The following is a 68593-nucleotide window of genomic DNA, read 5'->3' on the forward strand; positions in this document are numbered from 1 at the left end:
GTTGGTTGGTTTTGCTATTGCAAACAATGCTGCTATGAACAGTGTTTATCTAGGAGCGATACTGCTTGGTCATGTGGTATGGATAGCTTCATTTTATAAGATAATGCCAAATCATATTTTGCAGTGGCTGTATCGCTTTATACTCTACCAGCATTATGTGTTATCTTTGTTTCACATTAACTTCTAACACTTCTTAATTTTAGACTTTTTAATTTTGCCAATCTAGTGGCTAAGTGGTATTTATTGTGGTTTCGAGCCAGAAGACTGTTATCTTTGTTCTTCTATATGTAATGTGTTCTTTTTCTCTGGGTGCTTGTTTTTGATTTTTAAGCACTTTGATTATGGTGCTTGTAATTTTTTTCATATTTCTTCTGCTGGAGCTATTTACCTGTGGTTTTATAGTTTTCATCAAATTTGGAAAATTTTTGGTTATTATTTCTTCAATTATTTTTTGTCTCTCCTCTCCTTTCCTTCTGGGACTCCAATTGTATGTTGGACCACATTATATTACCTAGCAGTCTGGGTTTTTTTTTAAGTCTTTTTTTCTATTTGTCAAATTGTAGTTTCCATTGTCAGGTCATCAGGTTCATTGGTCTTCTCTCCTGGAGTATCTAATCTGTTAATCCTGTTACGTTTTTACTCTTTAGAAGTTTTGTTTTGGTCTTTTATGTCTTCCAAGTCTTTCCTTAACATGCGCATGCATTTTTCTTTTCTCTTTTTAACACCTGGAGTATATTTATAATTGCTGCTTAAAGGCTCTTGAGTGACCATTCTGTCGTCTGTGTCATTTCTGGTCTCCGTTGGTTGAATCCCTTTCCCCCACCACCATTATTGGGTTAGAATTTCCTTCTTTGCATGCCTGGTGATTTTTGAATTTTATTTTGTTGAATGCTGGATTTTTAAAAATATTTGTTTAAATAAGTTTCTTGGGAGCAGTTTGATCCTTTCTTAGCTTTCTTTTAAGCTCAATGAAGTAGGACTAGAACAGTTTATAGTTAGGGCTAATTTGGCCTACTGTTTAGGGTACCCTTCTGAATAAGCTTTCCTAAGCCTGGTCTCTTAAGAGATTTCCTCACTCTGGCTATGGGGAATGAAAACTGTTCTACCTGTTCAACTCCCAACCTGTACCACCTGTCCCTACCTGGTGGTTTTCTCCCACCCTTGGGTAGTATCCTCATGTACAAACACTGACGAGTATTCAGTTGAAGACTCAGGGGAACCCTCTGTAGATCTGGAACTCTTCGTCTGGAGCTCCCTTCTCTCTCCAATACTATGCCCTACAAACTTGATCTTGGCTCCTAAATTCTCTACCCCTGGGGACTCCCAGGCTCTTTGAATTCCTGTCCTTACTCCAGGGCCACAGCCAGGAAACTATGCACTAAGCTCAGGCGATGGTAGCACTTGTCTTTTCCCTTCCTTCAGGAGTCACTGTCTTGCACTAGCTATTGTCCAGTGTTTGAAAAACTTTGTTGCCTACATAGTGTACATGTTTTTAGTTGGGGAAGGGAATCCTGTCCCTGTTCATTCATTTTGGCTAGAGAGAAAATGTCATTGTTTGAATTTGCATGTCTCCACTGCTAACTTGGTTAAACATCTTTTCATGTATATTATCATTCCTGATTGCTCTCTGTGAAAAGGTTTTTTCATTACTTTTGCCCATTTTATGTTAGGTTGTTGTCATAGATTTAAGGACTTAGGTTTTCTTTTTTAAAAATATAGATTGTAGATATTTTTACTCTTAGGTGTTGCAAATGTCTTTTAGTTTGTGGCTTCTTTTTTCACCTATTGATGTCCTTGGAAGAGCACAGATTTTCTGCTCAACTTTTTAATATAAAAAATTTCATACATTTATACAAATATGAAAGATGAAGATCCATATGCCTTCCATAGAGATCTGTCAGTTAATAACATTTTGTTTTTGAACAGTTTGAAAGTAAATTGATAATACAGTGACATTTTCACCTCCCAGTATTTCACCATGCATTCGTTAAAGAGCAAGTGCCCTATAGAATCACAATACCATTCATCGGAATTAAGAAAATTACCAGTAATCCCATAGTATATAGTATATATTCAAACTCCCTAGTTGTGTCAAGAATGTCACTTTAGGCATAGGTTTGTTTTCAAATCCAAACTTAAGGTTTATGCACTGTATGTTCTTGTCAGTTTATTCTCTTAACCTAAAAATTTCTTACGTGTCCATCTATCTCTACCTCCATTATTTTAAAATGACATTGACTTTTTTAAGAGTTTGGGCCAGTTTTGTAAAATGTTCCACATTCTGAAGTTCTTGGATGGTATGGTGTCCTGTAACCTCTCTACTTCCTGTAAACTGGAAGTTAAGACAAGGTGTTTGATTAGAATTAGGTTTTGTGTTCTAGGTAAAAATTTCTAACTTTAATGTCAAATTTATTAGCCTTTCTCCGTGTGTTTTGTCTTTTGTATTTTGCTTAAGAAATCGTTAATAAAGATACTCTATATTCTAAAAGTTACAAATAAAGCTTTGTTTTTTACATTTAAATCTTTGCATTGAATTGCGTATGTGTGTGTGTGTATCGGGATCCAAATTCACTTTTTTCCCCCTAACATGGGGACATGATTAGCTGTCCCAAACCAAATAATGATTCATCTAGACGTCTTGACTACAGTTTCATGACTGTCGTGTAAGTATCTGTACGTGTGTGGGTTTTGTTCCATGGGCCCTCTATTCCATTGGTTGACTGTTGACCCCACTGCCAGTGCCCCGCCCACAGTTCTGCAACCTCACAGAAAGCATTTCAACAAGTGCCCCTTTGAGACATCTCACTGGGGACGCCTTTGCCCTTCTGTGCAATTTCGGAACCAGCGTGTCAGGTTTTCCAGAGAATTCTGTTGGGACTTTAATTGCCTTTGCATTCAAATGGTAGATCATTTTGTGGGAAAAGAATACCATAATACTGAATTTTCCCATTCATAAAGATAGCACAGCCCTCTGTTCTTTAGGTTCTTAGAAATTTCCTTAAGCTTTTGAACTACTTTTGTTGTATTTCCTCCTGGTTTCCTTATTCTAATGACCTGTTATAAGTTATATCTTTTTTTTAAAGATTTTATTTATCTTTAGAGGAGAAGGAGAGAAACATCAATGTACGGTTGCCTCTCACGAGTCCCCTGCTGGGAACTGGCCTGCAACCCAGGCGTGTGCCCTGACTGGGAATCAAACCACAATCATGTGATTCGCAGGCCTGTGCTCAATCCACTGAGCCACACCAGCCAGGGTTAAGTAGTATCTTTTAAAAATACAATTTTCTGTTTCTTGACCTAAGAAATTACATACATTTTTTCAACTTTTACTTCAAGGTAATTTTAGATTTACAGAAAGGTTGCAAACATAAAAATTTGCATAACATCCTGTGCAGAGGCTGTGCTAATCATCTTCGTATCATTCCAATTTTAGTATTTGTGCTGCTAAAGTGAGCACAGGAGTTTTTGATCACTGCTGTTACATCCAGCCATTTTACTAAAGTCTTGTACTCCAAATCTGTTAGGTTTGGGGGTCCTTTACATGGACAGTAATGTCTGCAAATAATTGTTTTTCTTTGTTCTTATTTTAAAATTTATTTTTAAAAATATGTACGCTTATTTGGAGTGGTTGTGGCCTTTTAGTGCAGCCAGGCTTAACGTTCTGGTACAGTGCTGAAGTGGGCCTATTCTTGTGTGTGTGTGCTTCTCTTGTCTAGTTCTGGTGTCCAGGTTATGGAATAAGTGAGTTCTCTTTATTCCCCCCATTCTGTGGAAAGAGAAGAGAAAGATTTAAATTATCCGTTATTTGAAAATTGGGTAGAGTTTGCCTATAATATCATCTGAACTTGGCCTTTCCTTTGTGAGAAAATGTAACTATGAATTACACTTCAGTGATTATAGAAATACTAGTCTTTCTGTTTAAGCGTTTAGCCATTTTTGTCACTGCGTTTCTTTGGGAATTTGTAATTTTCACTGATGTTTTGGATTTAGTGACATGAAGTTGCTCATAGGTTATCTGGTAGGCTTTTTACTATCCTTTTAATTTTATCTTAGTGCATAGGTTTTAGTGTGTTTCAGAACCAATATATAGCTGGACTATTTTTTAACCTGATCTTAAGTTTAATTGAGGAGTTGGTTCTAGTCTTTGTTTTGAGGGAATTGCCTTTGAGTTTTAGCATTTATACTTTAAGGGCAATTTTCACTTCCCTCTCTGAAGATCTTGGAAATATTTACGTTTAAACCATCCCTCTTTCAACCCTTTGGGTTATAATCCTCCAGTAGTTTAGCTTTAGCTTTAATTTTTAACCTTATTAATTAGACCTTATTGTTATTATTGTTTTAATATAGGTAATTGTTTAGATTTACCCATGTGTTAACTGGTTTGATCACTCACCATTCTTGCATCTCCGATCTTCCACCTAGCATAATCTTCCTTCTTCCGGAAGCATGTCTTTTGATAGCCCTGTAGTGACATGATGGCCTTTCAATGCAAACCTTTAGTTTTTGTTTATCAAAAATGTCTTTAGCCCTGGCTGGATGGCTCAGTTGGAACACTGTTCTGTACACCAAAAGGTTTCAGGTTCGATTCCCAGTCAGGGCACATACCTAGATCGAAGGTTCAATTTCCAGTAGGGCATGTACGTGAAGCCGGCAATGTCTCTCGATCTCTCTCACAAATCAATAAACATATCCTCATGTGAGGATTTTTTTTAATGTCTTTAACTGACTTATGTTCATCAAATTAAAGCTCACTGTGTGTATACATGAGTCTAAGCTGCCAGTTGATTTTTCTCAGCACTTTGAAGGTATTATCCTGCTACTTTGATGTCTTATTGCCATGCAGAAGTCTGTTGTGATTCCAAATGTCATTCCTTTGGAGGTAATGTGTCTTTTCTTTATGGTTGCTTTGTTCTTGTTGTTAATTAAACTTTTAATTTTGAAGATAATTGTAGAGCCACATGCAATTGTAAAAAATAAACAGATCTATTTCTCTCAGTGGTAACATCTTGTAAAGTAAGTACACTGTCACAACTGGGCATTTTGACATTGACACAGGGAAGAGGCAGAACATTCCCACGACCACGAGTGTCCTTCCTGTGGCCCTTTTACAGCCACACCCACTTCCTGCCTCCTGTCCCATCCTTAACCCTTGACAGCCGCTAATCTGTTCTCCATTTCCATAATTGTATCATTTCAAGAGTTTTATATAAATGCAATTACAGGGTGTGTATCCTTTTGGGATTGGCTTTTTTTTTTCACTGAGCCTAATTCTCTGAAGATTTCTTCCAAGTTGTTGAAAGTATCAATAATTCATTTGCTTTTATGGCTGAGTAGGGTTCAGTGGTATGGATGTACCACAGTGTAACCGTTCACCCATTTAAGGACATCTGGGTTGTTCACAGCATGGAACTGTAAGGACTGAAGGTGCTGCTGAGTTTTGTGTGAAAGTGTCTTCATTTCTCTTAGATAAATACCTGTGAATGCAATTGCTGGGTCTGATGGTAACGGCCTGTTTAGATTTTTTAAAAAACTGCTGAACTGCTTTTCAGCGTGGTCATACCATTTTGCCTTCCCACAAGCAATGTATGAGGGACCCGGGTTCTCCACATCCTTGCCAGCATTTGGTGTTTTCACTGTTTTATTTTAGCCATTCTGATAAATGTATAGTGGTATCTCAGTGTGGTTTTAATTTCCATTCCCCCAATTGCTGATGATGTTGAACATCTCATGTACTCATTTGCCATCTTCATATCCTGTTTGGTTGAAATGTCTCTTCATGTTTTTTGCCTGTTTGTCATTGAATTTTTTTTTACTCATGAGCTTTGAGAGTTCTTTATCTATTTTAGAAACCAGTTCTTTGTTGGATATGTTGTTTGCAAATATTTTCTCACTGTGTGTAGCTGGACTTTCATCCTCTTAACAGGGCCTTTGCAGAGCAAAAGATTTTAATTTTCTTAAAGTTTATTGTATCAGTTTCTCCTTTCATGGGCTACACTTTTGGTGTTAAGAGTAAGAACTCTCTCTCTAGCTCTGCATCCTGAGGTTTTTCTTAAATTTTTTTCCTAAAAGTTTTATAGTTTTACGTGTAAGTCTGTGATCCATGTTGAGTTATTTTTTGAGTAAGAAGTGATACTTGTTCTAGAAACTTCTCTGCCATTTTTCTCTTCCAATATTGCCTCTTCCTTATTCATTCTATTCTTCCTTTTGCACCCCCAATCAGTTTTGTGCTAGGCTTCCTCATTCTGTTCTTTGTATCTTAACTCATATTTCCCACATGGTATAGTCTGAATAATTTCCTCAGGTCAGTATTCCAGGCCACTTGGTATTCCCTTCTTCATCTAAAGTCCAATCTGCTATTTAACCTGGCCACAGAATTTTTAATTTCAGTGATTCATTTTCAGAAATTTTGTTTGATTGTTTTTCAAATTTGTGTGGTTATTTAAATTTTTTTGTTATTCCTTGCTCATTTATTTCTATATCATTTTATTTATTTACATGGTTCATTTGGTCATCTCAAGAATTTTATATAAATAGCCCTGGCTGGTGTAGCTCAGTGGATTGAGTGCGGGCCTGCGAAACACATGATCGCGGTTCGATTCCCAGTCAGGGCATATGCCTGGGTTGCAGGCCAGTTCCCAGCAGGGGACTCACAAGAGGCAACCATACATTGATATTTCTCTCCCTCTCTCCTTCCCTTCCCCTCTAAAGATAAATAAATAAAAATCTTTTAAAAAAATAATTTTATATAAATGAAATTATATAGTGTGTATTTTTATATTGTGTTTTTGGCAATTCTAATATCTTAATTTCTTGACAATTTAAATGTTCAGGGTGTTTTTCTCTGCTCTTATGCATAGAGGCTTCTTGTGTGCTTTAATTTTTTTTAAGTTGAAAATACATAATTTGGGACTCCTAAAGTGCCTAAATTGAAGATAATTTTCTCCCAACAGGATTAATATTAGCATTTTAGGCTCTAAGTAATAACCACTTTGATTTCTTGGCTTGTGGTTTTCATGCGCATGCACAGAGTAAAATTATCAGGGAAGACAGGTCAAATCTTAAGGTCTACCCTGACCTCCATCGTTGCAGAGCTGGGAAGATGCCTGCAGATGTTTCTTCTAGCCTAGCCTTTCTCCGAGGACGAGCCCCTCTGGTCCCCTGGCTTTCTGCGAAGACTCTAGATTCAGCTTCCCAACTCTCCTTCAGGCCCAAAGCCTAGTCGTCATCAGCATCCCTCTTCTCCGTTGGCCAGAGGCCTTGGGTCCCACACTCCACATTGTACTTAATGCTTAGCCGTCTAACAGAAAAAAATGTAATGACGTTACACAGAATGTAGAAAGATAAACGTTGCAGAGAAGAATCTCAAATGTGGCCTGAAAGAATGAGCAGGAGAGAAATAACGGTTTGGATGTGCTAGCAGTGGTGAGAAGAAACAACTTCTGACTGCTGAAATTTGAATTCAATAGGTTCAGTGGGAAAATAAAAGTAGTAAAAATGTCTGAACCTTGCATATGAGGAAAAATTGTTCTTAATTTCAAAAGCTGATATTTTAGGTATGAAAAACTGTAGTTTTAACATACATGCATGTATGGAAACAAAGTTCTAATAATCAGGAGGTGATTTTAATGGCGATGACCCCTGAGCACAGAGTCCATCAGGTACCTTTGACCAGATACAGGGCAGTCCAGGGCCTATGTTACTACTATTAACATCTAGTTAGAGTGACCATGTGAGTTTGAAATTGACATTGCTCACTCACTATAACTTTGCTGTAAAGTTTGGGGTGGATTTCTTTTACCGGTTAAATTTTTAAAGGTTTTAATCAGAACTATTAAAGACTCAAAGTAAAGAAACTTAAAATAGGTTTATACCTACATAAATTTCTTTTAACAAATTGGGTGCTTTTTGGTTACTGAAAGATATACTTCACGTGTGTTTTCTACTCATCATAAAGACTTTTAATCTCTAGTTTTACATTTCTTACTCACCTAGACTGAGTCACAAGAATGCATAATGGAGAGTAAAATCGAAATCACAGAGGCCTTACCTTTCCGTGGCTGTTGCTAAGAAACTGTTTTGATGGGAAATTTTAGAGAAGCTCACGCTTCCTGTTGTTAAGTGATAGAATACGGAGATCCCCTTCATTTAAAAAAAAATTCTTTTAAGCAAATAATCTGAATTCTTTCTCCTGGGACAGTCTTCATCCTTAAAAATATCTTACCCACATAGGACCGCTCATTAGGGTTCATTTTTTGTTTGCCTCTTCTCACATTCCTTGTGCACTGAATGGGCAGGTGGGCGGGGTTTTCAAGAGGTGTTTTCTGTGCAATTAAGTTGTTGTATTGCTATTACTTACTTTGCCCGGGGCACTGGGAAGCTTGAGACACGTAAAAGATTGCAGATGTGGCAAAAGGCTAGCCAGAAAGCTTGTGTGAAAAGAGAACTTAGGAAAGTGTGGCTTTGTTGTCATGAATCTGGAGAAAGACCACACTCACCCATGGTTCCTGGAAAAGAGAAAAGTTCCGTTTTGTTTTGTTTCCTCCAAGGGCAGCTTGGTCTGGCGGACAGAGCTTGGGGTTCTGAGTCAGAAAATTTGAGTCAGGAGCAAGAGCAAAATGTAGAGGGAAGAACAAGGTGATGAAGGGAGTACATGGAACACAAAGCCGAGAAGCGTGGGTTTGATTTGCCAGACAGCAGAAAAGTGGACCATGTTCCTAAAGAAAGATGCAGCTCCGAGGTAGCTGCGAGAGGCGACTCCGGGAGGCTGTGCAGGATCTCGACCAAGGGTCGGCCCCCAGTTCCTCAGAAGGCATTGCCTACGATTCATTCAGTATCTATTACACACATAGCCCCTAACCCAGGTTGACATCAAAGTGGGCTTCCCGGAGGAGACAATGTATAAGCTGAAACCATGTGCATTTGTAGCCAGGTTGCTGTAGACCAAGGATGTGGAATGGGCACCACCACCACAAAGAAAAAATGTTTAAAGTCATACTATCTTCACTGCATAACCACTCGGTTGGCACTATAGAAAGTAATGTAAATGTCTTTGGAATGGTCATGGGTGGACATGCTTTTCATAAAACTCTGACATGGTGTAGGGTCAGGATGGAGACCAGCTCAAGGATGGGTGCTCCTAGCCCTGCATTGGTGAGGTGGCGGCAGGGGGCTGGCCTGGAATCGTCCTGAGAGCAGGCCCCTCCTCTGACTCACCTTTGCTCCTCTGGGACGCAGGGAGCCCCTCACTAATGGGACACTGGTCTCGCAAATTCTGCAATCTCAGCAGACGGCAGTAATGCATTTTAAACATTTTAAGCTGTGTTTCATTATTACACTGATAATTGTCAGGTACTCATTCTCTGAAAACAAACCAAAGATACACACCCATGGTCTTTTCCCCTGGTGTATGCTTATGGGAAATCGTGTGACAGGCCTTACTGCCCCATCTGCTCTGTATGCAGGTCTCCCGTAAATGTCCCTCCCGCACATCCCCAGCTGGTGTGGGCAGGGCCCGAGACTGCCAGCCAGCCAGCCCTGTGAGCACAAGGACTCACTCGAGAGCTTCCCTTCCTGCCTTCCCTTTACGCAGTTACAGTGTGCTCAGCCGAGGAAGTGGCCACCACAACTAAGAGCTCTGAGGAAAGGTGTTTTGGGAGGCGAGGCGTATCTTAGTTTCCTTTGGCTGCCATTACACATCACCAGACTGGGTGGGTTAGAGCAACAGAAACTTATTCTCATGGTTTTGGAGGCTGGAAGTCCAAAGACAATGTGTGGACAGGGCCCTGCACCCTCTGAAGGCTCCAGGGAAGAATCCTGCCCCTTCCCCACTCCCGGTGATGTCCCCAGGCTGACAGCTGCATCACTCCTGTCTCTACCTCTCTTTACCTGGCCTTCTTCCCTGCGACTCTTCTGGGTCTCTGAATCCACATCCCCTTCTCCTTTCTCTTATAAAGACACTAGTCACCGGATTGACGGCCCACCCTAGTCCAGTATGGCAGCATTTAACTTGATTACATCCGCAAAGGCCCTCTTTCCAAATAAAGTCATCCTCACAGATACTGGACGTTGGGACTGGAACACATCTTTTGGTGGGGGCACAATCAACCCACTTCAAAGGGCGAAGTGTCTGCAAAGTTCAAGAAAAGCCACCGCAGCACTTTGGCCAGAGGCCAGCAAAGAACACTGAGTGGAGCCTCAGGGCACACGTTTCTAGACATGGAATGTTTCGAGTGTTCAAACGTGACCACTTACAACCCACTGCCCTTAGTCCAGGAGCTGGGGCTCTCTTTTGACACCTGTATCATCCACCACTCAGCCTATGCCCTCGGCCTCCACCTGTTGCTCCCAAGGCGCATGCCTTCTGATTTGTCGTCTGTCTTCCTAGCAGTGGATAGAGCATTAGACCACCTCTTCCCTGCCTTTGGGCTTTCTGTGAGAAAATTAGACTTCAGAAAATACCAGTTCTCCAGAGCTGACATTAATCCTAGGAGCTGTGGGCTGCCACAGTTTTAGGGAGATTTTTCAAAATGCCAACTTGTTTAGGTTATATAGACACAATCTCACTGTCTCAGTAGCTATGTCTCCAGGACCAAACACCATGGCATTGGGGCCTGAAGTTAGCAAGTCAGATACTAGCAAAGGGGTGATGAATTCAGTAGCTGAGGTTGAGAAAGAATAGAATAGGTTTGAGGGTGCTCTGAAAAATCATTACTTTTCTTACCATTGGTTGATACAAAGGCCCAAGATCCTTCAAAGGGCAGACAGGCTTTGGGAAGCCGGGCCCCTCCCTTGGGTAGGGTCCGTTTGTCCACCAACCTGGTAGCCAGCACTCTGGGACAGTCCATGTCCCCCGCCTAGTAGCCTTGCGATGGCCCAGAGACAGAAATTATTTTGTCTAAAGAACTTCACAGCCTGCGTTGAAAGAACACATTCATTAATGAGTCAATCATTTTTAAAATGAAAATAATTTTCTTAAAAAGGCTTTTAAAGTTATTCTTGAGCTGAGTGATTTCACCTTAAGCCTCGTTGAGCCCCAGACATAAGGACCATGTCAATGCCTGCTTGTGCCTCAGCCTGTGCCTGACTCTCTCCCTTCCCCCGGAATGTCCCCGAACCCCAGACATCTCCTGGAACCTGTCCTTGAAAGCCAGCAGAGCCACCATGTCCTCCCCAAGGCCTTCTCTGCCTCTGGACACAGATTGGCGCTTCCTCTCTGATGGGACCTCTAGTGTGGCCACTCTCAGTCAGGCGATTTTGACCCCAGACTCAACAATGTCTGGGAACATGTTTAGTTGCTACAATGACACAGGGTCATGCTACTGGTAGTGGACAGAGACCAGCGATGCTGCTGAACATCCTACAATGCCGGGACAGTCCCCACAGCAAAGGGATATCCAGCCCGAACATCCACAGGAGGAACCCTGGTACTATGCTTTAGTCAAACAGGTACTATGTGACTGTGGCTCTTGGTTTACAGTCGTGTCTCCACTTGCTTGGGGCAGAAAGTTCTTCAGCTGGTGCTGAGTTCTCAGCCTGGTGCAGGCTGTGACATGACATTGAAATGTACTCAACAGAGGTCTCATTACTGGGACCCCCGCAGTTGTTTAAGATAATATCCCAGGTGGAACTCAGAGGAAGTGACACATAGATTTTATTTAATAAGGTAAAAGTGTTTTAAATTAGATTGTTGGGCGAAGCCAATAATAATGGCAATTGGGTTATTGGCTAAGCCACTGTAGCAGTGACAACTGCTTCTCTATTTGCTTTTCTCTGTGGATTGTGGGTGCACACATTCCTAGCAATGACTGAGAGGGTTGTTTTATTTGTCCCTGTGGCCCTCTGACATTTCTTTTTTTTAGTGTTTCCTGGGTGTGAAACATTGTCGCAGTAAGTTCTCATAAAATTGTGTTAATAATAATAATAATAATGACCACCTGTTGAGCACTTAATATATTCCGGGCACTGTTCTAAGTACTTTATATGCATTAATTAATATAATTCTTAAAATATCCTTATGAGAGAGATATGATTATTATTCCTATTTCACATATCAGGACACTGAGGCACAGAGAGGCTAAGTGATTTGCTCAAGGTTACACAGCCAGTAAGTGACAGGGCAAACTGATTTTGCGTTTATGACACCAAACTGCCTGTCGTAATAACCTTAGATCCTCTTGGGGTTCCAGTCAGGCCACCCCAAAATATGCCACTGTGGCATCAACACATTGACCACCCTGTCCCCCAGACTTCCTCCTGAAAGCAGGAAATAAATCTTCCATGTGAAAATATCCCCCCGTACCAGGAGGACAGAAGGCATTCTTGTCACCAGAGTTGGGAACTCGAGACTGAGAAAGCTGTGTGAACAAGCTTTGCTACTTCCTCATTAGTTTGCTACCCCCAAATAAACAAACCCCTTTGTTTTGTCCCATCTTCACAAATAATGGTGTCTTTGTCTAAAAATGGTGTATAAACAGCCTGCTTTAGCCACTTTGGGGGTTCTGTTTTCATGAGACCTCTGTGTGTGTGAATTTGATTTGTTGTTTTTCTCTGATTACTGTCTTGTGTCAATTTAATCATCACACCAGCCAACAAGAAATAAGAACTAAGAATTTCCCCCTCACCTGACAATCCTTTCTCATATGATTCAGCAAAATAAATTTCAGATTATGATTAAAAACCTGGTTGTAAAAAATAAAAACTTCAACTTTATAGAAAATATGGGAAGCTGTCTTTAAAACCTCAGGATAGGGAAGAATTTCTTACATAAAATTCAAACAGCATTAAGTGATGAAGAAAAATAAACAGTCTTTTTTCTATTTTGTTTGTTTATTTTGTTCTTTAGATTCCACATGCATGTGAAATCATGTTTATTTGTCTCTAATTTCACTTAGCATGATACCCTCTAGGTCCATCCATGTTGTCATGAATGGTAAGGCTAAGATTTCATTCTTTTTATGGCCAACCAGTATTCCGCTGTATATATGCACCACAACTTTTTTATCTACTTGTCTATCAATCCAATAGTTTTGACTATGCAGAAGTGCACACACCTGCAGGCCTGGACCATCACAAACAAACTAGGAGATAAGTATTAGACGTGGAGTGGATAGTCCTGGCATGTCCAAAGAGTAAAGGATCAGAATGAAAGAGGTATAAAAATTAATATTGATCAATAAGAAAAACACTATACAATAGGAAGGTGAGTAGAGGAGGAAAAAAAGAGGACAATTGGATGGCCATTCAACATATGAAACAATCCTCAAGTTCACTGGCAACCAGGGAAATGAAAGTGAAAATACCCATGGGAAATGACGCACCGTTTCTTACACATCACATAGGCAAAAAGCAGAGTGTCTCCTGCTCCCTAAGGTTGGTGGGGAGACAGAAACAAGAAGTCCCCCCTGCTGCCGGTGGAAGAGTCTCTGGGGAGCAGCCCGGGGGTATCCGAGAGGGCTGGACCTTCGCGGGTCTGTGCCACCAATGCAAATGCCTTCGTTCCGTTTAGCCCCCTGAGAAAATGAATTGTACCAGGAAAGGTCATTCCTGGTACTCATTATGGAGGGAAGGTGGCCAAGCCAGGGGTCCTGGCCTGGGACCATGCATGGGCTTCCAGGGCTCCATGAACATGCCACCTATCTGTGAGTCTGTGTACTCCTCGCTGGGGGGCCGGGTCTGACCACTGGCATTTAGGATGCGCTGTCTCAGCACCTTCAGGCTGCTTTCTGAGAGCACAGACCTCTGCCTCACCCACAAAAGCCTGAGGGGCAGAAAGAGCCCTGGGGTAGACTCCAGGCCACTTCATACACTGAATAGGAGTGTGGCATCCCATGCCACTTGCCTCCCTCTAACCGCTTCTACAGCTGCGTAGGCAGACCCTCCCCCTGCAAGGGCGAAGTTGCTGCCATCTCCTGACCCTCTCAGTGGCAGACTCTAGTTTTGGGTCAGCGATATTTTAAGGAAAACCATTACCTCTGGCAGACCTTATTTCTTGTTTATTTGGAAATAAATAGCCTAAATCATAATCTATTGTGTTTGGCTTCCCAGAGTCATGGCAGCTAAGTTGTTTCAGCTGTAGTGGAATCACAATGGGGTTTCTGTAAATCACATACTGTAAAGGCACCATATATTGATTCCTATGCAGAGGGCCGATCAACGACTGGTCAATATAGTGTCTCCGAGATTTCAGACACAGGATTCCAGGGCCTCTGCCAAATACTTGCTTGTTGAGCAGGTTCAAATGTGTCTTTGCAAAGCAGTTTGGTGCTGGCCACCATAGTGTCTGTCTTGTACAGAGGTGCTAGTCACCTGGGGTTGAATGTAAATCAGGATTTCTTGAGCTTCATTGCCTGGGTCTGTCTTTTATTGAGTGCACAGCATGGTGGCTCTTGGCCCTGTCCTCAGAATTCCTTCCTTACTAGCCTAGGACTGAAAAATACGGGACTCGGTCATGTGGCATTTGGAAGAAACCGTCCAAGGTACCCACTGGCAATGTCTCTAAGTTCTGTTGCTTAATTGGCTAGATGATCAGAGAGCAAGGCTCCTGGACTACGTTATAGCACATTTCCCCATAGAAACACCTTCCCCAAGTTGAGATGTAATGACTCAGCTTTCACTGAGGCTTCTGGTGCAGAATGGGCATTTGAAGACTGCCCCCCAACACCTATAGGATTGGAACTGAACATATCATCTGATATGCTATTCAATTGTAGATTTCTACTAAAATTTAATACCAGGATTTCTCCTAAAAGCCCAGCATGCTCTATGAGGGGTTTTGGAAGCTGCCTTGTGCTGGTATAAAGAGTTTATTTTGGAGCCCACTGGGTGGTCCTGGGTTTCTATCCTGCCTTGGAATGAACTTGGGCAGTTTAGTTTCTTTTTCTCACCTCCAAAGACCTACCTCAAAAATGAAAATAATTTCTATGCTGCCATGGGGATTAGGACACTTTGATGGAAAGTACTAAATATACTGCAAGTGCTGATGAATGGTAGCTGCTTTTAGAAAATCCATCAAAGTTCAAGTTAGTGCTCCAAGTGACAATTTTAACATAGGATTCTAGTTAAATATTCTTCTTTTTTTCTCTTTGTTTTTTCTTTCTTTCTTTCTTTATTTTGGGCAGGTCCTGACTCAGGTTTATTTGCACAAACAGCACAGGAGGTCACTGGCTCCATGCAGACAGAGCTGAGGGGTCAACCAGTCCTTCTGTTCTCGTCAGCAGACAGAGGCCTCTACTGTGGAGCCTTGGTGGGGTCCTGGGCACTTTGGGAGCCTGAGCTGGAGGCTGAGCTGCAGCCACATCTATAGCCTGGGCCTTGGATTGAGCCTTGGCCTTGGCCTTTTGACCAGCAGAGCTGGAGATCCTTGACAGTGCAGGCACAAGCATGTTTCCCAAGCTTGGGGCTGACTGAACTTGTGGCTGCTGCCCTTTGGGATCTCGGGCCTGAGTTCCTTGCACTTTACTAGAGCCTTGACAGCCTCAGCATATGAGCTCATGGCCTTGACATTGTTGGCCTGCATCTTCTTCAGGCCCTTCTTATTGTGCTTCTTGGAAAAGTGAATGCTCCTCAGGAACTTGGGATCTGCCCTCTTAAGATATTTGTATCTTCATGACCAGGGTTTTTTGATGCCATTTCTGTGCCATTTTGGGGACTGGGTTGTGCCTGGCATGGTTCTCAGACTTGGCCTTGTCCTCACCAAAGCCTGCAGCTCCTGAAGCACCTGGGACTGGAAGCTCTTCTTTTTTCTAATGATTTCAGATTGCACTTTTAATTTTTATGTCAACTCTCCCATTCTATATTGCAGCTGGCCTCAACTCTTCTGTGGGAGACAAATGAGGGAGGGAGACAAATGTGGGGAATAAAGAAAGAAGAGGAGCACATTCCAGTTCACGTGTGCCCTTCTTATTTCCTCAGCTCCAGCTCCAGTCTCTAAACCCAGCCCAGTCAACCAGCTGATGCGTGTCCTTGGACTAGTCACTGTGGAGGAGAGACAGTCCCATGATGTGACTACCAGTGGACCCTCAGCTAGATCCAAGCCAAAACAAAGACTGCTTCCTGTAAATCCCCTCAGAAACTGCCTGATCACCCCCTGGCCTGTGCCGCAGGTGTGCTGGCTCCCGGATTCCTGGAACAGCTCATTGCCCTACTCCCCACAAGTCTGTCAGGCGTTTCCCCTATATTGGGGGCGGGTCACACCCAGGACTCCTACCCATTGCTGTGTTCTACATCATTCTTCAGCACCTGCCACAAGGGGAGGAGGATATTACTTCATCTTGCCAAGATGCACCTTGTAAGTTCCCTGGAAAAAGCCTTGATGCAGTAATGGAATAGTCAGCCTCTTTCTTCAGTCCAGGGCCCTGGGAAATTTTCCCAACAGTCACTTCAGAGACATTGTCAGTTGGGAGGCGGGCTGCTGTATGATTTGATTGTGTTCTTTGTCTTATCCTGATCCCTGATGGGCATCCTCAAATGCAGGAAATAAACACAGAGGTCGGAGTCTGTTGGCCATACCCATGGAGGCTAGTGGCAGGCCAGGCTGCAGAATGCTGTGGTCAGGTGGGTCTGGGGTCAGGCTCCTCAGGCACAGTGACAGAGAAGCAACCACTCATCCCATGCAGGGCTGCAGTGAGGGGAGCATAGGGTCATAGCCCTGACAGAGGCAAGTGCCCCAGTCCTCTAGCCCAAAGGACTTGGTGACTTTCTTGGGACCCTGCACATTTATCTATACACCCATTTCTGGTCTCTCCCTTGCTCTGACAGTCTTCACTCCTGCATGCTGTATTTTTCTTATAAGGTTACTTGTGAGCCCTGACCCCCCTTAGGAGTATCAGGGTTCAGTGGCTCTTAGCTGGAGGCCTGAGTGGGACCTTGGAACCACAGTTTCCACTCTCAGACTGTTCACGGTTTGTGCTTTGCCATCTGTGAGTCCCTCCCGGCTTTGCTGTGCAGCCAGCCAGTGCCCTCATTGAGAGTTCCTTTTGCATGTGGTAGTTAAACTTTGATTCAGTGACTCATGCTGGGGCCAGGCTCGAAATCTCCCTCCCTCATTTGATTGCTTTCTTCCTTTTCCTTTTTTTTTCAACCCAAAGCAAAAGTACCTTTGCAGCTGAACGTGACTCTGGCATCCAGGAAGTGGGGCTGTGGCATAAAGTTTCTCCTAACGGCCATGTGGCCCAGCTGGGTGCTCCCCTGGCTTTAGTGACACCTGGCCAGCTGGGCGGAGAGGGGCAGTGCAGCAGTTGCTGGCAGCTGGGCAAGCTGAGGGGAGCTCGGGAGTCACTCCGCTGTGAGGACCGACTGGAGCAACACACCCTGCTGGTGAGTGCATGTCTCCTGACCATCAGTCTGTCACAAACACTGTGCAGACTTGTGTGGAGAGAGACAACATTGTGGGGGAGGGGTGTGAAGTTTGGAGAGCAGTTCTTGGACGGGGACTCTGATTTCCCATGCCTTAAATTGTAAGTGCTCAGATAAAAAAAAATAGTAAGCACTTTGAATTTCCTTTAGGTGAGATCTTTGTTCATTTTAGCAAACATCTGTAATTTCAACATGGCTTTTGTGGGAAAAAGATTAATCAGAGGAAGCTCTTTGGTTTAAGTAAGAAATTCTGCTATAGTCTTTGAAGGGGTTTTAAAATTTTATGAAATCAGAAGGCATAGGATCTCAGGCACATTTGAAGCCTGTCTTCATATGTCTGAAAGCATCTTCTAGGCTAGAGATTGAGGCGGGGGCGCCCAGTCTCCTGGCAGACCAGGAACACAGGGCAGCAGCTCCAGACACCGTCTCTTCTAGAGGCTGCTCAGTAGGCTTTGTGAAGGCATATGAGCAAAGTGAAAGGAATCTTCATTTGATGCCTGTGAAGACCCTTTTGGCTAGTTTTCTGCTACCACTGGAAACCTCAGCCATACCTTTCAAGTCATAAACTCTTCTTCAAGGCCCAGTGATGCCAGCTCAGGGGTGCCAACATGTGAATAGGTTGGGAGTAGAATATAGTGGAGGGTTTTTTTTTAAAGATTTTATTTATTTATCTTTAGAGGGGAAGGGAAGGAGAGAAGGAGAGAAACATCAATGTACGCTCGCCTCTCGTGAGTCCCCTGCTGGGAACTGGCTTGCAACCCAGGCATGTGCCCTGACTGGGAATCTAACTGCGATCGTGTGGTTCGCAGGCCAGCACTCAATCCACTGAGCTACACCAGCCAGGGCAGGGTTGGTTTTTTTTTTAACTTTGGTTTGGAGTTGCCTAGGGCTATGGATCAGGGCTGTAAATTCTCATGTGTGCACCTGGAGTAGCTCATAGTGGCACAGAAGAGCAGGGGACAAGTTTGAGGCAAAAACAAAAGGTGAGGCCAGTCCACCCACACTCATAGCTGTGTTATTCATACAAGCCCAAAGATGGCAGCAACCCAAGTATCCATTCATCATTGGATGAATGGACAAACAAAATGTGGTACATACAGTACACGTAATGGAATATTATTCAACCTTAAAATGGAAGGAAATTCTGACACATGCTACAACAAAGGTGAATCTTGAAGACAAGGTGCTGAGTGAAATAAGCTGGTTACAGAAGGACAGATACTGTATGATTCCAGGAGAGACAGAAAGTAGAATGATGGTTGCCAGGGGATGAGGGAGGGGGGGTAGAGAATTAGTGTTTAATTTGTACGGAGTTTTCACTGGGGAAAATGAAGACATTCTAGAGATGGCTGGTACTGATGATTGCTTAATGCCACTGAACTGCACCCCTAAAAATAGTTGAAATGGTAAATTTTACGTTATGTACATTTTACCACAATTAAAAAAATTGTTCATTCCCTTAAAAAATAAAATAAAAGCCCAGGCATGGGCTGAAGTCTTTGCCTCTCTATGACCGCCCCCAAATCCACCTGAGTCCACTGACGGGCTCCAGACCTAAGCTGAACCACAAAACTTCTGCCTGGACTCTATTTAGGAGAACTTTCTCTGGATCACAGTGGGTGAACTCTGGAAGCCGTGTGTGGTGGATTTCTCTGGAGCTGGCAGAGGGGGCCCAGGGCTCATTCTGGGGCTGATGTCTGGGTTCACCCTGCACTGTGGCCCTGAGGGGCCCTTGGTAGCCCCTTGGACCTGGGAGAAGGTGGGATTCAGCAGTCTCTCAAATTTATCAGCTGTGGGATCCGGGGTAAGTCAGCAAAACCTCTTTTCCTCAGTTTTCTCACCTGCAGTAGGAGTGATGAGGTAGCTCTTCCTACCTCGCAGGGATGTTAGGATTTCCAAAGATAACACATAAGGAAGCACCTTGCAATGACGAAATCCTGTGTACATGTTGAGTTACTGGCCCGCCACAGGTCTCACTCTCTCAATCCCTCGTTCTTCTGTTTCCCTTTTATCCTTTTCCTGCGGGGGCTCTCGCAGTCAGCGTTTGCAGACCTTTGGTCTGGACTGGTTGATTCCAGAAGGAATAGATCCGGCCTGGTCCCCCCCCCCCGCCCCCCCGTTCCACACTGGGAGGTCCCACTTTCCTCCCTCTGAGTCCCTGCCTTCCCTCCACGCTGTTTGGTCGCCTCGAACTCCGGCTTCACGGCGAACACACCGCCACCGTCCAGGAGGGTGAACCCTGGAAAAGCGCCTTGGTGGATGATGCTGACCGTGGGGCGAGCTTGTGAGGGGACTTCGAAGATTTGCAACGAGTCACCCATCATCGGTGTTGTCTGACTTCCAGTCAAGACTTCGGGAAGAAAACTAAAACGAACTTGCTCATACTTTCAGGCCTTAACAATAGAAAGGAAAAAGAAGCCGCTGGCAGGGCCGCAGGCCGGTGGTGGGCGGGTGTCACACCAAGGGCCGCGGCAGGCTCTGGGGAACGGCCCCAGGCTTCTCCCTTATTTAGAAGAAGTTTGAAAAGGAAATGAAATTGACTTCAATGTCTCAAGGGGAGAAAAAGCCTCTGAAGTGGGAGGATTATTTTTCAGTCAATTCTCTTCAGCAACGCAGTTCTGTTGGAAACTGAGAGCCCTGTGCCCAGCGCTGTGGACCGGACCTCACGCGGCCACGTGCTCCCCACCCCGCCCCCAGGTGAAACCACCAGGGGTTTTTTTTTGCATTTATTTTATTTTGAAAACGTTCAGGTTTCGTTCCACCCGAATGCAAAGTTACAAACACTGACACGGCCTCTCCTCGCAGCTACTTGTGACCAGGGAGAAGTCACCTGACCCGGTCAAGTTTCGGATTTTCCACCTCTGCAATGACGAGACATTGCCTCCGTCCTGAACGCAACTCAAAGCCACACGGTGTCTTCGGCATCTCCTTCCCGTTGTTGCCGCCGCCACCGACCGGCTCTGTCACCCTCACTTGGGGCCACTCGGAGCCTCGTCGGTCTCTTCGCCCCCACGAGACCCCGGGAAGTCCGAGGAAGAGTCTCGACGTGAGAGCGACGTGGAAACACTGAGGAACCATGTGAAATGAACTTTTATGTTCGTGCTGCCAGTTTCTGTCTTTCTGCTCCTTCCTTCTCTCTGACTTTAGTTCCTTCTCTCTTTTCCTTCTTTCTCCCAGTCTTCCTTTCTCCTCCCTTCTCTCTCACGCTTCCCCGCCAAAATAAGGGCTCCTGCGCATGCGCCAGGGGGCGGGGCGGGGCGGGGCGGGAGCGCGACAGGAGTGGAGCGTTGGACTCTGGGAAGGTTCCAGGGAAGACCGGACCGTCGGGTCGGGCGCGGGGGAGGAGGGCCGGCGCTCCAGGCAGAGGGAAGGGCCGAGAGACCACAGTGTCCCTTTCAGAGACAGTGAGCAAGTCCTGATGTGAGGCTGGGCAGCCGGATGAGGGGAGTGACCTCTTCCTCCGTGGAGACTGGACCCCATCTGGACCCCAGCCCGACCCCAGCCCAAGGGAGCAGTGTTCTGAGAAGGGGCTGGTCACTAGTTAAGAGAAGAAGGAGGGGCTGGTCTGGAGGTATGTGACGGAGGAGATTGGAAAGTGAGCCTGATCCAGTGGTGGCGGGCCTTGCTCTCTCGCTGCCGAGTGTTGACCCTCACTCTGCAGAGGATGGAGGCACGTGGACATTTTGGAGAAGATACAGAGGTTTTTGATCAGTGCGCTAACTTGACTGGAGCTGTGGGTGAGCCTTTGGTAAGGGGGTCCTCCGGGAGTCCTGGAGAGAGGATGTGGCACTGCTGGGACTGGGAAGGCCACTTCCTCCTTTGCTGTCCAGGTCGGTGAGGGCCCTTCTGGTCTCTCCCTCAAAGGATGATAAGTCACTCCTCACCTGTGTTTTGAAAACACGTGTTTATACCAGAACTATTGTGCCTATCATCATGACTCATGGCTTATTTTTTATGTTTTTTTCTCTGTTTTCCCAAATAGGTTGTAAATGAATTGAAATATGACTGTATTATTTTGTTTTTATAGAACTGGGTTGCAGCTCAGTGCTGTGTGCCTCCTGGGTGATCAGTATTTGTTACATGAATGAGCGAATGAATGAGTGAGTGAGTGAATGAATGAATGAATGAATGAACAAACTAGGATGCTGGTGCTGTGAGTGTAAAGGAGAGGATGGTTTTAGAAAATGTCCAGGGAATAGAATTAACAGCCAATTGGATGTAGTAGTGAGAGAAAGGAAGAGTCAAAGGTGACTGAGGTTTCTTCTCTGGGCCTCTGGCAGATGCCATTCAATGAGATTCAGAACCCAAGAAAAAATATATGAGGAGAAAAGATAATTTCAGCTTTGGACATTTATGAAAGAAAAATTTATTAAACTCCTCAGCTAGACTAGGCACTGTGCCAGATATTGGTGATTCTGAGGCAAATAAGTCAGAATGCAGTTCACAGGTTCTTGAAAAATATTTAGGTAAATGACAATTCACTGAGTCATAACAGGTGTGAGCAAAGTGGCCGGTGGAGTTGTAACTCATTCTATCTGTGGAGTTAGCAATGACCACTTTGAGTTGCATTTGAGCTGAATCTTGAAGTTTGCCAAACCAGAGCACATTCCAGGTAGAGAGGAAAGCATAAACAGAAGCACAATGGTGAGAATGTTCTGGAATACTTGGGGAGCAGGGAGAGATTCAGCATGGCTCTAGAAAGAGCGGGTGAGCCAGTGGTAGGCAGTGAGGTGGCCAGGGACCTGCGCTGCTTTGGGATAGCTCAGCAGCCTGCTCAGCAACTGGTGCCTTTCCTGTCGACACGGGCTCAGAGGGTATTTCTAAGCAGTAGGCGACATGGTCAGACTTGTTCTAGAAATACAGTGCTGGCTACAAATGGGGGCGGCACCAGATGGGATTTCAAAAGGGAGCCCTTTGGAGGTGGCTGCCAGGCACTGTGCATGGGATGAAGAAGGCAAGATTGAGGCTCGGGTGGGGCAGGTGAGCAGTAGGAAATGAGTACGACAGGGGCCAGACTCAGCGAGGGAGGACACTGGGCCTCTGTCCTGGGCCCTGGGTGACATGTCTTTAGGCCACCCACACAGACCCATCTATGTGGAAATACTTACTGGAAAACTCTGGAGTTAAGAAAAGCCTTTTTAGTTTTCAATCAACCTTTCACTCTTAAAAACTATTAAGGACCCCAAAGAGTTTCTGTTTATGTGGGTTCATCTATTTATCTGTCTGTCTATCTATCTATCTATCTATCTGTCTGTCTATATATCTAATGTATCCATTATTACAAACTAAACTAAGAAATTAAAACATATTCATTCATTTTAAAATAATAAACCAATTATATTAATATAAATGGCATATTTTTGTGAAAAATAACTACTTTCCAAAACAAAAAAAATTATAAGAAGACTGGTGCCAATGTACATTTTTGCAAATCTCTTTACTATCTGGCCTAATAGAAGAGAGCTAGGATCTCATAGCCACTTCTGTGTCAAACTATCAGAGTATCACACAATGTGTAGTCTCTGGAATACTTCATGGTACACTTTCGAGAGAAGGGCATTATTATGGAAACAGATTTTAACTTTGCAAATTTCCTGAAAGGGTCCTGGATGCCCCTGGGTGCCCCCTGGACCGCACTTTGAGAACCACACTGAAGTAGACTCAGCAAATGTCTGGTAAATTACAGTGTTCTGAGTCCCCATAACATTTGATTCAAACAACACGTATGACAGTTATTTCACAGATAACTGTGTGCCTGGTGCTTAGTAAGGGACCTGAGCCAGAAGAGCAGTCGTGGGCTCATTTATGTAGGGGCTAGGGAGACATGAGGGGGATGAGAAGAGGCCTGGACAGGACCTCACCATTGAACAAGTGAGCAGAGGCCAAGGAAAGAACTGGAAAGATTTAGGAAGAGACTCGGGACAAGTTGTACAACCTGAGGGAGAAGAGAGAGTTACAAGCAGGAGGTTTTCCAAACATTTCTGATTTAAAATAACAAGGTAGAGAGTTGTCCACAGTGTCAAAAGTAATGGAGAGGTTGTATAAGGTAAGGAATGGGAAGCTGCTGTTGGACTTGGCAGGGAGGGGGTCACTCGTGACTGTGGAGGGCCGTTTGGGGGTTCCAGCAGTCAGTGAGCTCAGGCAGAATTGGGGGTGACAAATGGGGACAGCAGAGGCCTCTCTGTCCAGGAGGTTGGCTGAGAAATGTTTTTCCCCTGTCAGCCTCTGTCCCTGTCAGTTCTGTCTGGGTGCTAGCACTGTAGGGGGAGGTTCGATGTGAGGATGAGAAGCCGAGTTGGGAACCTGGAGGAGAGATGGGAATACTGCAGGGGGCTCCAGTGGGAGACTAGGAACTGAAGGTCAAGACCAAGATTGATGGACACAGATGTTCCATGGACCATGGTTTGTAACCAGAGAAAATGGAGGACAATCTAAATTTTCATCATTTCTCATGTGATTAAACTCCATCCATTCATCCATCCATCCAACAAATGCATTGAAGTTCAGGTGTTCCAGGCCTCTGTTCTAAATGCTGGAGATACAGGGACTGCAGCACAGATAAACAGGTGTGGAAGGAGTTCCAAAACTCATTTTTATTAAGAAAAGTAAGTTGCTCAACATTGCATACAGTATGACACTGTTTATGTAAAAACAATCCCCCTGAATAATACATGTGTGTATCTGTTACATATGCAAGGAAATGCATAGAAAAAATGCTGGGAGGTTGGAGACAAATACTCAGCAGGAGGGACGGGTGGGATTGGAGTGTATATGGAGAGACAGTATGTCCCTTTATTCTTACATTTCTGCATTGTTTCAAGTTTTCAGTCAATTTATTTTCGTGATTATTTCTGAATTTTTAAAATAGTTTTTGAAAAATGGAGCTCTTTGTGAGTAGGTAAGAAGGGAACCCAGTCTGTCCACAGTGTTCCTACTGGTTTAATCATCCTCTTTTTGTAAACATCTGGCTGCAGGCCTTGCCTGCACAACACCCCCCCCCCCCCCCGCGCCCTCCTCCAAAAATGCGAAGGCCAGGCAGTGATGCCTGGGGGAAAGGATAACATTTGGGTTAGGACCTTTCGTTCTAGTGGTTCAGTATGGTCTAAATGAATTGCTAGGGAGAGCTGAGCCAGTACACAGAGCTGAATTTGGGCACATTTGCTGGGAATAGAATTTACTAGGGGGCACTTCTCCCTGTTTCAGCTAAGGAGCTGTATTAGTTTACTAGGGCCACCATAACAAAACACTGCAGACTTGGTTATCTTGGAGATATATGTATATGGTATTTTATATAATATATACTATTCTATAATAATATTTTATGTTATTATTATTGTATCACAGTTCTGGAGGCTAGAATTCTGAGACCGAGGTGTGGTCAGGGTCGAATTCTTCTGAGGCCTCTCTCCTTAGCTTGTAGATGGCTCCCTTCTCCTTGTGTCTGCACTTGGTCCTCCCTCTGTACCCACCTGTGTCCAAATCTCCTTTTCTTACAAGGACACCAGTCATGTTGGATCAAGGCCCACCTTAATGACCTCAGTTTAACTTAATTACCCCTTTAAAGATGCCATCTCCAAGTATAGTCACATTCTCAGGCACTGGAAGTTATGGTTTCAAGATACGAATTGGGCTGGACACAAATCACCCCATAACAGAGCCTTAGAAACATTTCTTCGGCCTGCGTACCGAGCCCTGGGTGGCCTTCTCAGAGGCCCTTGATGCCTCTGGCCATGTTGGGGGGGGGGTGCTGTGTGGGGTGAAGGCCTGGGAAAGAGCGCACTAGTAGAAGCAGCGTGACTGCATCTGTGGCTGCCCAACCACACTGAGCAACTGAAAATCCCCAAGGGGACCAGGCGTCCTCGACACGATTTCCTGACAGATAAGGTGTGGAGGGAGCACAGATCGATTGCCCTCAGTAACCTGACAGCCAGGCTGCTCAGAAAACAACTGATGGATGATGCTCTTTCTCTTTAGCTCATGCTGGTGGGGCTCTGTCAGGAGGAAGCGGACAGCAGGACCCTTGCCAGGGGCCTGGCTGGCACAGCATGGAGCACTCAAGCAAGATGGAGTTTTTCCTGAAGCTGGGCTACAACCGGGAGGACGTGCTCAGGGTGCTGGACAAATTGGGCGAGGGCGCCCTGGTCAACGACATGCTGCAGGAGCTGATCCAGACGGGCAGCCGCCCCGGAGCCCACCACGGCAGCCCTGCGCCCTTGCTGGTTCCCCGGGGCTCCTGCGGGACCCCGGACTCCACCCAGCGTGGGCTGGGGACTGACCCTGAGGAACACTGCGGAGACCTAGCCAGTTCCTTGAGACCCATCGTGATTGATGGCAGCAACGTGGCAATGAGGTAGCTTTCTTCATTCCATAGTGGAGGGATGGGAGAACTGCCCCTCTTTTCAGTTGTTTGGTCCAAACAACTTGGGGCCAGTGGCTGGGGCTTTGAATCCCTCTTCCACCTCTTAGTAGCTATGTGGCCTTAAGTCTGTCACTTAACCTGTCTGTGCCTCTCTTTTTCCATCAGTGCTGTGGGTATAAAACCTCCGTAGAAGGGAGCTGCCCAACGTGCCTCGGACAGTACCTGCCACACAGCAAGGGTTCAGCAAGTGGTAGCTGTTACCATATTAACCCTGAGAGAGGCCCTTTTGTGGGGAAGGCAGTGGATAGCTGGGGAGGAGCGGGTTCTTGTCTGGATTCTGTCCCTGACGAGCTGTGTGATTCTGGGAAAGCTGTGTTTCTTAAGTTTCCGGTTCTGAGACACAGGCCACTAGATAGGACTTCTGCTTCCTTTTGAGGGTGTGAGAATCAGATGGGAAAATGTACTTGAACTTCGTTGGAAGCCCTCTGCTGGGGTTATGTGAGAGGGGTGGTGGTGTGGTTTCCCAGCTGGGTTGGAGAGGTGAGCTCCTGGCCCAAGGCTGCAGACTTGGTGGTTAATAGTTGCGTGTTTTGGTGATCAGAAGGTCGTGCCCTGCCGTGCCATTGTCTTTCCTGGAGGCCAAGTTCAGCTGTGAGAGAATCTCTGCAGCCTCCCCGACACTCCCCACTGGGCGAGGAGGAGGCATCGCCCAAACAAGTGCATTATTCTTACTACTTGGCTTAGTGACAGAGGGGCAAAGGGCAGAGACATAGGAAATTGTTCACTCACAGCTGCAAATAGATACACTTCCCTTTTCAAAAGCTGAGCTGTGCGTAGGAATTGAGAAAAGATGTGTTATAGCAGCACTGAAGGTGTCAAGAGGGCCCCCTTTGGCTGACAGGCTGGGTGGTTTTCCCTGGGGACTTGGTCACACTTAGCATTTGTCACGGCAGGACCCAAGTTTGAGATGGCTCACCCCAAGATGGCTCAGCCTCAGGGGCTGCTCCTACCTGCCTGGTGTGTGTGGGGTCCGCCTCAGCCAGCCAGGGCTCCCTGGGCTTGGTTAGGTCTAATGAGCCCTTCCTTCTCCAGGGCTTAGAAGCTGGTCCTCAGGGGTCTCTAGAACCTTCAAGCATAGGCTCTCAGCCAGCCTGTGGGGTCCTGTTTTACTCGAGATCTCTGGGGGAGATAGGGGACTTTTAAGAATCCAGTCGGTTTGAAGGTCCTAGAGAGAGGGTCTAGAGGTTGTGAGAGGGGCCCTGGCTGCTGTCTGATCTGGCACGGCTCCCTCTGGGCATTGATAGAAATGTAAGACAATATGGCTGAAACCGAAGACCTTTCCAGGCCAGGGTTTTCAGAAGTGCTGAGATTCCAGATCAAAGGAGTAGAACAGCTGTAGGAGGAAGAGACTTCTTCAGGTGCTGCAGGAAAGCGTGAGCATTCTCTCTCTGGGGACCAGACGGCTTTTAGGAATTGCTGTGCTAGGGCAGTGGTGGAGGGTTTCCCTTTGATGAAAGTCTGTGTTACTGCTTGGAATCCAAATTGCAACCACATCCTCTATTTGCACAAGAGCACGCCGTGTCCCGGTGGCATCCGCCCGGTCCCACTCTCACAGCTCCCACGATTGCGATCAGTTTGATCCCTTCCAATTGAGTCTGTGCAAGGTACAAATGACAGTCATCCCCCCAGATATTATTAAAGATCTGTCACACACCTGCTGCCTGCTAGTCTCCTCAGTCAACCAGGACACGTGCCTTTGTAATGTGTTCTCAGAAGTCCAGCATAGGCCTCCATGGGCTGAAATCAAGAACCACGTTCCCTCTGGAAACTTCTTGCTTTTTCCAGCTTCTAGAGGCCATCTGCATTCCTTGGCTTGTGGTCCCTTTTATTGCCAAAGCCAGCAGTGTCCTGAAATGATATGTAAGTGTGGCATGTGTGTTCATGTATGTATTTCTCTGGGGAAAAGATCCACAGCTTTCAGTAGGTACTTAAAGTGTCTGTGACGCCCCGCATGAAAAGAACCACTGATGTCAAATGAGAAATTACAGATAACGCCACGTTTTATGGGAGGCACAGAGAATGTTAGAGCTTGGACACTTGACTTTCTCGGCTGAGCAAGGAAGAAGCTCAGGAAGGGACTAGATAGGCTTGGCCAAGGTCAACACTGGCTCTGTCAGGTCCTGGCCTCCACCCCTGTGCTCCAGCCATCCTGTCTTGTGTAGAAGCTTCCATGGGCTTCTCTCCTCAGAGTTTCAGAATGTGCAGCCTGAGGCTGTGTGTAGTGGCTGAACCCAGTGGGCCTGGGGTGACTGCTTGGCAGCTGGGTCACTGGCCAAGTGCCTTGTAAAAGAAGTGGAGTGTATGTGGGGCAGAGCAGGGAGCTGAGAGTGGGAAGACCTGAGTTCTGACCCCAAACCTGGGGCTGTCCCGTGGAGCTCCCTGGGGTGAATGGAAGTTCTGTACCTGCGCTGCTCATTATCGTGGCCACTTGCCACTTGCGACTCCCTAGCACCTGCAGGGTAGCTGGTGTGACTGAATGGATGCATTTTCATTTTTTGAATTAACTTGAAGTGAAGTGCAAATAGCCTCCTGCCCAATAGGGGAGTGTCTATTGGGCGGCTCTAGCCATTCAGCTTGCCAGCCACGTGACCGTGGTGTGACTTGCCTTTTTTGAGCCCTGTTTATGTGATTATGAGGTCAGACTAAATACTGATAATCTTAAATGGTTTTTCATCTCAAACATTCTAGGTATTAAGGTGATTATTTTATGCATGGCTTGAAAGAAATGAATGCATTTTTCTCCTTTGATGGAGGTCCAGAGAGAGCAAGTAACTGGGCCAAGGTCACAGAGCAGTAAGTATGGGCTCTGGATTCCTTGCTGTTGTTTCCAAAGTCCTGCATTTCCTGCAGCACTGTGTACCTCTGGTTCTCCGCATGTCCAGCCCTGGAAAGATTTCTCCCAGGTGAGAGACCCTGACCCACACAGGCATTTATCCTAGGGCCAGAGTCTGCCCATGGTGACCCCTGGACTTGGACTTGCCTGCTGCTGACAGGATGTGCTAAGCCTCCCATCCTTCACCAGGGCCCAGGGGCCTTCTGCAGGACTGGCACCCAGGATGCCTCTACTGCCGCTGCCCACCTTCTGGGGACCCTCAGGGCATCAGGGTGCATTGCAGGGTGGCTCTGAGTGGGTAGCATCATAGAGACTGGCTTCCAAGTACAATCCTCACACCTTCAGGGTGTGTACATGTGTGTGTCTGCGCGACAGAGGGAGAGTGAGCCGAATGCCTGAGTCATTGTATATCTGGACTTTAGAAGACTGTCTGGCAGGTTTTAAAAATAAGATGGCTTTCATTGAAAACACATTAAAAGCCACATCTCGGTGACTGGGAAGGACACTGGTTCTCACGTGACAGCTGTCACCAGTATTTCTGTGCTTGGAGCAGGCAGGGGCACAAGTGTTGCATATTCCGTAGGCAAATTTAGGAGAGGCATGATGTGAAGGATCAGTGTGGGGGAAATCCACCTGATAATTTCACATCCTCTTACTACCCTGGGCAAGGGTTTCATTTGAATGTGTCCTCACTTGGGGTAGAGGTTTTTTTTTTTGTTTGGGGTGCTGTTGTTTATGTTTCTAACCTCAGCAGAATCTGGCTTCTTTGGGAGGGAGGAATCTTCCAAGGGAGAAGCAGGCCCACCGTGGGAGGTCTCAGTCTGGCCCCTCTCAGTGGGCTCCCAGTGGCTGGTGTGCCCCCTCGGGCTGGGGGCCAGTTCCCTCTGAGCAATGCTGGCCTTGGCCTCCGACCTAAGTCTGTACCCAGTCCTCCGTATGTAGGGTGAGGGTGCTCACAGCAGCCCCCACTGCCCTGTCTCTTCCTTCTGACCTGGGCAGGGGGAGATCTCTCGGTGAGAAGGGCCATCACTCCAGGTGCAGAGTGCTTACAACTTGGCCCCAAATAAGAAACAGACAGTGGGGGTCCCTTCCATGTCATACCTCGAAGGGCCTGTTCCATGAGCCACTAACTTCTGCAGAGACTTCTTGGGCACTAGTTGAGGACGCAGTGGTGTCCCAATTAGGTTGGTTACTGTAAACGGCGACACCCTGATTGTGGCTGCCCTGCACACGACTGTCATGTAGGCAAAATTTGTCTCAGGCACCAACCCACTTGCCCTTACTGCCCTCCCTTAAACCTGCCATTCCTGTTTCCTTTTCCCAGGGCCTGGCTCTCAGCCCGTTGCCTGATAAACTGGTTCACAGGAACCAGCAATAAGCACTGAGCTCCCTCCCCAAGAGCAGGCCTTTGAGCAGCAGCTAAACTTAGGCTTCCAGGAAGCTGCTGCCTGGGTCGCAGGGGCAGAGACTGGGGAGGGGCAGGGATGGGTGGAATCCACTCGGGGGAGGGGGACAAGTGTTTGCAGCCCCATGAATGAGGCTCCAAGCTCTGCCAGGTCAGCGAGCTGGGCACGTTCTTTGCTTTAGTTTCCTCAAGGGTGAAATGGGACGAAGGTCACTTTCTCAAGGGCTCGTTGTAATGATTAAATGAGGATCATGTGCAAAGTGGCTGGGTACAAAGGGCTCTCTGCGGATATTAAGGATGAGCTCCAGGAAGCAGGGGTGAGCCCGATCTCGTTCACCATTCTCCAAGCGCCCCTCCCAGAGCCACGGGAAGTAGATGTGCTCAGACGGACTTGGGGTGTGTGGGGGAAGCACAAGTGGAGGGCTGCCTTGGGGTTGGGTATTTCTCTGTGTGGGGGGAGTGGGCTCTTGGGGTGGCCACGAGTGTTATTGCTTGACCGGGTGGGGCCTTTACGGGCTCCTCTTAGAGGTGGACCCCCACATGGTGAGGAGCTGACTCCTCCTTAGGGCATCAAGCTGGCAATTGCCCATAGTTTTCTGTGGCCTGAAATAAGGTAGCCATAATGGGGTTTTGGGGTTGGTAAAAAAAAAAGAAAGAAAGAAAGGAAATGTGGCAAGGATGGAATAGACCATCTTCCCATCTCAAAGGAGACCAGAGACTTATGAGTGGGGTGTGTGGGAATTCAGTCCTGCAGGACAACGGACCTGAACGAAAACCTTCTGTTGCACTCAGACCAACTTAGGAGGCCGGAGGGTCAGCTCAGACTCCCCTGTGCCTGGAACCAAAGCTGCAGGAGAGGACACGTCCTCAGGAGAGAGAGAAGAGCAGGCTGTCATGGGCTACAGGCTTCCCCTGGTCTTCGCGCAACTCATCTGCCCTTTGGAGACTCTTGGCTGAGGGTCCACATCTTGGAGTCTAGTGTCAGAGAGGCCACGGGGCCGGTACTTGCTGCACAAGGCTGATGGGGGTGACTCTTCCTGAACCCTTGAACTCCTGAACCTCTGAACCCCTCCCGTCTACATGCCCCCAGCCAAGGCCACTGCCAGCTGGGGTCCTGACCGGAGTCGCCAGGACCGACACCCGCTCGCCTCTGCCCCCTCACAGGGATTGGGGTCAGTTTCTCTCCCTGTCCCCCCACCACATGCCCATCAAAGGTATTGGGGAAGGAAGGTGGGCTTTTCAGTGGTGTAGTCACAGAATAGAGAATAATCAAGAAGCAATTTTTGAAAGAAATCGTGGTAGCGACAATTTATTTGAGAACTGACTGAGGACAGACTTCCCTGCAGCCAGAGATGCATGTGTTTTTATTGGGGGGGTGGGGGGGCATCAGTTGTTCACATTACTGCTTCAGTGTGCTCAGGTAATAGATCCTGTTTTCTAGGACAGATATAATCTCTTCCCCACCTTTTAGGTAGTACAGAGGGGCAAACTTTAAATTTGCCAGTTTGGGATGTTTCGGCGTCTCTGAATTCTGGGAGACTCAGGCTCTGTGTTTCTTCCCCCTCCCCTTGTCCTCTCCCAAATGGCATCTGGGGGCTTTGAGACCTGGTGTTGGCTGGGAGAGGGGGTCTGGGGGCCTCCCTGGGCTCTGTTGCAGAGTGGCAGGGCTGGCCTGGCTTCCAGGTGGCTTTTAAGTCATACTGGCATAAAGGGCTGTCCCTCCCATGGGCCTCTTTGTCCATCACCAAGCCTCAGGCACCCCACCAGGTCTGCGGGTGTGCAAGGGAGCAGGCGTGTTGCTTTCTGATCACCTGTCCACCACTGTCCTCCAAGGTAGCCCGTGGCGCTGTGGGGCGCTGTGCCCACTGAGACCACGATTTCTGAGAGGCTTGCAGCCTTCCCAGGCTGTGCTGAGGCTCAAGCCTTCAGCCTCCTCTTCACATCCATCCTGCTGTTCTGCCGTCTCCCCTCCCCTTGTGGCCCAGTTTGGGGGAACAGGCCTGGGGGATGCAGGGTCGAGGACCCTGTGTATGACCCGTCCTCCTTCTCCCTCCGTCTCCTTTTTTCAACTTCCGCTGGGAGGAAGGGGCTAGCTTCCCACTTCCTCTTTTTACTTTACTTTATTTTTTAACAACAGAGACAGCTCCACTGATGTCTTCTTACCGTTTGCATAAGCCTTACAGCTCAGCCGCAATGGCCAAAGCGCTATTTTCTCTAAACTGGAAGACACAACAGACGCAGGCAGCCAGGCCTCATTCCTGATCTCCTGGAGCTGAAGGAACTTAGAATTCTGTCTCCATGGAGCCTGACTTCCAATATTGCTTGGTCATGTTCCCAAACACTCCATTTTCCTCTTTACCAACCTGGGCCTGCCCTAATCCCCTCTGAGGGAATAGCAGGAGAAGCCACAGACTAAAGAAAGCACAGAAATCTGTGCTTTCTGAAGTGCACCCTCATCCGGACATGGGCTGTTTCTGCAGGCCAGGCCTCTTGGGAGCATGTGAGGGTCCTGGTGACCTCTGGCTTTCCACATACCTACCCTGCCTCTCCCATCTCACCTCTTACAACTGTCCCCTCTGCTCACTCCACAGGCTGCAGTCACACTGTCCCCTTTTTGGTTCTGAAACATGCCATGTCTTGCCTGCGTCAGGTTTTCCAGCCAGCTCTTCCCTTTGCCTGGGTGGTTTCTCCTCCAGTTGCTCATAAGACCAGCTTCTTCTCAATCCTTTATTTATTCAACACATTTTTATTCAGTCTGTACCAATTGTCAGGCCCTGTGCTAGGCACTAGGAAGTCCATGGGCACTAGAGGAACGCGTGACTTAGGGAGGCCAGACCTGATTCCTCCCCTGGTGAGTGTGAGCTTCCAGTGTAATGAGCACCAGAAAGGAAGGAGGAGTCTGGTGCTAGGAGGACTCATAATAGGGAATCCGACGGGCTTTAGAGCTGGGGAGATGCCTTTTTAGAGAAAGCGGAGATGAAGCTGAGGCCTGAGGGAGGAGAGGGATGGACTGGTCAAGAGGAGAGGACGGGCTGGCGAGGCAGCTCTCTGGGGGGAAGGTGAAGGGGCAGGACAAGGTCCAGACGAGGTGCAGCCGAGCTGGAGGCAGTGAGCACCTAGTGATCTCATCTTGAGGCCAGGCTGCGTCTCATCCACAGCTAAGTCCAAATGGCTTTGCATTCTCAGTCGTTCAAGTCGATCCAGCAGAATGCCACTGACCTCCACTGACTAAATCCAAGGGTTGTTTTCAGGCCTCATCGGTCCTTTGCAGCAACATTCGGCTGCCTCCTTCCCCCTTCCCGTGGCTCACGCAATGCAGCACTCTTCTGGTTCACATCCTTTCTTTCTGCAAGATTGTCCTCCTCTACCTGTAACCAGCCGTTGAGTTCTAGAGTTTCTCCAGGGCCAGCTCTAGGCCTCCCACTCTATCTCCACGCAACTGTTTCCATGCTGCGGCTTCAATTGCTGCTTGAACCCACTGTTTCCACACTCATCTCCAACTCATTATTTGTCGGCGATCAAACTTGGGATCTTTCCCTGTAAACCCTGTCCTCCTCCAGAATTCCCTGTCTCAGTGAAAAGTCCACCGTCCAGTTGCACAAGCCAGATGTCTGTATCTAATTACCACGTTCTGGAGATTTTACCTTCTAAATATCTCTCAAGTTCACCTCACTTATGCACCAACACACACTTGGCTCAAGTCACATCTATTTTTGTCTTGATGAATACAACAGCTTCTTAACTGGTATCCCACCTCCATTCTTGCTCCCTCCCAGCTTATTGTCTTCTGTGCTGCCAGATTGAACTTTCTGAAACATACATTGGATCACATCATATTGTATTACATGTACCCCCAATCTTAAAGCCCTTCTATGACTTCTTGTCCCTCTTAGGAGCAAGCAAAGTCTTCAATAAGGCTCACAGGCTCTGCCTGGTCTTGAACCTCCTCTCACACCCCTCCCTCCTTCCTGCCATCATCGATGTCTTTGGTGGAGTTTATTGACCTCCTTGCTTGGACATGGGGAGACCAATAGCATAGTCACAACCCTCTCTCAGTGTGAGAGTGTTCTGCAGATGACTACTGACATCCATGTTATGTTGATTCTTATTAGCTTCAGTTAGTAAGAGAATCTGGTCAATTCATCCTTGGAATGCTCTCGCCCTGGAGTGCAAGACCCTCTACAAATCATCAGAAGCTACGTGGTTCCAGTTAAGAGATGTATTTTGTGCAAAGAATTAAGTATTTAAAAAAATGTAGCTTTGTCTGATTTCCATTGATATGACACCATGATTCAGGATATTCCCGGGGGAAATCGCTCTCTAGAAACCCTTTCATGTGTCTACAGATTCTTTGTTTTCCCATTGTAGCCATGGAAATAAAGAAGCCTTCTCTTGCCGGGGCATCCAGCTGGCTGTGGACTGGTTCAGGGAAAGAGGACACACCTACATCAAAGTTTTTGTCCCGTCCTGGAGGAAAGAACCACCAAGAGCTGATACCCCCATTAGAGGTATGCGGGGGCAGATCCATGCTCACTAGGTACTAGTCACCTTTCCTCAGTAGCACTCCTGACAGTTGTTTACAGTCTGTTTTCCACGTGGCTATTTGTTTGCTGATGTCGGTCTTCCTCACTGTTCTAGGAGCTCTGCGAAGGCACGGACTCTGTGTGCTCACCTAGCGTAACACCTGGTATTGCGTAGGTGCTCAATACCTCGTCGTTGAGTAGATGAATGAGCAAATTACTTTATCCTTTAATGTGAATTTAAGTTTCAAAATTAATTATGTTTTACAACTTTTAACACTACAGGAAGATTGGATCTGTATCTACCCCTCATAGGATATAGGATCTGAAAGAGACATTCATTTGGCCTAGTGATGCCATATTTATTTATTGAATCCATAGTCCAGTCTCTTCATTTAAAAAATGGGAAGACAGAGTCCAGGGGATTCTTTATTTTTAATTCTTAGCTGGGATTATTTAAAACTATATAACAAGAAGTCAGATGCTGCGCCATTAGCCTTGTTTCAGCCGAGTCCGTGAGGGTAGGGTTGACCTCCTGGTGATTCTGGGAGATTTCTTTGACTTTGTCTTCCAGCCTTTTTACCAAAAATGTTTGTTTTTAATACCATAAACGGTTACCGATTACTTCTACTTCTCTTTTGGATTCTCTGTTTTGTAGATAAAATGCTATTCTTGTCTTAGGGATACAGTATCCTTTTCACTATTTCTATAATAATTCTTTACTATGTCTATAGACTTTCACAAATTATCTTAAGTTCCACAAATTACATTTATTTTCTCTCTGGTCAGTTTCCTTTGTTCACCTCTGCTTGTAGCTCTTTCTTTTTTGTGCAGGCTGTTGTGTCTTCCTCTCAAAAATCTGGTGGTCTTTTGGTTTCCAGTTTTTCCTTGTGAATAAAAAACCAGATTGGCTAATTAACTATTTATATATATACATATCTGTGCAGTTGCCATGGGCTTTCTCTCTTAGAATGTGACCTTTCCCTGACGGCGGTGCCGACCGCTGGTACAGGGGTGGGCAGGCAGCTGGGCACCCACAGCCACCACACCTTCCAGTGCCACGTTGATGACGCTTTTGCTTTAGGACAGCAATTTTCAACCAGTGTTTTAAAACACGCCATACCTGACACCCACTAGTCATCCAATGTGTCATGGCACACTCATGTTTTAAAAATTCTTGCAGCCCATTGATCAAAAATTACTGCTCTAGGTGGTCAAAGGCCACCTGGGAACCTCCGCTTCCCTTTTCCCCGGACATAGGGAAAGGAGGGGGGTGCAGCTGCCCCATGGGTAGCCCTTCAGTTAACCCCACCCTAGCTTTGCTGACTCCCTTCCCTCTCCATGGCGCCTGGAGCCCTGGGGCTTTTCAGAGAAAACGGCCTCAGCTTCTCTTCAGCCTTCTGCGCACATTCTGGTCTGCGGTTCCCTTTGCACTGTGGGGTCAATACGATCCTATCTGCTTTCTGTCTTCCAAAAATGTGTCCAAATCCTGGGTTCGCCACTGTCCCCAAGCCCATAAAAAAGATTTTATTTATTTTTAGAGGGGGAAAGAGGGAGAAAGAGGAAGAGAAACATCAATAGGTTGCCTTTTGCACATGGCCCACATAGGGATTGAACTCCCAACCCTGACTGGGAATTGGACTGGTGACTTTTTGCTTGGGAATTGAACTGGTGACTTTTTGCATTTGCCCTGACTGGGAATTGAACTGGTGACTTTTTGCTTTGTGGAATGAGATCCAGCCGACTGAGCCACACCAGTCAGGAGCTCCCAAGCCCATTTTTAATGTGATTAAGGGTCCCCTCCCTCTTTGTACTTTTTTACTGCCATTTCAATGGGATTATGAGGAGCAGGGCATGAGTACTTGCATCCAGTTCTCCATCATGAACTGGTCGCCCCAGACTACTCTGTATGGTGGGGATTATTCTGTATGGGCTGAGCTGCTGTCAGCAGCTGTGCAATATTTAAATCTAGTGTGGGTGAAGAGTGGGGAAATCATTTTGGGATAGGGAAGGAATTTTTAAACAAGCCGCAGCAAGTGCAAATGTGTGGGAGAAAGATTCATAAATTTGACTACATTAAAACAAAAGCTTCTATTCATTAGTGTTACCACAAGAACAGTGAAATGAAAAGGCAAGCCTCAAACTGGAGATGCTAGACATCACATATTCCTGATGAAGGATGACTGTCCAGAATTGACAGAGAATGTTAGAGAATGCCTTCCGATTAATAAGACAAAGACAAAGGACCAATAGAAAGATGAGCAAAATGCATGAATAGGCTTTTCAGAGAAAACATAAATTCGCCAATAAACATGAAAAGATGCTCAATCTCGTTAGTAACTACAGAAATGCAAAATAAAACCACAACAAGAAGACACTTGACACCCACCAAGTTGGCTAAAATTCAAACACCTGAGAAATGCCTAGTGTTGACAAGGTGGTCTTGGTGCTGTGTTGGGCTGTTGGGTGTAACCTGATGTAACCACTTTGGAAGACCACCTGGCATTATCTTGTAAAGCACCTTTCCCCATCACCCAGCCGTATCACTCCCAGAGTGACACCCTAGAGAAACCCTTGTATTTCTATACCCAGAGACTTATGTGCAAAGCTGACAGCAGTGGCCGTGTCACTGTGGCCAAACCTCACTGACACAGTGTTAAATGACTGAGGCAGAGAGAAGCCAAGAGCCCTCTTGACCTGCGGCAGCTGGCTCATTCTGCTCAAGACCTCCCCACTCTTCTGATGTGTTGAGTTATAGGGCATGGGAGGCGGGATTTGGCTCAGAGGGAATCCCCGAGTCGCCAAGTGTGCTCTGTGATCTTACAATAATCCTTAGGAGTGGGTAGTCCTCTGGGAAAGCTGCTACATGCTGTCCCCCACCCTGTGGCCCCCAGAGCAGCACGTGCTGGAGGAGCTGGCGAGGCAGGAGGTGCTTGTGTACACGCCGTCTCGCAAGGTGAACGGCAAGCGCGTGGTCTGCTACGATGACCGCTACATTGTGAAGGTGGCCTACGAGTGGGATGGCATCATCGTCTCCAACGACAACTACCGTGACCTGCAAAGCGAGAACCCCGAGTGGAAGTGGTTCATTGAGCAGAGGCTGCTTATGTTCTCCTTCGTCAATGACCGGTACGTGGTGGCCGAGGGGGCACTGCTGGGGTAGGGGGTGATGGGAAGAAAACCACTTCTCACCTAGTGAGGCCCCATGGGGCTGGCCGTCACAGGCACACTGTGCTGGAAGCAAAGGATGACCAGCCACAGGGACAGCTGGTCTGCGGTCACCCTCTCTGCTCCCCCAGGCTGCACAGCCTCTGTGTCTCTGCGTCTCCTCCCTTTTGTGACCAGCTTTCTCCACAGGGCTGTGTTGCCCCAGCTGTCCGTGACCCTTCTGCTCCCATGTCCACATTGGGCCGGCCTGGCACAGAGATGTCCAGCAGGTGGGCCAAGCATGGGCTTGGGGGTACCATACACTTTTTGTTTTTATCTTTAAAGAATCTAATACTTCAAATATCTAGAACAGATATTAGGGGGGAAATCTGAATTTTGTTGTACTTTCCCCTGCTGTTTTTGTTTTCCTTTTTGTTTTTTAAGTTTTCGATGTTAGAGTGCAGTAGGCAGCATCCTCGTTGGGGTTGTCAGGATCTTGGAACTGACTCTGTTTCAGTACCTCTTGGTTGAAATTTTCTAGAGGATCTGCTTGATGCATCTAACTCCTAGGTTGGTTCCCCTGCGTCAGGTCCATCCTGAACTCACCAGCTACTCCAGAGTCTCAGGGAACAAACGCATTAGCAGATGTTGGGCGAGGGCCCCTAGACTGAGCTAAGCTGGGGAGGAAGCAATGGCTGGTCCACTGCAAACGTGGTGGAGGGCACGGGCTAGGGCCCTGCAAGGGTGGTGTGGGTCTGAGACTAGCACAGGGTGGGATGAGGTGCAGAGGGCAAGCAAGCCGGGACTTCACTCCCACCTTATTTGTGTTCCAGGCCATGAGGGCTTAGTCCTCATTCTGGGCTCTCCCACTGGTTTTTGGGAATGTGGTTTGAGACAAGCTCCCCGACTCTGTGAAGACAGGTACCATATCTCATGTGCCATGGCCCACGCATGCTTGGCACACCATGGGCACTCAGCAACTAGTTGTAGATGAGGGAGTGGCCGCAGTCTGGGGAAGGGAGAAAGGGGAGGGAGGAGGTGACATGTCAGCTGGGTCAGGCCACTTGCACCAGCCCCGACCCAGAAGCCCAGGAGGCAGCCTGGCGTGGTGGAAAGAGTGGGGCCTTGGGAGGCAAGAGGTGAGGCTCCAACTGAAGCGCTGCCATTTCCTGGCTCTGTGTCATGGGGAAGTCACTCAGCCTCACTGAGCTGAATGTTCTTTATACTGCACTAACTGTACTTGGATTAATCATATGTCTGAGATGGTTGTGGGGTCGAGAGAGTATTGTACCCAGTTATTCTCAGGCTAGGCCAGGACGCAGGCCTCCAGGGGACGCTGTGGCCCCCACTAGCCCATGGCCACTACAATCGTAGAGGTGGAGGACCCGCTGAGCCCCAGGCGGATGCTCGTGGCAGCTACCCTGTGGTAGCCCCCATGGTCATTTCCACGTACACAAGGCTGGTGGCACCCTCCCCCTGGCTTAGGCATGGAAGACTTGGCAAGTCTGGTCACTGTGGGTTCCAGAAAACCCTCACCGAGGTCAGAGAGATCATGGCTGCCTCTGGCCTGCTGACAGCCTGGGGCCCAGGCCAAGGTTTTTTTGACGCACAGGCCTCTGCTGAGGGTCTGCCAGAAGGTCACTTGGCTGCCAGAGGCAGAGCCTGCCCGCTTGCCTGTGGGTGAGGATGCCTACCCGAGCTCCTTGGGCACGTCCGTAGGGCCCTCTTAACCCGGCTGGCAGCTGCAAGGCCGGGAGGGAGCAGGAGGTGAGGCCTTTGGGAACTTTTAATAACCGCAGTGGGCGGCTCCCCAGATTCTTGGTCGGGGCCCAATTCTGAGAAGCCAGCTGTGTAGCTGGGATCTGAGCTGAAGAGGCTGCCCGGGATCACCCAGCTCCAGGCCAGCCTGGTGGACCGGGTCTGCAGGGTGGGACCCTAGGGGAACACAAACTTGTAAACACAGACCCTCCATTTAGAATCTCCAACCCCTGCAGCAGAGCTTGTTTGTGACCTGGGAGTGTCCTCCGGGGAATGAAAGTATTCCTATAAAAAGTGGATGGCACTCAGCCAGGGGAGTTTCCTCCACAGGAATGTTGTTTTCCCCTTTGAGCCCCTTGAAGATTCACTCCCTTCCTTGTTAGACCAATGCCAGGGTGGAGGGAAGGGGCAGGCAGGGGCAGGGTGGGTCAGAGGTCATGGTCGAGGTCAGGCCGCTGGGAGCTGAGGCTTAACCCACCCAGAGCCCCAGCTTTGCAAAGGAGGTGTAGGCCTGCCCGGGGGGGCTGGGATTCGCAGCTCTGTGGACTCCTAGAGGGTGTTCCAAACTCTGTAAATAGTGACCCCTACCCTGTATGTGCCACAGCTGTGGGGGCGAAGCTGCAGAAATGGGGTGTGAGCCTCTAGGAGCTCGGAGGACAAGGGCTGTTGGTAGCCCCTCGGAGGGCTCCGACTTTCTCTGTCGAGGACAAGGGGAGGGAGCTCAGAGTGGCTTTCAGAGTACGACCTAGAGCAATTACGCCTCCATTTGAGAAGATGAAAATCGCACAGCGTTGACGGGCAGATTCCCGAACGACTCAAGATTCTGAGTAGGTGGGTCTGGTGGGAAGCCAGTCGCGCATTTGAAAAGGACTCCCTGGATGATCTCGGTCCTGCCGGCTGGAACCTCAGTGGGAGAAAGTATTGGAGGAGGCCCAGGGGCTGCTGTCCTGAGGTCGGTGAGAGGAAGGTTGTGCTGCTTTAGCGCCGGGACCCCCTGGGTGCAGGAAGAGCCCTGGCAGGGAGCCTGCCTGAGGCTGTGTCTCGTGCTGAGCCCCCTGCCGGGTGCTCACCACGCAGGTGGAACTGTTCAGTCCCCATTGGTCTTGCAGTGCCCGCCCTGTGCTTGTTTTCCAGGTTCATGCCTCCTGATGACCCCCTGGGCCGCCGGGGACCCACCCTGAGCAACTTCCTGAGCCGGAAGCCAAAGCCCCCAGAGCCATCTTGGCAGCACTGCCCCTATGGTGGGTGACACCCTGCGCCCTGTTCAGGGCCTTGTGTCTTAATGGCAGTTTGGGAAGCTTGTCTGGGAAGCAGGGAGACTTTGTGCTCCCCCGGCTCCCCTTTCTCGGTTTCTTCACCCTGGTGCCCTTGTGTCCCATGAAGCTCCACCCCCCAACCCTGCCCCTTATGGACGTAGGTCAATGCTTTCCGTTAGAGGGCTTTTGTCCAGAGCCCTCCAAGGAGCCAGCCTTCTTGGCAGCTCTCACGAACTTGCTTTGGGAAGTTACCTAATGTCCCCAGGCCTTGGCTTCTGTGCCCATAGAATTCCAAAAAGCCGTGGGTGATAGGTAGAGTCACTTCATGTTAGAATTAAGGTGACGTACATTTAGGTCTGCGCATCCTGCCCCCGTTCACTCTCAGAGGCGCCCAGGTTGTGATAATAATTGTTGGATCACCTGTTAGGACAGTCTGTAGGGAGAGAGCAATGGTTAGCACAGGGATGTGGACACACAGGGAAACTGAGGCAGCACAGGAGACACAGTCCTATGCCATAAGTACCCACTGCCCTCTTCTTCCTCCACCCCAAGCTTGGCCTTATCCATAGATTTCGGGGGCGGGGGGGTGGAGGCCGTGGCCGTTGGATCGAGACATTGGTCTTAGTCCCTGGCCAAAGGGAGTTTCTCAGATTAACATTCGCCCACCTGATACTGGGGTCACTGCGCCCAGCGCTCCATAATGCAAGAGGCAGGCACTGCACCCTGGTGCAATCTGTCTGTGCCCAGTGTACTTTCCCCAACCCTGTCCTGCTGAATCCTGATAACTCTGGGGCCTGGAAGCTTTACCCGCACCATCTCGGAGAAGAAAGGCCACGGGGCTCAGCATACCAGGCCTCACAGCCTCTCCTGCCTTTCCTGCCTTGGGTCTTACCCACTGCCCTCTCTCTTCCCTGCCCCTTCCAGGTAAAAAATGCACCTATGGCATCAAGTGCAAGTTCTACCACCCCGAGAGGCCACACCACGCGCAGCTGGCAGTAGCTGACGAGCTTCGCGCCCAAACTCGGACCTGGCGGGGCGCAAGTGCCAACGAGGAGCGGCCAAGGGGCCGGACGGAGCACCGGGGCGTCCCTGCCACTGCCTGGCCTGGCCCTCGGGAGCCTGGCACCCGCAGCCTGCCCCCAGCCAGGCGGCCTGCCGATGTGGTGGGCCTCGAGGATGGCCTCTCGCGGCTTGCCTTCAGTGATGATCCGGGAATCCTCAGGGCACCCTCGCCAGGCGCCGGCTGCGGCCTCGCGCCCGGGTCCCGGGACTGGGTGGCCCCTAGGCCTTCGTTGTCCCAGCCAGTCTCTCCCGGCCTCCTGAATCCCCAGAGCCAGTCAGGCCCACTGGTCCAGGTGCAGGCTGGGGACCACCCTCGGGACCCACAGAGTGACCTGCTATCCCATCAAAGGGGGCCTACCGACCCATGGGCCCTCCCGCATGGGTCCACTCGGTTCCCAGCATGCTCAGCCTGGGCACAGTTGGGCTGGGGTGAAGGCGCCTTGTGGGGACCCTTGGGGTCAGCAACAGGGGCCCCAGCCAGTGAGCGGGACTCACGGGCGCGTGCACGCACAGCTCTCTGCAGCATCTTCCCGCCCCACCAAGTAGACAGCATCATGGCTCTGTTCCCCGCTGTCTCTGACGTCACCAGGCTCATTGCCCTCATCCAGAGATGCCAGCAGTCTGGTTCGCCCCTGGAAAACCCCTAAAGAGTGAATCCAGGCCACTGCCAGTGATGTCCCAACCTGGCCTGTGGTTGCCCACTTAATACCTGGGTTGTCCCACCTGCAGTGAGCGGCCTTTTCTTTAAGGATGGTCAGGGAAGCCAGCCTCTTCACCATCACCCGTGCTCATGGTGGCACTTGGCGACTCATTAACAACGTAGGGCTGCTGCTGGAGTTCTGTGACCCGCAGAGGAACTTGGCTACCTCTGTGGGGGTGTGATTTCTCCTGCCTGCCAGAGGACTGCAGGTCCCACCAGGCTCCCAGGGCTCGTCTGGATGACTCCGGGCTGTTTCTGTCAAGCTGTAGTTGGGATCCACAGACGGGTCACTAGATCAGTGTAGTGGGTCACACCAGAAATGGAGTGGAGCAGGAAGTCTCGGAGCATACACCACACAATCAGGCTAAGTACACATGAAACTCATTTGTTACATGTGTGTATGCCGGTGTATCCATGTGAACGTAATGTGGGTCATGGGCAAAAGTTTGAGAGATCCTGATAAGTGGTCTTGAATTTCATTGCATCAAATCGTGTTTGACACTGGTAGTCAGTTGGCCAGTGGAGGCTTTGGCATTTGTGGTTTTCATATGACCTGTCTCCCTTACAACATCACGCGGGGAGCACAGAGTTCCTCGATGTGTGGGTGCCACTTGCTACTCTGATGTGCCTGTGTTAGTCTGTGGAGGTGTGTCAGGGGCACGTCCTCCTGAGGTCCTGCCGCATGGCCTTCACCTACTGCACACAGCATACACACATGGACACAGCTGGACACCCTGTCTGACTCAGGGATAGGGGGTCCAGCACAGGCCCTCCACTGGTAGAGGCTTTTGAACCACACCTCACAGTCCAGATCCTTTTGCTCAGAAACCTCCAGGTTGGTTAGAGGTGAGCTGGGATGTGTCTCAGTCATGGAGGCTTACTGACACCTTGCACTGTTACTGTTTTTTCTGGCAGGTGCTGCTTTGAGTTTGGGGGAGAAGTGATTCACCCATATGCAATGGACATGAAATTACCATTGCACATGATATTGCCAGAGCATGGACCCTGTGTCCTCAGGAGTCTCTGAGTAGCATCCGCCCGTTGGTTCTGGGTTAGGAGTCCAGCTCTGCAGGTCTCGGCTGGTTTGTTCATGAAGGAACTTGGTGGCTGGGCTGTGGCAGAGACTGTGAGGCATCTCCCAGTGGAAAACCAGCTCCAACTCCTGTGAGCTTCCTGCAGACTGGCAAGAACAGGGGAAGCTCTTCTTGGTGTGTAGCTGGGCTGCACTGTTGGTATAGCCCAGGGTGTACCCCAGGAGGATCCACTCCTGGCCCTCTGATTCATGGTCATTGCTGCCATTGGAGCTACGGTGATGCTGTGTCCGTCTGTGAACCCGTGCACCCTTTTAAACCGGGTTCTTAGCATGGCTTCAGACAGACCTGTCCCTCGCCTCTCCCCCCACCCAAACTACCTTGTTCTTTGGGGATCTCAGGCCAGAAGAGGGGCAATCACTCTCTCTAGATAAATTGGATTTCCCTCTTGGTCTTTCTTTCTTTTGGCAATGGTTTTTACTTCATTTTACTTTATTATTTTTGGTGTTTGTTTTCAATATTTTTTCTTGTGACTTGACAAGTTTTATTTTAGAGCTGCGTTTGTCTCCTGGGCCTGTCTCCTCATGTGGACGCATTGCATTGCTGATTTACAGGTGGAAGTGTGTAAACTCCTTCCTGAGAGGACAAGTTTGAGTTTTAGTAAGCTGTAAAGCTATTTCATTTGGTTGCTGTGACTAAGACTAGCACAAAACAAGTGAAGAAACAGCATTTCAATGTAATCTCCTTTGGAATTTTTTCCAAAGTCTTGGTATGTCTTTGTGACACAAAACATAGATGAACCCTGACTGGTGTGGCTCAATGGATTAAGCACTGGCCTGTGAACCAAAGGGTCCTCAGTTCAATTCCCAGTCAGAGCACATGCTTGGGTTGCGGGCCAGGTCCCCAGTAGGGGGCACATGGGAGGCAACCACTGATGTTCCTCCCCCTCTCTTTCTCCGTCCCTTCCCCTCTGTCTGAAAATTAATAAATAAAATCTTTAAAAAAAACAAATATGGATGGGACGGGTGAATGAAATGTTCTAAGGTGCATGGTTGTTACTGTGCTCCAGAAATAAATCACTTTTACCCACACCTGGACTCTTCACTGTCAAACTGCATACCAATTCCTCCCAGGTTTCCTTTTGCCCCAGGCTGGTTTTTTGTGTTTGATACTGTGGGTGTGGAGATTGAGGTTATTTTACAGCTGCTTTATTCAGTGTTATTCCACCCTTGGGGGGTGGGGAGGAGGCTGGAATCCGCCTTTTCTAGGAGAAGCAGCGAGGCCCAAGGCAAGGACATGCCTCTGCTGGCTGTTCTGCAGGCTGTTTCCCAGGACACAGGCTTTTCGGCTGTGTCTTCATCACAGAACGTCACTCCCCTTGTGTGGGCCTGCAGCGGGTCCCTGGCCGCTCAGGTCTGAGGAGCTGGTGCTGCCACGTTTACACTGGTGCCGCTTCCCCACGGCTGGGGGAAGGCGGTTCCAGGCAGAACTGCAGAAGGTTGGGAGTTGAGGGGTAGAAGCCAGAGAAGCCACTTGTGTGGGCATTGTTCCAGATAAAATGAATCCCAGTTCCCAGGATTTTGCAGAGCAGAGAGGAAGCGGGGAGCTGACTGCCAGCTGGCTGCCTGTGTGCCTGTCTCCCTGCCTCTGGGAGAAGTGTCCCCTGCGGGGAAGAAGAGTTGTCTTTAACCAGGCGTTAAGGGATGGGGCATGGGGGAGGGGGCTCTGGGAAATGGGGCAATCAATTGGAATCACAAATGCCACCATGAGGGAATGCACGGAGCCAGAACCTATGATGCGTGGGCCCCGTGCAAAATTAGAACGGAAAGCCCCTTGTTCAAAAGTGGTCAAGAATTTCAAGACGGTGACAGCAGGGCCTTCAAACAGCTGTGAGGTCCTTCTAAGTGCAGGGCCCCGTGTGACTGACTGCGCAGGTCACAGCCTGTGGAGTCGCCCTGTGGGACAAGCAAGAACCTTCCCCCTTCGGAGTGTGTGTTAGTAACAAACACCGAGTGAAAGGGGTCGGAGCCCCAGAGGAGCCGCGTACACTTTATAGCAGATGCTGGTCCCCTGGGCCTCACCCTACTGCATCTGCTGAGGACTGAGTGGGCCTCCTGGTTTTTCCTGCCCCCCCTCTCATGCAAGAAGGTAAAAAGGGGAAGTCAAGGGGCTTGGGCAAACCACACACTGAGTCGGCCACTTCCAAATGGCTACAAGATGTCTGTAGGGGTAGCTCTCACCAGGCAGCAAGTACACTGGTCTGTATCCGGCGAGGTGCTCAGGTTACAAACCAGGTGGCAGGAGGCCGGTTGTGAGGAGTGGAGGCCGCTGTGGGGCTGGATGCAATTAGGGGCTTGAACTCTGTCAGGACTCTCTCTTCTGTTTTGTTCTGCGTGTGGGATTATTCTCTTTCAAAGGTGGGCAGGCCTAGGCACAAGTCCTTCTAGCTAAAGTACTCAAGAAGCAGCTTCAGAAAAATCCTGGGGAGAATTCTGATTGGCTGGTTTGGGTCATGTGCCCACCCCTGGACCAATCAAATCACTGTGAGGTGCTACCCTTGGTACAGCCCGGTCTCAAGCCCAGGACTCTGACAGTATGAGGGCACACACTGTAACTTCTCCTGACCCCCAGAGTTGGTGGGGGTTCAGGGCTTGAAGGGTGGTGAGCAGTTCCTTTAAAGAAATGGGATGGTGTCTAGGCAGACCAAACAAATGCCCACAATAATGTTCAAATCTGGGGATGCACCAGGGTTAAGGATGCTCCCCCCACAACTGTGGTTCTACCTAAGAAAACTGCTACTGTGTTTATTCTCTTTTTCCCTTAGTCAGGAAAAAAACCTGCTTTGCCCACACGAAGACAACAGAGCTTTCCCCGGAGGCAGTTGGGAGGGCCTGCGGCTACAGGGCTCGAGGTATCCCCATGGGAGTCAGGTCAGGGCTGAGCTTGTGCCCACACCAGCACTGGATGTGAGGCTGACAAAGCCTGCTGGGGGGCGGCGTGTCTCTTCAGAGTCTACAGGCGACCGTGTTTCTTTTGACTCACTTCTGAACTGATGCTCTAGAGCTCAGAAGGTCCCAGCTTAGCCATCCCTTTGTTCTGAGTTCCCGAGGCCACGACATCCGCTCTCTGTCCTCCTGCAGGGATGCAGCACCCGCCTCGGGGTGCAGACGCAGGACGGGTGCTAGGAACGAACAGAGAGGCAGACGGGCACACTGCCCAGGAGCAGCTCAGTGCTGCGCTCACTGACGAGCTACCGGACGCACAGACCCATACAGACGCTTACCGAATGACAGTGATCGACAGACCCAACGAGGCCGACTGCAGGCCTGACGAGGTCGCGAGTGCGGCCCACAACTGTAGCTGCTGGGAGTGATTGCTCAAGCCAGATCAGCAAACCACAAGAGTTTTGACTGTATCTGAAGTCAGACCCGCTCTTGCAAACAGCGTTCGCGTGATTGGAACAAGACACGTTCGGCCTCCGCTGGCAGTTTCAGCGATGCCATTCCCGACCAGGCAGCTCACAGAGGCACCCTCCCCCGCAGGAAGGGCGGGGCCCAGGGCGGGGGCTAGGTTCCTCTCCTTGCGGTGGCGGTTCCTCCCAGCCTGGCCCCTTTCTCTCTCTCCGGGCCTGCCTCCAGCTCTCACTCTCTCCAAACCCCTGCTTCACACAAAATCACCTACTCAGCAGTCCTCTGGGCTCCCTGTTTTGCTTATTCGGAAGGCCTTTGCTCTCCTACCCTCCTGGATCTCTTGTTCCCAGCCCTGCCCTCCAACGCCCCCAACCTTCAAAGGCCTCCTCGTCAGTCCTCCTCCAGGAAGTCTGCCCAGGCCGCTCCAGCGCCAACGAGCTGTCCTGCTCGGGCTGTCAGGGCCGGACCTGTCGACTCTCCGTGCGCCCTGGAAACAGCTCTGCTCTGAATGCCGATTTGCTGCTCCTTATTGGACCCTTTCCTTGTGTTTAGGCTTCTACTCAAGACCACATACACTTGGAGGATCGGGGCTCTTTTTTTAAATGGAATTTATTGGGGTGACTGGTTGATAAAATGATATAGGCTTTAGTTGTATAATTCTATAATACATCGTGTTGTGTGTTGCCCTCCTTTCCCCCTTTCCCTTCCCCTTCGGTCATCGCCACACTATTGTCTGTGTCTATGAATTTTTTTTGCTTTGTCTCTTCATCTCTTTCACCTCGTCCCTCTACCCCCTTCCCTTCTGACAGCCGGCAGTCTGCTCTCTATCTATGAGTTTGTTTCTATTTTGTTTGTTGCTTTATTTTGTTCATCAGATTCCACACGTGGATGGGACTCTTTACCCTCGTCTCTCTGTCAACCCCGAGGCCAGTCCACCACACCGTTGTCACAGAAACTAAAAAGGCCCCCATCCCAACAGCTCAGACCAGAGTCGGCTGCCCCATTGTGCCGACTTGTTGGTTGGCTGGGGCTGGGCTGGCAGAGACAAACGTCGTTGCCTCTTAAAGCTTCTGGGTGGATATCATCTGTGCTCACATTCCTTTGGCCAAAACAAGTGACATGCATTACCTCAGGGGCAAGAAAGTGCAGTCCTACTGTGCGTCTGCAGAGGGGAGGATGGCAGTATGATAAGCTGCCTGTGGTGGACTAGTGAAAGATATTTATTGACTGAAAACCTCGAAGGAAGGGATGAGTTACTTGAAGCTTGGTTCATTCATTTAAGAGAATCCTGCGAGCTATGTAACAATGGCATTGCAGGAGGATGCCAGTGACATACGAATGTGGAGCACACGTTATGAAGTATAAAAGTAGATTATAGAATAGAATGCATCATATAATCTTTTTTGTTAAAGAATACATTTTATATTTGCAAAATGGAACCAAAGGAAATTCTCTAAAAGATCAATAGAATATATGTGGGGGGCATTATAATTCCAGGTGAGCACCTCCACCTTTTGGGCTCTCTCTATTTTTCTAAATCTTCTACAGTTAGTAACTTTGGTAACAAGAAAAAAATTCTTTGCTCAACAATGCTGCCTTTTAAAAATTATAAGTTATACACGCATTATAAAAGATTGGGAAATTCAGGCCACTTGCATGGATGTCTGATCACTTCAAAGCTCAGGCCCTGCAGGACCTCTTTGCATAGACGTGGGTGTATGTCACTGAAAGAGAACCCCTGCCAGCCGGGGCTGACTCAGTGGCCTTGCAGCCCATGCATGAGAGCCTCATGCTGGTTCCAGTGCCAGAAACAAAGCCCTGTGCAGGCCCTGGTTCCTGGGCAGGTTGGAGGAGGCTGGGAGGCCCTTCTTCCCTGATGCTGGCGGCAGTGGCTGTTCTGTGGAAGACCCCATCACCTTGAGGCAGGGGGAAGGAGGCAGCCCTCCCTGGGTGCACCCCAGCTTTGGGGCCTCAGCCTTATCACTCAGGAGAGGAGGGAAACGACCATTTTCCTATTCTCTGTTTATATTCTTAAGTTGATTCAGTTCCAGAGAATTTTTGGGGGGGTCAAGTCATGTTCAAAATAACTCTTCAGGATCTGTTTGGTGCAAATGCAATTGATTTATGATTCTGCTGCCTTTTGGTTGGTTGGCAAAGCATGGCTGGGCCCTGGGGAGGTTTTCCTTCGCTTGTTTACCCAGCAAGATTTAGGAGCAGCAGAGCCAAGAAGCTCTCCCTGTTCCTTCCGCCTCAGAACCTGCCCTTGTGACCCCTGCCCTCGGGGCTCACGCCCTGGTCACCCAGCTTCATATTTCACACAGAGTGGCAGTTATCCCTTGGATGCCCTGGGCCGCATCACTCACGTCTCTGGCTTGAAATCCTTTTCCGAAGCCCCCGGGGAGGGCCTGTCTCGCTGACTGCTGCCTGCCTCTCTCCGGGCTCCTGCCGCTTTGTTGCAAGGGTGGGGGAGGGGGAGGGGGGCCTGACACAGAGACTTCGGGATTATTAACGGTGATTCTGAAGGGTCAGCAGAGTGGTCCGAGCACAGCCAGACCCGCAGTGTAAAAGGAGGAACTACTGTGCGTGCAACAGGAGTGAATCTCAAAATAATGATGCTGAGTGAAAGACGCCAGTCAACCCCAAGTTCGAACAGACCCTGTGATTCCACTGGTCTAAATCTCTAGAAAACGCAAACACGTCTCTCCTGCCAGAGAGCAGATGAGAGGCTGCGTGGAGGTAAGGAAGTGGGAGGGGGCAGGAGGGGGCTTTCCAAAGGGCAGGAGGAAGCTTGGGCCGATAAATGTATCATCATCCCCATTACAGTGGTAGTTTCATGGTGTGGGCAGATGTCGAAACTCATCACTTGTACCTTTTAAATATGTGCAGTTTATAGTGGCCAATTACACCTTAGTAAAGCTCTTTCTTTAGAAGAAGAAGGGAAAAAAACCTGCGTGAAAAACGTGCTCCCAGAACAACTGACTGGGAGGGTTTGATGTGGATGCGTTTTCACTATGAGTCCGGTGAGCTAGGTCCCAGCTTCTCCCTGACACCATTCCGCCCAGTACCAAGCCCAGCAGCAGGTGTCCCTGCCCTGTCTGTCCCCATCCAGTGCGCTGCCCTAGTGTGGGGTGGGCCCATCTCAGCCTCAGAGGCAGGTGTGGGGAGGCCTGTGGAGAGACCCTGGGGCTGTGCTGGCTGTTCCCGGGCTGCCCAGCCGTGGGGCGGGTCTGCTCATGGCTGGGCTTCATAATTAGGCTGCTGACCTGATCCAGGCCCTGCCCTGGTATCCATGGCCTTCATCCCTGCCCTGTCACGGACACCCAAGGGGAGTGGGGAATCCAGAGTGTGGCAGCCCCTCCCAGTTCACTCCCAGCTCCCAGAGGCCCCTGGAGGATGTTTAGGGGAGAGGCAAGAAGGAAACGCAGAGGGCCCCCTAAAGAAGTGCCTGAACAAAGGACAGATAGGGTGGAGGAGGGAGAAAGCAGGAGCACAGGGAAGCAGCCCCTTCCCGGTGGGCTGTGGGCTGTGCAGGGCACTGCCGGCCGGTCCTCCTCAGATTTGCATGCCATTCCTCCCTAACTGGTTTTATACCTGCCCATTTTTGCCTAGCACTTTCCCAGTAGTATCTATGAAGTGCTGGATGCACATGTTAGCTCTGTTTTCCCCAGTACCTGTTAAAATAAGTAAGTAGTGGAAGCTATTTGTAAAGAGACAGAGAGTGGATTAGTGGTTTCCTGGGGCTGGGGGGTGGGGTTGCTGGGAGAAGAAAAGAAATGATGAGTAAAGCTTGTGGGGTTTCTTTTGGGGGGTGATAAAAATGTTCTAGATTTGATCGTGGTTTTGTTTGTCCAACTCTGTGAACATATTAAAAACCATTGAATGGTGTGCTTTAAATGGGTGAATCATACGTCAATAAAGCTGTTACAAATTCGAAAAAGAAAAGAAAAGAAAGCTAGCTGAATCTTCCTGGCCCCTCTCAGTGGGGCAAGGGTCATGCTTCGGCAACACTTGGCTCCCTAGTCCCTTCCAGTCCTAGCATCTCAGGGCTCTGCAGACGGCGAGAGGTGGGCGGGGCCAGCGTGTTGCACTGGGAGGGAACTGACCGTGCTCAGCTTTCCAAGGTAAGTCAGCAGCAGCCCGCTGTCTGGCAGCAGCCGAGGGCACAGTCTGTCCCTCCCAGGCAGGGCACCTTGTCAGCAATCACCTGAGCCTGGCTGTGGGATTGTGGGAGTTGTGCCTCACAGCAGTGTGGTGGCCACCCCAGGGCTGCAGACGCAGAGTCCCAAAGCAGCTGACCAAATCCATCGTTGCTACCCCATGGGAGAAGATCCTTTGGGACCCAGAGTTGCAGCAGACCCTGGCCTTGGAGCCGTTCCGCCATAAGACTGTAGGGCACTTGTAAGTCCAGAACTGACTTGTTATCTACGTGGAGGGAGGCAAAGAAAATGGGCCACTCGAAGCCCTTCAGACAGGGCAGGGATCTTTGGATGACAATCGTCCAAGTTGCTCAGATGCAGCACTGAAAGCCCCACATCCCAGGGAAACCCTGCAGTCCTGGACCACGGGACCGCTGGTCCCCCGATTCCTCACCAACCCCTGGAGGCACATGGCCAGGCTGAAAGACTGCTAAAAGGCTACGGGAACTGGCTTCCACCCTCCTTCCGCTCTAATATCTACAGTGACTGCAGCATCTCCTAGAGATGGGATGAAAAGGGGCCTAGTGTGAGCCTGGCAACTAGTTTTCCAGGAGCATGAAACAGCAAGAAGCCAGACTGTTGGGAATCAGGCCCTTGGCCAGGGCAGTGCGGTCACTCTGAGGCCTGGGGAGGGTCCACGGAACAGAGCCATCTGTGGGGACCAGCGGGCCCTTGCCTTCCTCAGCACCTCCCCTCCCCTCGAGGAGTTTAAGCATCCCTCATTGTGATGGTTAATTTTCATGTATCAACTTGACTGGGCCCCAGGGGGCCCCAATATTTGGTCAAATATTATTCCAATGTCATGGTGTCTATGGATGATTAACATGTGAATTGATAGGCTGAGTAAAGCAGATTGCTCTCCCCAGTGTGGCTTAAACAGTCCCCCAAAGCTGGCCCTCTCAGTTGGAGCGAGTTTTTCCTGCCTGATTGCTTTCAAGAGGAAACATCAGCTCTTCCTGGATGTCAAGCCTGCTGGGCCTTGGACAGGAACTCCGCTGTCGGCTCTCCTGGGTCTCCAGCTTGCCGACTCATTCTGCAGATCTCAAGGCTCCCCAACCCCAGAATCAGGGCAGTCAGTTCTCTGCAATATTTCTCTTGCCCTCTCTCTCATTTGTTCTGTTTCTCTGGGGAATCCTACTAGGAGGTCTGTCCGGGCAGTCTAGCCATCGTTAATATGACAAGAACAGTTTGCCCCACATCGATGTAGCCCGGCAGCCAACAATAGTGGACTGGAATGTGCATGGGTGAACAATGACCACTTCACTGTAGTAGTTGTTGGGGGTGGTAGACACTGTTGAGTGAGCTTGTGTACTTACTGTGTGGTCATCACATTCAGAGTAAGCAAGTAGAGCAACAAGTCTGCATCAGTTTTACATTAAGTTTGAACATTCCTGTGCGAAAACTATTTGGATGATTCAGAAGGCCACAGCTATGGGCGACTGGTGGTTGGCAGCTTCATCACAATAACACGCCTGCTCAGGCATCATGTCTCATGCAGAGTTTTTGGTGAAACATCAGATCACCCAGGTGACGCAGGCCCCTACAGCCCAGACTTGGTGCCCTGCGACTTCTGGCTTTTCCCCAAACTAAAATCACCTTTGAAAGGGAAGAGATTTCAGACTGTAGATTCAAGAAAATAGGATGGGACAGCTGATGGTGATTTCACCAGAGGATTTTGCAGAGTGTTCTGAACAGTGGAAGAGACGCTGGGAGAACTGTGTGGGGCCCCCAGGTGCCAAATTTCAAGGACACTGAGGTGTCATTGTCCTATGTACTATGTTTCTTGTATCTTGTATCTTCTTCAATAAATAAAGGTCTCTATTTTTCATGGTACACAGCTGGATACTTTCTGGACGGTCTAAAGGAATTGAGCTCTCTCCTTGCACTCACTGGCTTAGCGACTGTCAAATAAAGCTGTTGGTTGTCAGTAATTTTGAAAGACCCAGGCTGGCGATGATTTCTGTGTTGGGGCAAGTGACCAGCTCTGTTAGTGGCTTGTTATTGTGCAGACGTAGAGAATTTAGGAATGGCTGTGGAAGGAGAAAGGCCCTCTCACCTCGTGGTGTGTTGCCTGCTTGGAAATGTGTACACAGTTTACTTGTCCTGTGTACAGCACTAGAGATACTAGCATTCTCAAGTCAGTGTTGTTCTTAGTCTCATCATAAGACATGATGCCTGAGCAGGCGTGTTATTGTGATAAAGCTGCCAACCACTGCATTCTAGGACATTTCAAGACACCAAATGCCTGTGGGGAATGGGCAGTATGAACGCTAAGTAAGGCCTTGCGTGGCCCTGATATTCTATGATTTTTACCATGACCCCGCCCCTGACATTTACACAACATGATTAAACAACTTGCTTTGGAATGGACTGAAGTATCTATTCCAAAGCAAGAACTGACCTTCTTTTTTTTTTAAAAAAAAAATCGTTTCTTGTTTATTTTTTTTTTAGATTTTATTTATTTATTTATCTTTAGAGGGGAAGGAGAGAGGGAGAGAAACATCAGTGTATGGTTGCCTTTTGTGCGTCCCCTGCTGGGAGTTGGCCTGCAGGGAACTGGACTACAACCCAGGCATGTGCCCTGACTGGTAATCGAACTGCGATCCTCTGGTTCGCAGGCCTGCGCTCAATCCACTGAGCTACACCAGCCAGGGCCAAAAACTGACCTTCTTACCTACCCAGAACTGACCGTCTTACCTACCCAGCTACAGAAATATTTTTCCCCCTGAAACCTCAGTTCAAATGTGGGTTTGAGGCATTATTTTTAAAGGGCTTCAGACACTGCCTTGGGCTGGTGGAGGGTACTAGGAGAGAAGTTCGGGACGCAAAGCTAGGCTCACTGAACTCCTAGAATTCTCAGAACTAATTTAGATCTTCTGGGGTATTTGTCTGCTTTAGCCAAACTCATCAACTATAACCCACTCCAGAAGATCTCTGGTCTGGGATCTTTTTCTTTTCACGTAAGAGCTGCAGTTGGAAGGGCACCATAGACAGTGCTTTGCTCCGCTTCCAAGCCCTTCAGACCCAGGAGCACATGTAAGTACCTATACTAACCGTTAGGTGTCACTGTTGTACACAACATGTATCCACCTGGGCACCAGACTGTTGATCTCACCGTCCCAAGTTTATCTGCCTTGACTTTCTGGTCATTAGGGGGTTCCCACAAGCTTAGCCATGCCCAGCCTGAGCCCAGCAGCCAGTTGAGGATGATGATAAGATACAGATACTGTAAAACTCAACTCTACCAGCACTAGGTAGTTCCAGCTCTTTGTGATGGACGATGTTAAAGCAGTGGGTATCACTTGTGACTGGAAAGGCAAATAAAAAACCATTTTTTATGTCACATTTTCAAATTCTATTTCAAACATACAGACATAGAGACTATTATAACAGACAACTGAGTTGCATTTTAACAACTGCCGTGTTTGCTTCAGTGTTTTGTTTTAAAGAAAAGAAACATTGCAATAACAGTTCCTCTCTAGTCCTTGCTCTCCAGAGAATTACTATCTTGAATTGCTGTTTTTCTGTATTTTTGTATGCCCTCACTATATTTATCTGTAACAAATAGTATATAGCATCATTCTGCACGTTTTACAAATTTATGTAAATGTTGTCTTTTATGTTCTATGTATTATTTTGCAAGTTGTTTTACTACCTCAGCTGTTCTTTTTCATTTTCTTTTTTTGGGGGGGATTTTATTTTATTTATTTTTTAAAAATATATTTTATTGATTATACCATTACAGTTGTTCTATTCCCCTCCTTCATTCCCCTCCACCCGCACACTCCCTTCCCCACCATTCTCCCCCTCCTTAGTTTATAACCACGTGTCTTAAGTTCTTTAGATTCTATATTTCCTCACTATTCTTGCCCTCCCCCTATCTATTTTCTACCTACTGTCTATGCTATTTTCTGTACCTTCTCCCCCCTTCTCCTCCTCCCACTCCCCTGTTGCTAACCCTCCATGTGTTCTTCATTTCTATGGTTCCACTCCTGATCTAGCTGCCCTCTAGGTTTGCTTTTGTTTTAGGTGTGGTTGTTAATAACTGTGAGATTGCTGTCCTTTCACTGTTAATATTTTTCATCTTCTTTTTCTTATATAGGTCCCTTTAGCATTTCATAGAATAAGGGCTTGGTGATGATGAACTCCTTGAACTTGACCTTATCTGAGAAGCACTTTATCTGTCCTTCCATTCTAAATGAAAGTTTTGCTGGATAAAGCAATCTTGGCTGTAGGTCTTTGGATTTCATGACTTGGAATACTTCTTTCCAGCCCCTTCTTGCCTGTAAGGTCTCTTTTGAGAAATCCGCTGACAGTCTGATGGGTACTCCTTTGTAGGTGACTGTCCCCTTATCTCTTGCTGCTTCTAGGATTCTCTCCTTCATTTTAGTCTTGGCTAATGTAATTATGATGTGCCTTGGTGTGTTCCTTCTTGGGTCCAACTTCTTTGGCACTCTCTGAGCTTCCTGGATTTCCTGGAAGTCTATTTCCTTTGCCAGACTGGGGAAGTTCTCCTTTATTATTTGTTCAAATAAGTTTTCCACTCATGGCTGTTTCTTTCCCCCTTCTGGTACCCCTATAATCCGGATGTTGGAACGTTTAAAGATGTCCTGGAGGTTCCTAAGCTTCTCCTCATTTTTTTGAATTCTCATTTCTTCATTCCTTTCTGGTGGGATGTTTTGTTCTTCCTTCTGGTCCATTTCATTGATTTGAGTCCCAGTTTCCTTTCCATTGCTATTGGTTTCCTGGACATCTCCCTTCATTTCAATTAGTTTAGCCTTCATATGTTCCTCTAATTTGTGACTATAGTCAACCAGTTCTGTGAGCATCCTGATGAACAGTGTCTTGAATTGTGCTTCTGAGAGGCTGGCAATTTCTCGGTCGCTTAGAGTTATGGGCTCTGGGACTTTGAGTTCTTCTTGCGCCATCTTTTGGGCTGTCCATGCCTGTTATGTAGCAGGATCCGAGCCCTAGGTCTTCACCAGAGCAGGGCAACTCAGTCGCTGGGTTGTGACGCCATATGTGGGGGCGGGGTCAAAGAGGAGCAATGGCGTCCCATCTGCCGTCCCCTGCCGCGGCCCCCACAGGTGTGGCAGCTGCCACTGTCACCGGACCCGCGTGTTTCGTCCCACTGCACGCGAGTGTGCCACCGCCGTCAGCCCTCGCCCCCTGGGGCCTGCGTGGTCCGTCTCACTGTGCGCGAATGTGCGACCACGGTCAGTCTGTCCCACACCCTGGGTCTGGGCCACTTGCGCCCTAGGTCTGGGGATCTGTCCTACCCAACCCTGCTCCGATGCTGGCTCTGCCCCTCTTACTGTCCCCGTGGAATGATTAGTTGTAGTCGGACTTCCGTATAATTCAGTTTTCTGTTTTTTGGCTGTGTCTTTGTTCTCCAAACCTTTGTTGTATTTAAACTTGGTTGTGGGAAAAGGCACAGTGTTTCCACCTATGCCTCCATCTTGGCGGAAGTCCTTTTTCATTTTCGAGGTTCATTCATGTTGGTAGAAGTAGCCGGGTTTGTTTATTTGAACCACTGTATTGCATTCAATTGAATCTCTATAACAATCAGTTTAGAAAATTATTTGCTCTTTCTAATGTTTTATTGTTGCAGATAAAGCTGCAAAGATAGTTTTGAGACTTTAGTTATAACTTGCATAGCACATATGTAGCCCACCCACTTTGTACACAGTTCAATGAATTTCAGTCAATTTACCAGGTCATGGGACAGTGACCAAATCAGGTTTCAGCCATTTCCATCAGGTCGACGAGATCTGGTGCCCGCCGACGAGGGATTCCCAGCCCAGTCCAGTCTACCTCTGTGCAACGACTGTTCTCAAACAGGTCTCTATGCAACAGTCTCTCCCTCTAAGAGTGAAATTTTGGAGGCCATAAGCATGTACATTTTAGTTCTCCTGTTTACCAACGGTTCTTAGGCCACATTATTGATATAGTTCCTGTTTTTTTTTTCTTTAATTTTGTTCCTTTCTTTGCCAGTCTGATTTGTGTAATTCTGTTGTTGTAATTTGCATTTTCTAATTTCTGCCTTTTGGTGTTTATTCACTTTCTGGGTGTCGTCTTCTGTGAATTATCTGTTTATATCGTTTGCTCATCTTCCAATGCGTTGTCCTTTTCCTATTGATTTGTGGTAGTCAGTTACATACTGTGTAATATTTTTTTCCAATAACTTGCTTTGGAAATATCTTCTCCCAGTCTGTGGTTTATTTAAACTCTAGGGACTTTTGCTGAACAGAAGTTGTAAACTTTTATGTAGTTAAGTAATCAACAATTTCTTAGTGGTTTGTGATTTTATGTCTTATAAGAAATATTTCCTCAGCTCAGTGTTACAAGGATATTCCCTCTATAATTTCTGTTAAAAGGCTTAAAGTTGTACATTTCACATTAGATTTTTATTGCTTTTTGTGTGTAGTATATTCCATTATTAAAGAAATAATACTCACTATAGGAAATGCAAGAGATGCAGAAAAAGGACAAGAAAAAAATCAACCACGTAATATTTTGGTGTATTTCCCCTGGTACACTTTTAACATATAATTTTTGTTGTTGAGGCTGGTTTGTAGATGTATGGTTGAAGTCATTCTCCAGATACAATAAAAAAAATTCCATTTTAAAAATTATAACATGAACACTTCCTCATGTTATTACAAACTTTGTAAACATCATCTTTTGGAATTATGTAATATTTTTCACACTAAAGAGCTACCATTTATCTAATTTTTGAACATCATTTATTTATTGCTATTACAAATATGAATATCTTTGGCATAAAACTTTTGCACCATTTCAGCATTTACCCAAAGTGAAATTACTAGATGCAAGCAAAATAACTGATATTTTAAGGCCTCTGAAGCCTATTGCCAAATTGCTTTCTGAAAAGGCATGTCAATTTATATTCTCACCAGTAATGTGTGAGGCCCGGCACTTTCTCACCTCCCCACCAGCACGAATTTATTAAAAACAAAACCCAAAACCACCATCAGCAGCGCCACACCAGCAATTTGATAGGAGGGCAGTTGGAACGTCCACATCTTTGATGAATATTTTTCCGTGTGTTTGTTAACACGTCTGATTCTTCTTTGGTGAATTACCTGTCTGTGCAAGCATTTCGTCCCCTTGGTTAGCAAGGTCTTAGTGCTCTCCATTTATTCACTGTAAGAATGCTACGCATGCTGAAAACAGTATTCTCCTGTCTTTATTTGTTGTGAACGTTGCTCTCTGTTTGCTTTACTACATGTGGGTGTTTTGATACACAGAGAGTTCCAGGTCTCCTTTGCCTGCCCCTCTCTTTGGCTCTGCTTGACCACAACGCACAGGAGCACGGGTCTGGCATGCCTTTTCTTTCCAAGGGCCACATGCCTCCCGGATTAAACCGTCATTGAAGGCAGGCTGCCTCCCCAGCCTGGAACACACTCCGGTGTTCAACCGCCCTCTGACAGCTCGGTTTGGGTGACTCACTGGTGCCTGGGACTCAATGTGCTCACACTGAGGTCCTGAAGTTCCCCCCAAGTCCCCTCTCTCCGCACCCCATCTTCATTGTCCACCTGGCTACCAAAGCTGGCAGACACGCCCTTCTCTGCTTCAGGACATCAAATGCCCTGTTCATCCTGCTCCCGCCCTGTCCTTTCTTCATCCCCAATGTGATTACTCCTGAGCAGTTCTCTCCAGGGTTATCTCCTTCAACCTCCAGAGGTTCTTTTTCCTTTAAAAGAAGACTTTATTTATTTCTAGAGAGAAGGGAAGAAAGCGGGGAGAGAGGAAGAGAAACATCAGTGCAGGAGAGAAAGAAACATAGATGGGTTGCGTTGGGTGCCTCTCGCACCTGCCCGAGTCATGACTGGGGATAGAACTCGAAACCCAGGTGCTGGGACCTGGGGAACAAACTGCAACGCAGGCATGTGCTCCAGCTGGGAATCAAATGAACCCAGGACCCCCTTGCCTTGCAGGACAACGCCCAACCAATTGAGCCACACCAGTTAGGGCCAAACTTTCTTAATAAAAAACTTATACAAAAGTGCAGAAAATGTTATATACCTATGCATCTTCTGTACAATTCTGATTTTATGAAAGTTAATGAGCCATGATTGTTTTCAAAGGGTGAAACTAGGGTAGACAGAGTTGAATCCCTTCCTGCTCACAACGTCCTGGTGCGCTCTTCTCTCCCCGGTGACAACCTCTGAGCCTGGCGACCATCGCCCCTCTGCCCTTTTTCCTTCCACCGAATCCCTGTCAGTCGGAAAGTACATGTTGCTTTGCATCTAAAAGGTTGTGTAAGTGCTACCAAATGCCATGGACTCCTTCTGCCTGCAATGTGCTTTTTTTCACTTTATATTTTGGGATGAGGCTCCGTTAGTACAGGTGGCTTGAGTTTATTTTAATTGCTGTACAGATTCCAGGGTATGAACGTATCCCAATTCACGCAGCTAGTCCCCTATTGGTGGAGGACATGTAGGTTATCCCCCCCCGCCCCCCCGCCCCCCGGCCCCACCGCCTTCCGCCCCCGCCCCCCCACCCCCGCCCCGCATTGCACATTGTGCTAACGGACGTTCTACACCATCTTCTCCGGCAGGCAGACGAGTGTCCGTAGGACCCCTTCCTAGAAGTAGGGCTGCTGAGTAGACAACATCCTCGGCATCACTAGATTCTGCCCACCCGCCCACCTGCCCTCCTGCAGGATTTCAGACAGAGCTTGTTTTTCCACCTCCTCACCAAAAAGGGCGCCGGCAGCTTTTCCACTGTTGCCAAGTCGATGGGTGTGAATCTCCTGGCGCTGCAGTTTGAGCTTGCACTTTCCTGTTTACAAGCGCAGCTCGGCGTCGTTGCCCTTGCACATTGGCTGTGGCGCTGCCTCCGCAGTGCTGCACCTGTCGGGACTGTGGTCCCCACAATCGCCTCTCGCTCCCTCTCATTCATTCTCTATACTCGGCGCCCAAGGGAGCTCCTGGGAAAGGCAGCTCTGGCCAGGCACCGGCTCTGTTAACACCCCTGGCTGCTCCAAGCTCCAGGTTCGTAAGTTGCCTGGGACCTGTACCTTCCCGCTGTTACTTCCCAGGGCTGTCCCCCACCCAGATCAGGCCACACGCCGTTTGTCTCTCTGCACGCCAGGCTGCCTGGATATTTTTGTTCATGGCCAGGCTCTCTCCCGGCACGGGGTCTTTGAGTCTCAGTTATCTCTGCCCCACCTCCTCTCCCAGCTCCTGAAGTTCTCCAAGCCCAGACCAGGATAGCACCTCAGGTCCCTGCCCCAGGAGCCCTCCTGAGCCCGGTCTGCAGGCAGACAGCAGAGTCTCCTCCTTGGAGCCCCAAAGCTCCCCTGGAGTCCCGGGCCCTGCCTGGCTTGCTGTTGGCTGTGTCTACAGAGCCTGGCACTGTCTGAGGCATGGCTACCGACTGAGGAAGAAACTGAGGCTTGGAGCATATAAGTGACCTGCATAGGGCCACCTGGCTGACCGCCTTAGGCTACGATGCAGCTACTTCATGCATAAAGGGCCCTAACCCTTCCACATGGAAGGCAGGGGGTGTGGAGTGCCCCCCCCCCCGGCACTCACTTCAACTGCAGCAAATTCACTTTATATCTGCTTTATACATGGGGGTTTTGTTTGGAAAAAGTTCAGTTGCCACAAGTGTAGAGAAAAAAACCGCTTTGGGCCACTCTGGCCACCAGTTCCCAACCTGTTCACGACAAGCTTCTATCAGTGAAGCGCTTGACAGAGGGGCAGGGTCTTCCCAGAGCGGGTTTGTGTTCTGATGGCCAGTCTGCCTGCCGAGGAGCCTGACACGGAGGTGGGTGTCTCCGTTGCCCAGGGAGGGGCCAGACTCTGGAAGGCCCCTTTGCCTCCGGGATGCCAGCAGCACTGGTGGATCAGGAGTAAGGAGGAGTGGGCGCGGTTTCAGCCGACAATGGGGAGACTCAGGATGGGGGGAGATCAGGAAGAGAGTCTTAGTGAGCACACCAGAAAACGGGCAAAGAGGCTGGCGTTTGCTGCCTCTGTGGAACGGTCCTTCCATCGCAGGCCTTGTGCCATGCTTTTCCTGCGTTATTATCCTTACAGCCTCGCAACCAATCATAAAGTGGCTGTGATGGCTGGAAAACTGAGGCAGACAGGGGTTAGATGACTTTCTCAAAACCCTCTCCCTTTGCAGGCACCACAGCTGCCTCTGCAGCTTTCTCTGGACCTTGAACATGCCCACAAAAACGCCCCCCACCACTGCTATTGTGCGCTTCTCAGGAAGCCCGTCTTCCTTCTCGGGCAGAACATGATTTAGGGAGCACTCAGAGACCATGCAGATGCAGCTGCAGCTAAAACCGTCACAGAACCACCCAGGCTGCTGCACAGGGCAGACCCGTGTCCTGTGGCTGGCCCCATGAGCCGAGAGGCCTCCAGTGTCACCTGGACTCAGCGTCCCAGCGTTAGATCTTCCCACTCTCAGGGCCCCTCAGTGAGCTCAGGCCACATCTGCCCCTGCCCTCTAGCCCTTGCTGGATAACAATGGGTGGGAGTTGGGAGGAAAAGATAGAGCATCCACATTTGTCAAGGCTGCATGCTCTTATGAGGTTTAAAAATACATGGGACGGTGAACATTTGCACCAACGCTGTCTGAGGGCCCACCTTGCTGGGCGCAGTCATACAAGTCGCGCTCCTTTAGGGCTGGTGAAGGCCTTTCTCAGGCTGTGAATCAATCTTGCACACACCCTTTGGCTTCACAACAGTGTGGACCAGCCCCGGTGCTGCCTGACTTCTGCTGGCCAACAGGCCTATGAAGGGCGACTTTGCTGACCTGCTCGGGTCCCTGGCCCCCACCCTGGCTTTACTGAGCTATTATAACACTCTGTGAGTGTGAGGTGTACAGTGTGATTACCACAACAGGGTAAGTTCACACCTCTGTCACCTCCCTTGTTTACCTTTGTGTGGTGAGAACATCTGAGATCTGTCTTAGCAACTTTCACGTGGACAGTCAGGTGTTGTAAAATTACTGTCACCGCGCTGTGCATTCGGTGCCCAGAGCTCGTTCATCTCATCACTGGAACTTTGTGCCCTTTGACCAGCATTCTGTTTCCCCCACCCCCATCCCCAGCCGAGGCCCTTCTACCATCGTTCCACTCGGTTTCTGAGTTTGGCTTCTTTTAGATTCAACACGTAAATGACATCACACAGTATTTGTCTTTCTCTTACTTACCTCACTTCGACCTGCTCCGGAATGAATCACCTGGCCCGCCCCCGGCCAGGAAGAGCATCCTGTCTCTACCTGCAGTGAAACACCTCCGGTGGGAGCTGTCTGAGCTCGTCTCTGAGGGTCCGCTGTCCTTGCAGCCGATGGTGGAGAGGGGAAGGCACTGAGAACCAACTAGACAGAAGGACTTACTAGTTGGCATTGATCAGATGAAGTTATTGACCCCCTAGGACTGGCCCGATGGGCACACAAATGGAGTGCCTTAGTGGCAGCGATGGTGGAGATGGGCCTGCCTAGTCTGGACTCTCACTAACCAAGGCCAGTCTAGCTACTTACTGCCCCTGACTTTCTAACCTGCCTGCTCACCGCCAGTGCCGAGCCCCTGATATGGTCCTCTTCCTCAAGGAGAACAACCAAACCCTCGGGAGCAAGCGAGCCACCCTCGGTCCATCCTGTCCTGGAAGGGCCGAGGGTTCTCCCCCAGAAGGAGAGACATGCATGCTCGCTGTGGGGTCGCCTTCCTGCCTGCAGAGCTTCAGGCAGCTCCCTACGGGGGCTTCCTGTGTGCCCATCCGTGGACACCAAACCCAGCGCAGCACACCACAGAGCAAAGGGACCCCTTCACAGAGAAAGATGGGCAGGGCGGGGCCTTGATCACGAGATCCGTCCGCGATCTCCCATGCTGCACTGCCAGGAAGCAGCTGGCTTCGCAGAGCGCAGAAATGTCCTGACCGCACAGCTGCAGGGCCAGCTCAGCGGTGACGCGCAGGAGAGACGAGGCGCCTTTCTTGGGGGAGGAGTTCAGGTGGGAAGTCAGAGAGTCTCTTTGGGGCTCTGGGTCCCCAGTAAGAGCACGTGTGGCTAGGGGACAAAGGGCTGACAGGGGTGGCTCCACTCACCTTGCCGACCAAGGGCCCTTCGAGGAGGCTGTGTGTCTCTTTCCCCGACCTTGGCCTCCGCGAGGTTGCAGGCCCTAGCCCAGAAAGGGGGTGCAGTCTGGCCAGAATGCACAGCAAGTCCCACTGAACTGCAAGGTGCTGCTGCGGCAGGCTCTTGACCCCGTGTCTCCAGCAATCAGAAGGCGAGGGGTCACCATCACCATCAGTGGGAAGAGGCAGGGCTGCTTTTTAAAAAAAAGGGACCAGGGGGGAATATGCGTGGAACCTTCGTGCCTCGTTGTAATGGTTCGTAGACGTTTGCAGCCTCTGCCCGAGAGGGTTGTGGTTGCCGGGGATGCCCGGAGACCTGCTGAGGGAGGGCTGAGGGTGAGGGGGCCTCAGAATGGATAGTGGAGGAGGAAGAGGGGGAGTGGCATTGGTGGCCCGGAGGCCACCTGCTGGGTGGGAGTTGTATGTAGTTTGTCCCACCAGCCTCCCTCCTCAGGAAGAGGCCGTTGGGAACTGTGGCACTGCTTCCAAACCTGGTGGCTAGTGGAGATCCCGCGGGCATGGCTGGACGGGAACAGCCACCAGTGTCCTGCCTTGTGTTCTGCTGTCGGAGTGTAGTCAGCCCCATCTGAGGCCCCTGTGGACCCGTCACATTGGCACTGAGGATTTCCTGCAGGCTGTGTACGACTCCCATCCAGGACACCAAGCTGGGTGCTAATTCGGACCTGTCCCACGAAGACACACGGCTCCTCCAACTGCTGGAGTGGGACTCTCCATGGCCCGGTTGCAACTTCCTTAGATCTGTGTGCAGTCTGAGATCTGTCCCCCAGTTCTTCCCTCCCCCTCCTCCCCCGGGTCAGAGCTGCCTCCTGTTCCACACTCTCCCCACTTCTCCCCCACCCTCCCTCTCCCCTCCTGCCTCTTATATCCTAGAGGGTGTGAATTACAGAGGTGGTTTTTGGTTGTTAAAGCAATTTCTTGAGGGGGGACAGTCTATAAAGAAGTTTAAAATGTGAGACTGAAAAAAGGCAGCCTTTGAAATGAAATTAAGTTTGTTTTATGAAAATTGAACGCATTGTTCTCATCTTTCTTTTTTTGGCCACAGATCACTGAAAAACTCAGTTATGAATTGGGACGAGTTTGAAGCTGGCATTTGGGGACTGCAGGTATAGAAGCGTGCCTGCTGGGCTCCCCGGGCTTCCTCCATGCAGTGGGATTCCGCCGTGAGATCCCCGCACGACGTCTGCGTGCATGTTACAATAGTTTACACGTGTTTTTCCATTAGTGCTTTGTGGAGATGGTAGGGATGGCCTTATCCAAGTTTAAACGCAGTAACACAGCCAACTTGGGTCGGTAAAGGTCCATCGTAGGAACATCTTCCTACTCACCCTGTAGAGGCAACGGCTTCACATGCCTCTTCGGTCCCTTCTGGGATGGAGTTGAGAGATGAGTGTGGGGGTCTGGACGCTGATGCCCCCTCTGCACTGGAACCCCCACCCGCACAGTGTTTGAGTTCTACCGGCAGGTGCTTTGGAGCCTGTGGGACCGTGTCGTGTTAACTTTTAAAACCAATCAAAGGTTTCATCCTCGGTTGGAATAGTTTCTTTTGAACTATGGAAATATGAACTCTGTAAGAAACTATTTCTGATTGGAAAGCTGAAAACAGCTTAAACTTTTCTCTGTAAAGTTTTTTTCCAGGTGAGCAATGTTGTCAACTTAAAAATGTCCCTTGTAATGATGCCTGTGTGCGCGTCCGTGCTATTCGTGCACTTGACTTCGTCCTGTGGACTCAGCAGTTCAGTGTCAGGCTCAGCGGGCGCAAACGCTGGTTCTCCTGCTGCTTAGAAAGCAGGAACTCGGAGCCCAAGGAAGGGTGCCGCCTGGGTGCTGTTCCCTCCCCACCGCAGCACTTAAGGTGGACAGGAATCATCTTTTTGACATAAGCTCTCTTCCTTATTAAAGAGAACAGTTAAAGAAAGATGACGAGAAAGAAAGAAAAAAGGATGTCAGACTCAGAAATCCCTCCAACTTAACGAAAATTCGAAGCCGCTAAGCACAGCCCATGGATGTGTGAGATGCACCCAGGGCGGTGTTCAGAGCAATGGTTACCAGCCTTTAGGGCGCAGTCACCCCAAGCCTGTTTGCTTGCCCATTCCCCTGCCCACCCACCTCAGCAGCTCCCGACTCAGGTCACAACTCAGGTCTGAAGTGACGAGAGGCTAATTTTTTGTGTCTTTAGCAATACCCCTTGGCCAAAGAGGTTCTTTACTGCATGTATCAGAAAAGCAGAAGTTAGAAAAGCACAGTTCAATCACATCAAGAAATTTATTCTTTTGAATTTGAGTATCAGAATCTGAAACCAAGATGCCAAATGGCTAGACCACTCTCAAAGCCACCAGGCAGCACACAGAGAAGGAGATTGACTCGGTGGGCAGTATGACAGGCTAGGGCCATGAGAGGCCCCAGGGCAGGGACAGATCCAGGCTGCCGCTGGGTCTTCCTCACTGTCTTGTACCCAAGATCTGGAGGAACGCTGGGCACATACGACTGCAGTTTTCTGAATGAGCCACAAAGAAATGTTTAAATGCAGGTTTAACTCTAAAAAGGAGAAACATCTGCATTGTTTGGGATTTGTTGGACTGTCGAGAATGTTACATGGTGGCTGTAACCAGAGATATTTATATTATATACAAGAGAATTGCTATAGTTTAACAAATTTTAATGAAAAGGCATCAAAACTGGGAAAACAAAAGATGGGTAGCTCTCCTGAGGACATCTGCTTATAGGTCAGAATTCAAGGTTTGAGAAGGCCAGAGGCAGTGCCCATGGGAGTCCACTCCTGATGCTGGGGACCCTTTATGGGGCATCAGACGGTGGCTGTGTGGGGGTGTGAGTGCCACCAGAACAAGGCAGCCCCTCGTTCCTAAGAAAGTGCCATCCTTTGGAAGGACCAGAAGAACCAAAGTGTTATAATAGTGCCGGTCTTGGTGGACGTCTAGCACAGCTCACCCAGCCACCTCACAGTGTACTAACGTGCACCCGTCTCACGCTGCGCTCCCTGGAAGAAAAAAATGACAACACAATGCTCCTAAACATGTGGCTACGATGCTCCTAAACACAGGGTGGCCTCATCCAGTCACACTTCTTGGCATTCATTCGATAGGGTTGTGGTTGGGGAAGAATATCGACCAGATATGTCGGTCCCCAGATATAAATGTGATATATTATAGAGGAATTGGTATACAGGGTCCAGCGGAAGTAAGGCCTGCTTCAGTGTGGTTGGTAGGGTAATAATATGGGTGTAATAATTTATAGTTTTAGTTTGAATGTTTTGTCTAAAATGTCATACAGTGAGCTTGGGTGTGGTATTGTTATGTTAGAGAATTACATGCTTATGATTTTGTAATAAAAAGGGGTGTTATTTGTGCCAGACCATGTATATACTACTAATATGAAATTGTAAATAAAACACGAGTTAGCAACAGTATAGACAATGGAAGTTCTCAGATGGAATGATGTCTGTTGTTGGGAACCACCGCCTGGTTTCAGAAGCCTTAACCTCCCATGGCTAAGACTGAGTAAAAAGACCTTGGGACCGTAAGCCACTAAGGAGACGAAGCTTATCTTCCTGGTAAGTGCGCTGCCTCTGTCCCCTTTACTTCACCCTGCTTGGCCCTGGGTGGATGACTGGTTAGCCAATGATGGGTAAGATTCCTCAAGGGAGGAGTAACAGGATGCAGCCAAGGGGGTAGGGGCCAAATGGGGATTCGTAATGGGGTCCTGGACTCAGGGTGTCCAGGAAATATTAGAAAAAAATGTATATAGGATGTCCTCACCCCCACAAGTCTGAGCTGGGGGATGGGACACATGGAGCAGGGCCATTGAGAGTTGTTTTGAATAGCAACGGTTTTGCAGATAACCTTTAGAATGGTCATTTAACATATTTATAACCTTTAAGTGGTTTCATAGATATGTTAAGTAGCTGTGGCCATGCTTTGAGTCACGAGGATGGGAGTTGAATTCAACCCATGATGTAATTGGGAGGCAACTCCCCCTGGTTACAGCACCTGTGTGACAGGTTGGAGATAATTGGCTCCATGCCATGGGGCCACCCCTGCCCGGATTTACTATGGCAGCCCAGTAAAGCTAGAAGAATATGGGAGTGCTGGCAGGTGTAACTGATTGTGGGAGGAGTCAGGAATGGGGCTGCAGATGAAGATTGGCGCTGGGATTTAAAACCCCGGCACCGCAGCCTTGCGGGCTTTTTGGGACCACGCAGCTTTGGTGAAAGTTGGGACCGTGCAGCTTTAGGGTGCATCCTTTTCGCTACATGGCTTCAGAAGCAAGAGAGACTTTGCCTGGAAGAAGAGGGGTGAAAGGATTCTTGCTGGTGAGCCATGAGAAGGTGCCACACAGGTTTGGATTAACTGGAGATCGCGATGGCAACATGGCTGATGGTGCCAGCACTGAGAAGCTGCCTGAACCACGGACTTCCAGTACTTTTCCTGAGATACGGTACCAGGGACTGGGCAAAGGGGAGAAGGAAGGACTGTGTGTTTGTGGGTATTCTAAAAGACTTTAGTATTTTTAATGAAGACATTAAGTCATTACTCTAAGTCTGTATACCTTTTAAATAGATACTCCCTTTCCTTTTCACCAATCTCTGGCATTGAGAGATGTCTCTCCTTGGCAGTGGCAAGGCAAACCTAGTATGGTGGGGGGGACCCCCAAAGCACAAGAGTGGGTCCATTTGGTAATAGTATAATCGGTCACAACCCCACCCCCATCTGTTCTGTAACAGAGGGATGACCTAAGACAGGCATGGTCATGAAGGAGCTCTCAGGGAAGGACTTGGGGGGCTATAGCAAAAGGGGGTGATGGACCCTCACCCCTTGGCTTTGACATAGCCTGAGTCCTCATTCTGTCTATAAGACGTCTCTTAATCTCTTGGCTGCCTTACTTCCCCTGCCTGATTTAAGTCTGAAACAATGCTGGAGGGAGGTGCAGCCCTAGGCAGGAATGGGTGGTTCCCCTGGGGAAACCAGGCCTAAGAAAGAATATATAAAATCCTGTGAGCCCTGGCTGGCATAGCTCAGTGGATTGAGCGCGGGCCTTCGAACCACATGATCGCGGTTCGATTCCCAGTCAGAGCACATGCCTGGGTTGCAGGCCAGTTCCCAGCGGGGGACTCACGAGAGGCAACCATACATTGATACTTCTCTCCTCCTCTCCTTCCCTTCCCCTCTAAAGATAAATAAATAAATCTTAAAAAAAAAATAAAATCCTGTGAAAGCTGCTTTGCTAAGAATGTCCTCAATTTTCTGATAAGGGTCCAAGCCTGAAATGAGTTTGCTTTCCAAGGTTTTATGGCCCTTTAGCTAACTGACCATGACTCTGAATAAGCCCTCATAGTTCTTTAAATGTTATCTA

The 68593-nt window shown here is 48.6% G+C and overlaps 1 protein-coding gene and 1 non-coding gene across 6 annotated transcripts; one reads left to right on the plus strand and one right to left on the minus strand.

Annotated features, from left to right (window-relative positions):
* Positions 1 to 3352: 3352 nt before the first annotated feature.
* On the minus strand, positions 3353 to 3457 carry LOC118979011 (U6 spliceosomal RNA). Its single transcript, XR_005064828.1, has one exon. It is a non-coding gene; the product is annotated as a U6 spliceosomal RNA (small nuclear RNA).
* Positions 3458 to 17074: 13617 nt separating this feature from the next.
* ZC3H12D (zinc finger CCCH-type containing 12D) lies at positions 17075 to 44352 on the plus strand. 5 transcript variants are annotated; one of them, XM_037034766.1, is made up of 6 exons: positions 17075 to 17313; positions 25327 to 25702; positions 34378 to 34517; positions 37424 to 37658; positions 40569 to 40675; positions 41615 to 44352. In XM_037034766.1, the coding sequence occupies exons 2-6, from the start codon at positions 25398 to 25400 to the stop codon at positions 42397 to 42399; spliced, it is 1572 nt and encodes a 523-aa protein (XP_036890661.1). In that variant the 5' UTR covers positions 17075 to 17313; positions 25327 to 25397; the 3' UTR covers positions 42400 to 44352. The 5 variants fall into 5 exon arrangements, with proteins under 5 accessions (XP_036890661.1, XP_036890659.1, XP_036890660.1 ...); XM_037034764.1 differs by lacking the exon at positions 17075 to 17313 and adding an exon at positions 19826 to 20447; XM_037034765.1 differs by lacking the exon at positions 17075 to 17313 and adding an exon at positions 19826 to 20430.
* The last annotated feature ends 24241 nt before the right edge of the window (positions 44353 to 68593 follow it).

This window comes from Sturnira hondurensis, unplaced genomic scaffold (assembly GCF_014824575.4).
Source record: "Sturnira hondurensis isolate 20B ecotype Veracruz unplaced genomic scaffold, ASM1482457v3 Scaffold0022201, whole genome shotgun sequence".
Taxonomy (NCBI): Eukaryota; Metazoa; Chordata; class Mammalia; order Chiroptera; family Phyllostomidae; genus Sturnira; species Sturnira hondurensis.

Bases quoted from the DNA above. Each gene is read 5' to 3' on its own strand.
- ZC3H12D (XM_037034763.1), top strand. From the start codon at position 20,791: ATGAGGGGAGTGACCTCTTCCTCCGTGGAGACTGGACCCCATCTGGAC. The intron at 20,924-25,326 runs GTATGTGACGGA...CTTTCTCTTTAG, and splicing joins AAGGAGGGGCTGGTCTGGAG to CTCATGCTGGTGGGGCTCTG. The intron at 34,518-37,423 runs GTATGCGGGGGC...TGTGGCCCCCAG, and splicing joins AGCTGATACCCCCATTAGAG to AGCAGCACGTGCTGGAGGAG.